The sequence below is a fragment of the Brassica napus genome, unplaced genomic scaffold, assembly GCF_020379485.1.
Source record: "Brassica napus cultivar Da-Ae unplaced genomic scaffold, Da-Ae ScsIHWf_1307;HRSCAF=1866, whole genome shotgun sequence".
Taxonomy (NCBI): Eukaryota; Viridiplantae; Streptophyta; class Magnoliopsida; order Brassicales; family Brassicaceae; genus Brassica; species Brassica napus.
In genome coordinates, this window is record NW_026014722.1 from 1 (window position 1) to 66,538 (window position 66,538).

At 37.5% G+C, this 66,538-nt stretch overlaps 2 protein-coding genes, 1 long non-coding RNA gene and 1 pseudogene across 3 annotated transcripts; 1 reads left to right on the forward strand and 3 right to left on the reverse strand.

The window, feature by feature from the left end:
- Positions 1-4,641: 4,641 nt before the first annotated feature.
- LOC125596837 lies at positions 4,642-5,528 on the reverse strand. The gene is made up of 4 exons (XR_007331276.1): positions 5,353-5,528; positions 5,107-5,201; positions 4,967-5,036; positions 4,642-4,898 (listed from the first exon to the last, which is right to left on the reverse strand). It is a non-coding gene; the product is annotated as an uncharacterized LOC125596837 (long non-coding RNA).
- Positions 5,529-24,823: 19,295 nt separating this feature from the next.
- On the reverse strand, positions 24,824-26,535 carry LOC125596839. The gene is made up of 4 exons (XM_048771858.1): positions 26,149-26,535; positions 25,949-26,026; positions 25,314-25,410; positions 24,824-25,216 (listed from the first exon to the last, which is right to left on the reverse strand). Exons 1-4 carry the CDS (start codon positions 26,503-26,505, stop codon positions 24,921-24,923), a joined length of 828 nt encoding a protein of 275 aa, XP_048627815.1. The 5' UTR covers positions 26,506-26,535; the 3' UTR covers positions 24,824-24,920.
- A 7,996-nt stretch (positions 26,536-34,531) lies between these two features.
- Positions 34,532-36,096, reverse strand: LOC125596838 (AP-2 complex subunit sigma-like). The gene is made up of 6 exons (XM_048771857.1): positions 35,947-36,096; positions 35,786-35,884; positions 35,670-35,720; positions 35,354-35,527; positions 34,837-34,896; positions 34,532-34,729 (listed from the first exon to the last, which is right to left on the reverse strand). Exons 1-6 carry the CDS (start codon positions 35,947-35,949, stop codon positions 34,688-34,690), a joined length of 429 nt encoding a protein of 142 aa, XP_048627814.1. The 5' UTR covers positions 35,950-36,096; the 3' UTR covers positions 34,532-34,687.
- An 18,139-nt stretch (positions 36,097-54,235) lies between these two features.
- Positions 54,236-55,703, forward strand: LOC125596836 (annotated as a pseudogene).
- Positions 55,704-66,538: the final 10,835 nt, after the last annotated feature.

Sequence of the window (66,538 nt, forward strand, 5' to 3'; positions counted from 1 at the left end):
TAAATACTATAAAAATATATTAAAAATATATAAAATATATATAATAATAATTATTATAGTGCCTAAAATATGATAAACAAGAAAAGTTATCAAGACTATATTAAAAAAATATAAAAGTAAAAGGACCAAAAAAATATTTGAAAACCTCCATATAAGGTTTTGTTAGTGAAACCTTATATTTGAGGTTTCACTGTACAAAGCTTTATAATTTGAAGTTTTGAAATTGTTCTTAGAGTACATAAAACCTTATATTTGAAGTTTTAAGGTTATTTGAAGTTTTAAGGTTGTTCTTGGAGATGTTCTAACTAGATATCTCTTCATCGCTTTACAACAAAGAGAAACATATTCATATGCATATGCATAAAAGGAGAGAGAAAACCCCCATATGACAAAGAAGCATATGCATAAAATATATGAGATACCATTAATAAACTTTAGTTAAAACATTCACATATATCCACTTTAGTTAAAACATTCACATAGAAAGCAGTCCGAAATATCATTTTGCCACTTTGCATTTCTTTTTCGTGCTTATTCCCCTCTCAAATATTTGTTAGTAAGTCTAATCTACTTACAAAAAAAAATTCGACCAATTAAACTACTTTCACTAAGTTTACCGACTTACATCAAAAATAGGCCAAAAATTAGGTTTTATTCATAAAAGTGTACTTTTATGAAATTATAAAATGTTTATTTGTGAGGAGTTTGAAAACAAGGCAAAATAAAAAGGAGAAGAGGAAAAGGAACGGTTGTTTGGCATAAGGGCATGTGCCGATGTCTCTGTTAGACTCAATAAAGCAACCATTAATTATTGTGGAGACTCATCTTTATGAATTCTTTCTATATTTTTTCTTTCGTTTATCCATTATAACTTTATAACAATGTCATCGTATGGGCACTAACTTATCGAATTCACTTCTCTTTAATGGGGACATCACTATTGACACCACAAAGAATTAGTTGTTGCAAATGAGACGTACTAATCCAAATCCCTTTATTGCATATGATAAGTTATCCCTTATTTTCTTTTTGGTTCACTTTATATTGTAAGAAGAATTTGATAGTGTTGAATTTTAGTTTTATACCTCGACCACCTATTGTTAATGAGCCTCCCACATTTGTTAATGGCTCATAGGCTCTATATATTCCGTGCAATAGCTTGTGCATTAAATTTTGGAGGTTTGAAAGAGTTATTTACTGATCTTGTAATCATCATACGATCATTTTCCATGTTTTTGCTTCACTACGTGATGTCGCGAATCACTTTTCGGTAGGTCACCTATCTTTCAGATACTCTATCTCTAGCACTGTTAATTTTTGAGCTTTCTATTGAAACGTACCTGAAAAGAAAAGTCCACTTCTATGACATAAATCAATTATTTTTAAGTCTTTCAACTTACATTATATCATATATTACAAACCCGGATGTTATAATCACCAACTCACGCAGAGCACAATTTTTCGTTGCACCCATAGTGTGAACCAACACAAGATTCCACACTCGTATGGGTTTGGCTAGTAGGTTTCTAGAAACACCTTGACCCAAAAACTATTTAAAACCTTTGAAAATTTTTAAGTGAAGATCGAGCCAATTTTTATGGATGAATACTTAGTAAAAATGTAATTTTATTAATGAAATTTGAGACAAAGTACTGAAATCCCTCAAGTTACAATAAGAAGTTTTTGATCAAAAGTTCTATTGCCCCAGTTCAAAACACTCGTTCTGATGGTCTTTATATTCTCGTGACTGGACACAATCAATCATCATCTACATCACAAAAAGAGTCATGAACGTACAAAAAATACTCACTGAGGCGGTCAAAACTCAAAACCGCTTACATGCAACATGTTCTAATAATCAGCATCAAGTTATAAAATCCATACTAGCAACCTATTATTCAGTTCTTATGCATACACCTAACCATTCAATACTAGCACAATCGGGAACGGATGTAATTTATATTACCCCAAGTTTAAAACATAATTAACCTTTCTACTCTTATTGACCTTGAAGGTCACTTACAGCCTGGAGCCAATGTACACGACCCAAAGCCAATTCTCGACATGTAGCCATCATCATCCACAGCTATGCCCATTCTCGGTATGTATCCATCCCTCTGACCCCTTCGTCCCTCATACGGCACGAAGCCAACGGTCTGAAGCCACACAACCCAAAGGTCCCTCACGATGCGAATCCATCCGGCTGACGCCAATCATACGGTCCGAAAACTAAAATATAATCATATTATCTTTTACAGCCTGAAGCCAAAAATATACTTTCTTTAATTAATTTTTGTCCCTTAATCTCATAGTTTGTTTAATCAGTTTTATTGACGTTTCCACTTTTCATATCGGTTCATCTGTAGATTCATTTATATGTTTTCACATACACATTGACTTAACCAGGCCACCATCAGACATAATCTAACATGTCAAATTTTAAAAAACGCGAAGAAGTTCTTCAAACCTTGAAGAATTACTTCAAAAAGGACGAACCATGAAATGGAATTCATTTGCATACTCCAAAATGCAGTACTCGTTAAACTTACATTAGGTAACATATACAAAATTATTTTCTCAAAAATAAATTATTTTTACTTTCTGTATTAAAATATTATTTTTATACAACCAGACTACGAATAAATTTGATATTTTTTGTGGATAGCACGACACTGTATTTGAATAAGGGAAGCCTTGGAGATTTGACCGTGAAACTAACAAGCATTTAAAAGCCAAAATTAGTTCTTTCAAGCACATTAAAGACTCGTGTGCAGAGGATTCAGGGATCCATGTAAGAGATTTTCGTCCAACAAGCATATACCAATGGTATTACGGAATTGCTTAGAGTGGAAACTCCTTTGGATATTTTGAAATAAATATTTCCAGTTTTCCACAGACTACAGCCAAAGAAGAACATACGGTATGGGACTGGGACTTACTGATATTTGGGTTGATTTCGGGTAGGATTCGTTTTGTTTCAGGTATATAAGAAAACTGTATCCAAATAATATTTCGTAGAATTTCAGTACCGACTAGCTCAGTTTTGGGGCAGTTCGGATATACAATTTTAAATCCAAAATATTATATTATATTTATTAATTTATTTTTGTTTTTCTAAAAAGGAAAATAAATAAAAATCTTATGGTATATTATGTGGGTAATTATAACAAAGTTGACATAGACTAGTGCTCTTGCCCATGTAACTTTGCCTTTTCAACTTGGCTTTGACTCGCAAGAAATACAATTCTCTATGTTTTTCGATTTAATGGGTATCCGATTGATTCCGGATAAAAACGAATGTGGATATATATATATTAATATCCATTGGTTAAAATCATAAATACCAAAACTAAGTCGAACCGGTCCATTTCGGATCGGATCGTATTCTGTTCCGGTCAAAAGTCGTAGGCGGCATTCTTTTTGAAACCAACGATTATGAGATAGTTCGAAGGAAAGGAACAATATCTTGTTTACCTAAAACATCCCTTAGAGAATGAAATTACTAATCCTTAACTTTCTCTTTAGTTCAATTCCCAGACTACAAAAAGTAGGTTCGAGGTTAAATACAGAGGAAATTGTTGCAAAGTATATCAACAAACACAAAAAAAAACAAAGGAAACCAAAATACCTAAAAGAAAGACGTCTAAGAAACAGAGTCATGTTCCGTTTTCAATTATCTCAAAACGTGTCAAATATGATCCATCTTAGGTCTTACCCTCATTTACATCTTCTACTCTATCCTCCACCTAAGGACTGCCAAAAAAAACCTTTTCTTAAAAGACCTTTTCTTAGAATCCATCAGAAATGGTGATCATGGCAAAAGTAAAAATCCATCTTACCTATAAAAAATTGTGATACAGAAGAGAACCAATTCAAAGCCTGAACAAAATGAAACAACAACTTGAGAAGGCTAAAAGGCAACTCGAGAGACGTTTAGGTTAGGTTCAAAGAAAAGAAGAAAGAGAGATGATTATAACCTGTCACATATTTTTAGGAAGATGGAGGAGGATAATCCTCATATATCCAGGTTGAATTATCTGAATTTAGCAATAACATTCCTTTTATCCATTCTATTCGAACAATTTGCTCCTCCAAGTCATCACAGCAGCTTCTATAGACTCTGATTCCATGATATTCAACGCAAGATCTTGGTCTCCTACTAACTTCTTTGTGGGTCTCAGCTTTTCTTCTTCTTCACTGCTAACTTCTTTGTGGGTCTCTGCTTTTCTTCTTCTCTAGTTTCTTCAGCTCCTATATCCAAAAACCATCTAGGAATGAATTAACACCTCAAACATTTGGAAAAGATCTCGTTGAATCGAACCTTCATTAGGAAGTTTCATTAGCTTAGCACACTGCCTCTTTTCACCATCCTATAAAGAAAGATTGATTTCAGAAACAACACGAGGAACAACATAGTCAACACTCCGTAAGGGATACTTTAGTAACCTTAGAGAAAGGCACAATCCATCCATCTTCAAGTGACCATTCCAATGAAGGAACCAAATCCTTAAACATAGCATCGTAGCTTTTTCCTTCGCCATACGGTTCAGGCACCAATTCAATCTACAAAAAGATGCAAAAATCTAGATCTCAAACAGCCTCTAAAAGCACATTTTGCAACAAAGTTCAAAACTTTCACATACTTAGCCGTTTCATCTTCTTCATTCACTTCTAGAACCGTTCCAGACCAATAGCAATCGTCTTTCCACCAGTCCACCAAGTCACCCACCTTCCAAAGACCACGAACAACAACAACTTCTTCTTCTTCTTCTTCTTCTTCTTCTTCTCCACCACAACCTTCCTCATTTTCATGAGACTGACGGGGGCGTATGGGTCGAACCATTAGGATATTCTCGCTCTCGCCTTGGCGTTTTTGATATACTTTGTTGTGTGTATTCCTGAGGCATTTTCAAAATGTTTTAAGCATCTAAAAAAACATGAAAACCCAGAGGTTTGCAAAACCAACCTTCTTCTGTGAAATCAAGATACTCCAAATCGTAGAATAATGCTCTCCCTTTGTTGAATATCTTTGTAATCTGATAAAAGAAAAGAACATAATGATGAGTCTTCTTTCGACACGGATACGGATAAGAAAATGAGGAGTACCTTGCATCGGAACCATGCTCCACGAAACCCCAATTCGAAAGATCTTGCTTCGATGGTGTCACCGACTTCAAACGGTAGATCGATTTGAGACATTTCTGCTCAAATTGTTAACGAAGGTCCAATATTAACATACACGAAATACAAAGGAGGAGCCTCGAAACTCGAAACTTGCAGCCACTAAGATTCGAGTGACGAAATCAGATCCGCACTGTATAAATGAAGTATAGCGATTAGAAAAGAAGTCACCGTTGCATCCCTCTGGGACTTGCACGAACCTCCGATTTATCGTTTGGAATAAACCCTAATTGACTGCTACTCTCTCTTTCTCTCTCTCTTTTTCTCCCAAACTTTGAGAGACCTCACCGTCGGAGTCAAAGGGGGGGAGTATCCGGGTGACGGGTGATAAAACGCTGTAATACCCCCTCAACAAAAAATAATATTTGTTATAAATAACTTATAATTTATATAATCGAAAAATTTAAATAAGAGTAGAATTTAATACGTGTAGGAAGCAAATAACGCTAATATAAGGTAGAGAATTTGTTATAAGGAAGAAGAGAAGAAGATGTAACGGTATCTTACAAATGATCGAAAAACTTCATATTTATAAAAGAAAAATCACTGTGCAAATAGTGGCAGTAGGACCCACATCTTTTATTATTTCAACATATGTGTGCGCCTCTTTGTTTGAAATTAAGTTTCGTAACACTCCCCCTTGGGACCGGTTTCACTCTCCGCTCTCGCTTAACGTCTTTGTTGCCTCGTTAAAAACCTTTCTAAGAAAACCCAATGGGAAAAACCATAATTAAGTAAAAAGATTACAACTACGTAAGCTCCCCCTCGATTGAGCAGTCATAGATCCTTCTGATGACGCATTCCAATGTTATGGACATGTTTTTTGAATACCGAAGTAGGAAGTGCTTTTGTGAAGAGGTCGGCTGCATTGTCGCATGATCGGACATATCTTACTTCAATCTCTTTCTTCTTCTCGAGCTCTTGAGTGTATGAGAAGAACTTTGGATGAATATGCTTTGTTTTATCGGTTTGATATATCCTTCCTTCGTTTGAGCAACACATGCTGCATTGTCTCCATATAGAATAGTTGGCCCCGTACTTTTGTCAATCCCATTACTTGAACAAATGTGTTGGCTTATTGATCTTAGCCATACACATTATTTACTTGCTTCATGGAGTGCGATGATCTCAGCATGATTTGAAGAGGTAGCCACAAGCGTTTGTTTCTGAGAACGCCAAGATATAGCAGTGCCTCCGATCATAAAAACATATCCTGTTTGCAATCGGGCTTTGTGTGGATCTGAAAGATATCCTGCATCTGCAAAACCAACCATTTGACCATTTGAATCTTTAGGGTAAAATAAGCCTAAATCAATAGTCCCTTGTAGGTAACGAAAGACATGTTTAATTCCATTCCAATGTCTTCGTGTTGGAGATGAGCTAAATCTTGCTAGAAGATTAACAGCGAATGATATATCAGGCCGTGTACAATTTGCAAGGTACATCAACGCTCCAATTGCACTTAGATATGATACTTCCGGACCAAGTATCTCTTCTTTTTCCTCAGGTGGTCGAAATGGATCACTTTCAATGTTAAGTGATCTGACGACCATCGGAGTACTAAGGGGATTAGATTTATCCATATTAAAGTGTTTCAACACTCTTTGGTGTATGTAGATTGATGTACAAATATACCATTTTGAAAATGTTCTATTTGAAGGCCAAGACAATACTGTGTCTTTCCGAGATCTTTCATCTTAAATTCTCCTTTTAGATATTCTGATGCCTTTTGTATTTCCTTCTGAGTTCCAATAATATTTAGATCATCAACATATACCGCGATTATCACAAATTCGGATGTTGTTTCTTGATGAAAAACACATGGGCATATAGGATCATTCACATATCTTTCTTTGTTAAATGTTTGATATCTTGCATATTTCTAATGTTTTATCCATTCACCCATGTGCATTTTGATCATATAGATTAGGATTTAGCCATGTTAGGTTGCATTTTGCATACATGAGTCCTTATCAGGTATTGGAGTACCACATGGAGTTCTTGGAGACATTTGGGTGCAATTGGAGTCCAAAAGAAGTGTTCAAAGTGATCATTGGGCGAGCACCTTACCGGAGCGACCAGTCCGGAGCGACACCGTCAAGTCGCTCTGATCTCCCCATCAGAGCGACCTTACCAGAGCGACAAGGAAGAGTCGCTCGCGTTTTGGTCACCCGGAGATGCGAGAACGAGTCCGGAGCGACCTCTCGCAGCGACACAGCGAGGTCGCTCCCGAAGCATGGAGCGACTACTCGGAGCGACGAGCGGAGGTCGCTCGCGTTTTCATGTCCGGAGCGACCTCTCGCAGCGACACAGCGAGGTCGCTCCCGAAGCATGGAGCGACTACTCGGAGCGACGAGCGGAGGTCGCTCGCTTTTCATCACTCGGGAACGCGAGAACGAGTCCGGAGCGACCTCTCGCAGCGACACAGCGAGGTCGCTCCCGAAGTATGGAGCGACTACTCGAGCGACGAGCGGAGGTCGCTCCGCGTCTTATTTCCGCTCGAACTTATGATTTCTCAAGGGCCTTTTGGTCATTTCATGATGCACGTTTTTATTTTCTAAACCTATGTTTTAATACTCTGTAAGCCACCAGGAGGCAGATCATCTTTGTTCTTAAGAAAAACACCAAAAAACTCTTGGAAAGTCATCTCCTGAATCAATTGATCAGTTTTGTTATTGAAATTCTGTGTTCTTATATTTATTTCTTTGTGTTTCTCTACATGATTAATCTGAAATCCAGCATGAGTTTAAGAGGAATCATGGAGATTAGTGAGTAATCCCCCTTTGAATTCATGGGTAGGGACTGTGGGTGTCAAAAAACCCAATGGTGGGTCCGAAGACGCCTTAAAGCTCAAGCTATTCCCTTTTCTTTGGGGGATAAAGCACGTCAGTGGGAGAAGTCTCTACCAGCGAGACTCTATCACCACTTGGGATGATTGCCAAGAGAGCATTCTTGGAGAAGTTCTTCTCTACTTCAAGAACTTGCTAAGCTGAGAAATGAGATTTCCAGCTTTCAACAGAAGGGCTTGGAGATTCAGTGAAGGCCTCGGAGAGAGATTTCAAGGGCTATCAAGCTCAATGCCACACCAACCATGGTTTCTCTAAGGACGAGTTTTGCTGAGCACATTCTACGTGGTGCTCTTCCTAATACAAGCCCAGACTTGATACAGCTAGCGTCAATGGGTTCTTCTTGGGGAGAAACTGAGGAGGATGCCAGAGGAGCTGTTACAACATGGTTAAAAGTGATGCAGTCTACAGTGGAGACCACGACAGAGGTAGTAGAAACATATGATAAGCAGACGAGGAAGGAGTTGAATGCTCTACAAGATTAAGATAGACATCCTCATTGCTGACAAAAGCTACCCAAGAGCAGCTGCACTGTTGGGCAACCCAAGCCAAGAGGACCACCAGTTGTTGTCCATGAAGTTGAGGGTTTGGAAGGTCAGGAAGAGCCGCTGTGTTTTCATCAACACAACAATGGTAGCTGGTACAAGAAAGAGCCCAACTTTCAGTACAACAAACTCAACCAGACAAAAATCCTATTTTCCAACAACCCAACAGAGTGGTTATCAGCCTCGGAATAATCAGCAAGGCAGCTATCAACCTCAGCAAAACCCTCTCCTGGTTTCAACAACAAGGGCAACAATTCTTCCCAACAGCAATCTAATCCCTCTACCTCAACTCCTCAGGTCAACACCACTGAAGCTCTACTGAAACAAATCCTGAGTTCTCAAACAAGAAGGGAGAAGTATGTTGGCTATGAGTTGAAGGAACCTTCACTCAAAGATTGATGGGAGCCACAATGAGCTCAACAACAAGTTCGAGCTTTGGAGCAAACAGTTTGCTGCCATGAACACTCAAAAAAATCGCCAACAAGGTTCTCTACCTGAAAAATCTGAGGCAAAACCCAAGAAAACCATGAAATCTATCACTCTCAGGAGTGGTAAGGAGTTACCTCAGAGAACTCTCACCAAGGATGCTGAAAAACAAAGTGAGGGGGTTGCCATCAACATAGATGATTGAAGTGTTGATTGTTGATGAGAAGATCAATGACGAGATCTTATAGAAGATAGTGGAAGCCAAAGGAAAAGGAAAGGTTGGAGAAGAGAAGAAAACAGTTAAGGATGGTGAAGTTGTCACTCCTGCCAGTGAAAGTTCTTTTGTTCCTCCTGCCTATGAGCCCAAGCTCCATTCCCAGGTCGATTCAAGAGGCCGCTGCTAGAGAAGTACCAAGCTCTATTTGAAAAGCAAATGAGTGAAGTCCAGATCACAAATGCCCTTATGATGCTTTCATGCTGATCCTCAATACAGCAAGTTCCTGAAAAGATGATTGTAGCTGCAAAGAAAGAAGGAGATGGAGGGCATGGTGATTCTCACTCATGAGTGCCAGTGCTTATTCATTCAGGAGGCTTGTCATTCCAAAGAAGCTAGAAGATCAGGATGCTTCACATTACCTTGTGCTCCTTGGGACCTATGGTATTTGATAGATGTCTCTGCGATTTGGGAGTCAGCGTGTCAGCTTGATGCCTCTATCTGTTTGCTAAGAGCTCGGCTTCACTCAGTACAAGAAGTGTAGACTTTCTCTGGTATGGCTATCGTTCAGTGAAGTTACCCCTGTGGGTATCTTAGAGGACCTCCCAGTGATGGTTGGAAATTATGAGATCCCTACAGACTTTGTGGTGCTTGAAATGGGTGGAAGAAGAAGCTCAAGACCCTTAATCCTTGGAAGGCCTTTCTAGCAACAACATGAGCTATTGTTAATGTGAAAGAAGGCATGCTTGATCTCCATCTGGGTAAAGGGCACATTCTCCCATTTTGACATCAAAGAGTAATGAGGAGGCCAACAGTTTCAAGGTCAAGTGTTCTACATTGAAGAGATGGACGCCCTTGCTGCTGAACTCCTTGAAGAATGTCAATAGAGGACCCCTCTACAGCATGCTTTGACTGTAGGAGAGAGAGGCTGTGGTGATTGAGAACCTGGAGAGTACTGCCTACGGGATGATGTTGGATTCACACCAGGGTTTGTCAGTAAGGATCCGTACGAGGAGTTTTCCACAGATGGTTCACCAAGAAAGTCTCAGCCACTCAGCAAGATGACACCCAGCAGAATGACTGGAGTGAGCTTAAGGCACCTAAAAGTGGAGCTTAAACCTCTACCCCATGGTGTAAGGTATGCATTCCTTGGTCCTAATGAAACTTACCCTGTCATTGTGAGTAGTGAAACTTACTGAAACTGAGCTGTTCTGAACTTTTGAAAACGCTTAAAAGATTTTAGAAAGGCAATAGGTTACTCACTGGATGACATCAAGGAATATCACCCTCTTTTGTGCATGCATAGGATACATCTTGAGGATGAATCAATGACTTCTATCGGCATCAAGAACGGTTAAACCCTAACCTGAAGGATGTTGTAAAGAAAGAGATTCTTAAACTCTTAGATGCGGTTGTTATTTACCCTATCTCCAGATTCTAAATGGGTATCACCTGTGCATGTTGTACCAAAGAAAGGTGGTATCACTGTGATTTAAAAATGACAAGGATGAATTGATACCAACAAGAACCATCACAGGTCATAGAATGTGCATTGATTACCGAAAACATAAAACTCCGCATCTAGAAAAGATCATTTCCCATTACCATTTATTGATCAGATGCTTGAGAGACTTGCAAATCACCCATTCTACTGCTTCTTGATGGGTACTCAGGATTTTCCAAATCCCCCATAAACACCCATAATGATCAAAAAAAAAACGACATTCCACATGTTCCCTATGGTACCTTGCATATCGAAGGATGCCATTTGGTCTATGTAATGCTCCAGCCACCTTTCAAAGGTGTATGATGTCAATTTTCTCTGATCTGATTGAGGATGTTGTGGAGGTATTTATGGATGATTTCTCTGTCTACGGATCTTTATTTTCTGCTTGTTTGTCAAACTTGTGCAGGGTCCTACAGAGATGTGAAGACACCAACCTTGTGCTGAATTGGGAGAAGTGTCACTTCATGGTCAAAGAAGGGATTGTGCTGGGACACAAGATTTCAGAGAAGGGGATTGAAGTGGATAAAGCGAAGATCGATGTTATGGTTGGTTTGCCCCCACCAAAGACAGTGAAAGACATCCGGAGTTTTCTAGGTCATGCTGGGTTCTACAGGAGGTTCATCAAGGACTTCTCCATGATCACTAGACCTTTGACCAGGCTGCTGTGCAAGGAAGCCACTTTCAGTTTTGATGTGGAATGTCTACAAGCTTTCAAGAAGCTGAAAGGTGAACTCATTAGTGCTCCAATTGTCCAGCCACCTGATTGGGATCTCCCTTTTGAGATCATGTGTGACGCTAGTGACTATGCTGTGGGAGCTGTTTTGGGGCAGAAGAAAGATGGCAAAACCCATGTGATCTACTATGCCAGCCAAACCCTCAATGATGCTCAGATACGGTATGCCACAACAGAGAAGGAGATGCTGGCAATTGTTTTTGCCTTTGAGAAATTCAGGAGCTTCTTGGTTGGGTCTAAAGTCATTGTCTACACAGATCATGCTGCTTTGAGACACCTTTTGGCCAAGAAGGATGCAAAACCCAGGCTTTTGAGGTGGATCCTTTTGCTTCAAGAGTTTGATATGGAGATTAAAGACAAGCCCGGAGTTGAGAATGGTGTAGCTGATCATTTGTCCAGGTTGAGGGTAGAGTCTGGTATTCCTATTGACGAAGGACTTCCTGAGGAGCAGATCATGGCTATTGAAGCAGTGATAGCAGTTTGTGAGACTGGTAGGAAGCTGGAAGAAGTCAAAGCAACAGAAGAGAAGGAACCTTGGTATGCTGATTTGGTGAACTACCTAGCCACAGGAAGAGAACCTTTGAATCTTGTGGGCTATGCCAAGAAGAAGTTCTACAAGGATGTGAAGAGATACTACTGGGATGAACCCTATCTCTACATTCTCTGCAAGGATCAGCTTTATAGAAGAGTGGTTGCAAATGAGGAGATTGATGGGATCCTTACACAGTGTCATGGATCATCTTATGGAGGCCACTTTGCCACCTTCAAGACAGTTGCGAAAGTACTACAAGCTGGATTCTGGTGGCCACATATGTTCAAGGATACACAAGACTTTGTCTCAAAGTGTGATTCTTTCCAAAGAAGAGGAAACATCACAAAGAGGAATGAGATGCCTCAGAATCCAATCCTTGAAGTTGAAGTGTTTGATGTGTGGGGTATTGACTTCATGGGACCGTTTCCATCATCTTTTGGAAACAAATACATCCTTGTGGCTGTCGATTATGTCTCCAAATGGGTGGAAGCTATTGCAAGCCCCACCAATGATGCTAGAGTTGTAACCAAGATGTTCAAGAGCAACATTTTTCCAAGGTTTGGAGTCCCAAGAGTTGTGATCAGTGACGGAGGTTCCCACTTCATTAACAAACTGCTTGAGGGACTTCTCAAGAAGAATGGTGTGAAGCACAAGGTGGCAACCTTTTATCACCCCCAAACAAGTGGCCAAGTTGAGATTTCTAACAGGGAGATCAAGTCTATCTTGGAGAAGATTGTGGGGATCACAAGGAAGGATTGGTCCAATAAGCTAGATGATGCACTTTGGGCTTATAGGACAGCGTACAAGACACCACTGGGCACCACACCTTTCAACCTAGTGTATGGGAAAGCTTGCCATCTGCCAGTGGAACTTGAGTACAAGGCACTATGGGCAATAAAGTTGCTGAACTTTGACATCAAGAGTGCCAAGGAGAAAAGGATTTTTCAGCTACATGAGCTTGATGAGATAAGAATGGATGCTTTTGAGAACTCAAGGATCTACAAGGAGAAGACTAAAGCTTTCCATGACAAGAATATCCTGAAGAGAGAATTTAAAGAAGGAGATCAAGTTCTTCTCTACAACTCTAGGCTGAAGCTATTTCCAGGAAAGCTTAAGTCAAGGTGGTCAGGTCCTTTCAAAGTCAAAGAGGTTAGGCCATATGGAGCAATAGTTTTGTGGAGTACTGATGGAAGAAACTTCACAGTCAATGGGCAAAGGGTTAAGCTCTACATGGCTACTGCACCAGAGGAAGATGGGGTTTCAACTCCACTGTCTGACCCTACCCCGGCCTAATCCAAAAAGAGGCAAAGTCAAGCTAGAGACTTAAAACAAGCTCACTTGGGAGGAAGTCCCATGCGTATCCTTGTATATATTGCATTGGTATTTTCATTTTCATCTTATAAAAAAAAAAAAAAAGGGGGAGGGGGAGAGAGAAGTCGTGTGCAGGTGCTTGATCGATGCAGGTTCGAGCAATTGTCGTGCGTGGGAGCGACCTCACACAGCGACACTTCGAAGTCGCTCCAGTTGGGAGCGACGTTACGGGAGCGACACCTCGAGGTCGCTCGGCTTAAAGACGTTTTGTGCTCCAAACACGCTCTCGGAGCGACCTCTCAGAGCGAGCACATGAAGTCGCTCCAACTGGGAGCGACGTTACGGGAGCGACACCTCGAAGTCGCTCGGGTTTTCGTCGTCACGGAGCTCAAAAACTGCCTCGGAGCGACGTCCTAGAGCGACACCTCGAAGTCGCTCCATCTCCAGAGCGAGGTTTCGAGAGCGACACTCCAGAGTCGCTCGCGTTTTCGTCGAATCACGACGCGAGAGAAGGACTCGGGAGCGACCTCTCGCAGCGACACCCTCACGTCGCTCCCGAACCGGTCCAGGTAAGTTTTCTGACTCTAAACCCCGATTTACTTCAAGTAACCCGACCCTAACCACCCTAGACCAAACCGGACGACCCTAAACCTACCCCCAGCCCCCGCGAATCCATCTCTATCACTCTCCCCTCCTCGCAAAAACTCTCAAACTCTCTCAAACTCACCCACACCAAAAATCCCAAACCTTTCTCAATTCTCACCCAAATCGACTAGTTCTTGTTTCTAAATCCAAGCTTTCGCCCCTGTAGCCTATTCCTCACCACCCATTCACCATTTCTTTTCATCCAAAGCAAGGTATTGAGTTTTAAAATTCAAATTCGTAGGTCCATGAACCCTAGGATTTAAAAATCGAAATTTGGTCATTTTCTTGCTAGATTGTGGTGAAATAGACTAGGGAAAGCTTATCTATCAAGTTGGGTTGTCGAATAAACGGTGAAATTGAGTTTAATTTGCACTTTGGCAAAGTTAGGGTTCATGGATTTGGGGGTTTTCGAATTTCACCTTAATTGGGTGTGTCTGTGAGTGAACTAGATGCGTTAAGGTGTTACAAGAGTGAGAATCATTGCATTGTGTTGAACTTGAGTTTAAATTGATAATTCATTTGTTAAGTTCACTTTTGCAAATTTTCACTTGCAAAGTCTTGCCCTTCTTTACTTCCATCTACTTATCCCTTTTCAAGTTTTTAATATTTCAGGTGAAAATGGTTAAGAAGACAAAGGGAAAGTTGGAAGCTGAGAGGCAAGAAGCTGAAAGACAAGAGTTTGCACTAAGAGGAAAAGCTTTGCCCTCCGAGCCAACTGGCTCAGGGACGCAGAAGACTGTTCGACAGCAGACCTTGGCTGCAAGGAAATCGAAAGAACAGGAGAAGAGGGCAGGGAAAAGTGTAGCAGTTCCCATCCATGAGGAAAGTGAAACTGAGAGTGCTGATGAGCAGGCACCTACGAAGAAAGCCAAGATGTCCAAAGGCAAAGGGGTTGCGGTTGATCGAGATAGGGTGAAAACTCCATCTGTGGAGGAGCTGTATGATCACTTGAAGAATGAGGTCACTTGGACTCCAACCAGGTTCGCCGACCTTGATCTGCTGAAGGAGTTGGGTCTTGACTCTGACATTGAAGAGATGTTAGGACATTTGAAGATGCCAAAACTCCTCACCATGGCATATCCTTTCTACAAGGATGTCACTTGTCAGTTCTTATCTTCTCTTGCGGTCACTTACCACGACACCGCGCATGTGAGGCAAGGGTGGGGAAAAATCAGTTTTAAGGTCAATGGACGAGACTACAACATGAACTTCAAGGACATTGGAAGAGTCATGGGGTTCCAAGACCTAGAAGACCACTCCCTACCCAAGTGTGAGAACCTTCCCACGGAGCTTTGGAAGTTGATCACTGGAAACAAACACACTACCGGGGCTGACAAGAATTCACACATCCGACACCCGTCCGTATGTTACCTCCACAGGATGCTAGTCCATGCATTCTACCCACGGAAGCAAGCTGGTACGGTTACTGAGGAAGACATGCGACTGCTCTGTCCGGCTATCCGTCCCTACGCCCAACCTGGAGTTTTACCCCTTCCCAACACCGACATCTATGCTACCTTCGGGATGGTCAGTTTCTTTGTGGGTCGTCTCCAGCACTACAGAGACTGGGCGTGGTCCACCACTGACTCGCGCCCAAAGATGGGGATAGGTGGAATGATCACACCACTGCTCCAATTTCTGAATGTTCCCTTGGGAAAGGACGCAGTGGGACCGAAGTTCATTGATGGCACCTACTTGAGGATTGCTACCTATTTTAGTGGGATGTATGGGAAGGACTACGTCTACCACTACTATTTGCAGGGCAAACCAGTCGAAGTGGTTCTTCCAAACCGGAACCTGACGAGTTTAGAGATACCTGGAGCTATTAGCTTCAACATACCCCAGGAGTACTTTCTTGGAAAACACGGGCCTCTCGATCCAGTTAATGCTGCTCCATCAAGGAGAAGAAGTGTTCCTACGCGACATGACTCGCCTGTTGCAGACCCTTCTGAGCATATCTATGGACCTCCGCGCTACTACTTCAAGCCACATGACGGAGTTCTTCCCCCTGGAGCTCTTCGTGATGCTCATGACCACATTAGTCGCCTTCAGAGGTGGAACAAGGCTCAGGACAGAACGATAGAAAAGCTGAAGGATAAGTGCAAGGCGCTAAGCAAGATGGTAAAGAAGCAGGCAAAGACCTCAGCCAAATTCATGAAGAAAGTAGCTGATGTCTTAACCAGGGGGGGGGGATAGCTGGATGTAGCTCAGCAGACTTTGCTTTCGCGAACACCTCGAACCCCCAGCCTCCACCTCCGCCTGATGCTCTTGGCTTCCCCCTCACTGCTGCGCAGCTTCAGCTTAAGCGGAGGAACCCACCCACTCAACCTTCCATTTCCGGTAACAAGTCCCCATCCCTCGCTTCTTCTGATAGTGAGGACGAGATTGACGAGGTTGAGAGCCACCCTTGGTATGGAGGCTCCGGTTCAGCATCCGGTGGTTACTATACCACCATCCCACCTGACGACGACGATGCTGGGGCATCAGCCCCCACCTACTATCCATAGGAGGTACTTCTTTCTCTCCCTTGTATATACCATTCCCTTTTTGCATATTAGTTTTCATTTCGGTATCTCTCTCTTTACTTGACAACACAGAGACTGTGTAACTCAAGTTTGGGGGAGGTACCAAGCATTTGATCATGTTTGCTTTGATGTTGTTTCATGAGTCATGCATTGCATACCTATTTGCATAAAAAAAAAAACAAATTCATTCAGTTTGCATCATTTTGCATTTCTAGGAGAGTCTAGGGCATATAGGTTGCATTCACTTGCACTGGGAGCAATGATTTTAAATGCCTTATAAAGAACACTACGTTTCACCTGAAAAGCTATGCACCTCTCGAAAAGACTTGTATGTTTCGTGCCTTGAAAACTCTTCTTGAAATTTGTTGATTGCTGAAACCTACTCTTTGAAGCCAACTACAACCCTATTTGAACTAAACGAAATTAATGCTTCTTGCTTAGGGTCCCTTGTGTACCGAGTCATGGCTATACACACTTGAGTTGTCACATCTTTTATGCCAATCTTTTTTGACAAACTCTAGTGGTAGACCACTCCCAAAAACCTTTCCCTCCTTTTAAGCTTTCATTGTTTGATGAGTGAGGCCTTCTTAGGAAAGTCTTACATGTGCATAATGTTGAGAGTATCGGGAACGACAATGCTTGATCTTCATTCTTGCTAGATTAGGCACATCATTGTCTAGCCATAGATGGGGGTGAGTGTTGTAAAGTTTGATTTGGGAGTTTGAGAAAATGGAAGGAAAAGAGTGAACTCTTGTGCTTAATTGGCTAGTCTTTATGGGATAAGTAGAGAAACTTCTAGCTCAGTTTATGAAAAGTCTTGGCCCCCGAAAAAAAAAAAAAAAAAATAAAAAAAAAGAGAAAGAGAAAGAAAAAGAAAAAGAAAAAGAAAAAAAAAAAAAAAAAAAGAAAGAGGGCTAGCAAAACTGCTTAGAGCTAAGTTTTGTTTTGAAGTTAGAAAAATCCTTATGAGATTTCAAAGAAAAGAGTTTTGTCGTGCAAGGTGTTCTTGAGATCTTTTGGTGAGAGATGTGAGTTGGGCTTGACATTTGGGAAAAATTGTGTAATTGTATGTTTGGGAAAATGGTAGAACAATGGAGATTGAGCATTGTATGCATGAGTTGGTCTCTTTCTTAGATATATTATGTGCAATGTCAAGGCTACTTGTTTCGAGAGTAAACCACCGTAAAGATTTTATATTTCGAACCTTTTGATTCACCTCCTTTTGATTCACCTGAATAAAAGCCTTTCCTTACCCAAATGACTTGGACCGACTGACCATTTGCAAGAATTCACTAGATGTTTTGTGCTTAATGAATGTGAGAGTTGGTTGATTTGAATGTGTGGATGCTTGATGACGAGTGTAGGGACAAAAGGAGTTGAGATAGGCCTAGAGAAGCTAGAGTGTAATAAGAGAGTGTGCTAATCGTGTTTGCTAGTTGTGTTTCTTTTGGCTATGAGCTCCCACCTTCAAACCTCTCTCCCTATGAGTTCTAGAAAGTTCACTTGTGGACAAGTAAAGAACAAGTTTGGGGGAGTTGATATCTTGCATATTTCTAATGTTTTATCCATTCACCCATGTGCATTTTGATCATATAGATTAGGATTTAGCCATGTTTAGGTTGCATTTTGCATACATTAGTCCTTATCAGGTATTGGAGTACCACATGGAGTTCTTGGAGACATTTGGGTGCAATTGGAGTCCAAAAGAAGTGTTCAAAGTGATCATTGGGCGAGCACCTTACCGGAGCGACCAGTCCGGAGCGACACCGTCAAGTCGCTCTGATCTCCCCATCAGAGCGACCTTACCAGAGCGACAAGGAAGAGTCGCTCGCGTTTTGGTCACCCGGAGATGCGAGAACGAGTCCGGAGCGACCTCTCGCAGCGACACAGCGAGGTCGCTCCCGAAGCATGGAGCGACTACTCGGAGCGACGAGCGGAGGTCGCTCGCGTTTTCATGTCCGGAGCGACCTCTCGCAGCGACACAGCGAGGTCGCTCCCGAAGCATGGAGAGACTACTCGGAGCGACGAGCGGAGGTCGCTCGCGTTTTCATCACTCGGGAACGCGAGAACGAGTCCGGAGCGACCTCTCGCAGCGACACAGCGAGGTCGCTCCCGAAGTATGGAGCGACTACTCGGAGCGACGAGCGGAGGTCGCTCCGCGTCTTATTTCTGCTCGAACTTATGATTTCTCAAGGGCCTTTTGGTCATTTCATGATGCACGTTTTTATTTTCTAAACCTATGTTTTAATACTCTGTAAGCCACCAGGAGGCAGATCATCTTTGTTCTTAAGAAAAACCACCAAAAACTCTTGGAAAGTCATCTCTTGAATCAATTGATCAGTTTTGTTATTGAAATTCTGTGTTCTTATATTTATTTTCTTTGTGTTTCTCTACATGATTAATCTGAAATCCAGCATGGGTTTAAGAGGAATCATGGAGATTAGTGAGTAATCCCCCTTTGAATTCATGGGTTAGGGAGATTAAGGGTGATTAGGTTAGAGCTAGGATGTTTTAGTGTAGATCATTCATATTTCCTTGCTAGCAGAGTGAACCTAATGCATCTTCTGAGTTGGCCACTCAGTTGTTGATTCTTAGGCATTTCTCACCCGAAAGGTGTTCGAGGAAATGCCCGAGACAACTCTTCCTAGCTTTTAGCATACTTTGCCAAAGACATTTGTTGTTAGAGGTGCTAAGATAGCCATTGGACTTGCTAGTTATGATTACTTTCATATCGTTCAACCAAAGACATTTGATGCTTGGATTGTGTTAGTAAATGAACATTCATCTAGACATAGAGTTTGTTTAGGATTGTGTCTAAGCTTAAGGTTGATAGTTTGATTGATCGTTTGCCATCCTTAGTTCGAAACTTGATCACCCGATGTCTAATCCCTATATCCATGAGTTCTCTTTTCCCATAGTTAAGAGAGTATCATTTAGTTATCCCTTTTAGTTAGTTATAGTTTAAAAACCCTTTTAAAAACCATTGGTTGCACTTAGATTAAGTGATTACTTGCATTCTCGGTGCTTTCACATCTCTCAGAACTGGTTCGACAATCATTTATACTACAACATTTGTCTTAGGAGCCTTGAAAACTCCTAAGATCAATGTTCACTGAGACGATTGTACCACATACGTCCAGATTGTTTTAACCCATATAATGATCTTTGCAATTTTATTGCACATAACTCTTTAGGTTTGGAACTTAATGCTTTAGGCATTTTAAATCCATTAGGGATTTTCATGTAGATATCAGTATCTAATGATCCGTATAGATAAGCTGTAATAACATCCATGAGACGCATCTCAAGATTTTTATCAGCGGCTAGACTCATCAGGAATCTAAATGTGATCGCATCCATTACAGGAGAATATGTTTCCTCATAATCAATACCAGGTCTTTGAGAAAATCCTTGGGCTACAAGGCGAGCTTTATACCTTGTAATCTCATTTTTCTCATTTCGTTTTCGAACGAAAATCCATCTGTACCCAACTGGTCTCACATCTTCAGGTGTGAGTACAATAGATCCCAACACTTTTTGTTTGTTAAGCGAATCAAGTTCGATTTGTATTGCTTCTTTCCATTTATTCCAATCATGTCTCTTTTGACATTCATATATGGATTTCGGTTCTGGATCATCGGTATCTTCATTTACCTCATTTGACATAAGATATGAGAAAACAACACCAATGTCATCATTTTCATTCCTTTTCCATATCTTTTTATTATGGATGTAATTAATAGAAATCTCATGATTATTTTTCGATTCATGATGCTCTGATTCATCAGAATCCTTATCATTTATTTCTTCCAAAATATTTTCTGCTATTTTGGGTGCATCATATATTTCAGCTTTCTTCTGTTTCCTAGGATTTTTATCCTTAGAACCAACAGGTCTACCACGCTTCAAGTGTGTTTTTGGCTCTCGTGTGTCATCCTCCTTTTCTTGTTCATTTGGCATTTTGATACGAGCAAGAGCATTTGCAGCTGGTATATGAGATTTAGTTACCGTCTTGGTATCTGCAAATGCATCAGGTAGCTGGTTAGCTATACTCTGTAAATGCATAATTCGTCGAACTTCTAGTTCTGACTCTTTAGTAGGAGGATCAAGATATAACAATGATGGTACACTCCATTTTATATCACTTCCAACATTTTTGTTTTCTCCCCCTAGAACTGGGAATACATTTTCGTCAAAATGACAATCAGCAAAACGTGCTGTAAAGACGTCACCAGTCTGTGGTTCTAGGTATCTTATAATTGATGGAGAGTCACAACCAACATATATTCCCAACCTTCTTTGTGGTCCCATCTTTGTTCGTTGTGGTGGTGCTACAGGCACATATACTGCACAACCAAAGATTCTTAAATGGGAAATATTTGGTTCTCGACCAAACGCTAATTGTAGTGGGGAATACTTGTGGTATGCACTCGGTCTGATTCGAATGAGTGTTTCTGCGTGCAAAATAGCATGTCCCCATACAGAGGTTGGAAGTTTTGATCTCATGATCAATGGTCTTGCAATCAGTTGCAGACGCTTAATTAAAGATTCGGCCAAACCATTTTGCGTATGAACATGAACCACAGAATGTTCAACTTCAATTCCCGTTACCATACAATAATCATTGAATGCTTGGGATGTGAATTCACCAGCGTTGTCTAATCTAACTTTTTTAATATTATAATCAGGGAACTCTGTCCGCAGTTTGATTATCTGAGTTAGAAATCTCGCAAATGCCATGCTTCGAGATGATAATAGACAAACGTGTGACCATCTACTGGATGCGTCAATTAATACCATAAAATAGTGGAATGGTCCACATGGTGGATGTATCGGTCCACATATATCACCTTGAATTCTTTCAAGGAATTTTGGTGATTCTTTATCAATTTTGGTTGGCGATGGCCTTACGATCAATTTTCCTAGAGAACATGCAACACATGTCATTTTATTCCCTTGAGAAATCTCCTGGATTTTCAGTGAATGACCATGTGAGCTCTCTATGATTCTACGCATCATTGTGGTGCCCGGGTGACCGAGGCGATCATGCCATAAATTAAAATCTTTTGGATTTTGTTTTACCATAAAATTTGATTCGATTGCATTGATATAAGTATGGTGTAATCCCGAAGGAAGTTCTGGAAACTTTTCCAATATGTGTCTTTTGCCAAATTTATCAGAAGTTATATATATACACTTCTTTCCATTTTCAGTTACAGACTGAGTATCATATCCTTGACGATATATGTCTTTAAAACTCAACAAATTTCTTCTGGAATTTGGAGCATATAGTGCATTATTTATGGAAATTTTTGTTCCATTTGGCAATGTAAAGTTTGCTTTACCATTTCCTTCAATCACGTCTACAGGACCTGATATTGTATTGACAATAATTCTTTTTGGTTTTATATTTGAGAAATATATATTTTTTCTCAAGATAGTGTGCGTTGTTCCACTATCTAGTATACATATCTCTTGAATCTCTTTCTTAGATTTTGTTCCATTTGCGTTTTGATCCATTTCTGAAATTATCATAAACATTAAACAAAAGTGAAACGTGAAATTTATTCATTGATTATATAAAGAAAACACACAATAATTATACATATATTGTTGTTAAAACAACATTATTCTTTGAAAACATAATTATTATAGATTACAAATGAGGACTATTCAGTAGTGTTATTAGAAACATTTCCGTACTCTTCAAGAGTATTCTAGTCCAGCTTATTTGCGAAATCAGAGGATTCAAGGTATGAGGTCCCTTCAACGTTTTCCGTGAGGTTCACCTCTTTAGCCTTTCCTTTTATGGACTCTTGATATAACTTGCACAAATGTGGGGGAGTACGACAGGTACGGGACCAATGTCCTTTACATCCACATCTGTAACATACAGTCTCACTTTTCTTTGTGGTATCCTCTTCGGTTTCTTTGCCTTTAGGAGGTTGTTCAGATCTAACCCATTTGTTAGATCTAATACTTTTAGGATAGTAAGGCTTTCCACGTTTGTTGTTGAAACGCCGACCACGACCTCGGTTGGTCTAGTTTCTCCTTTCCGAATATTCTACCGCCGTAGCATTCACTTCGGGAAATGCCTTGGCTCCCGTAGGTCGGGAATTATGGTTTTTGATTAGTAACTCATCGTTCTTTTCAGCCAACATGAGTGTTACCATCAATTCAGAAAATTTGGTGTACCCACATTTTCTGTAAATTCGGGATAAGACGTTGTGTTCTTTGTGGAAAATATTGTATGTCTTGTCAAGCATTTCTGCTTCGGTGACAGGGTTACCACAATATTTTAATTGTGCAACTATCCTCAAGATAGAGGAATTGTAATCTCTAACCCTTTGGAAATCCTGAAACCTCAGGGTTTTCCACTCTTCAAGAGCGTGAGGGAGATTGATTTCCTTTTGATTATCGAATCTGTCTTTCAAGGCTTGCCATAGTACGGCTGGGTCCTCAACGTCTCCATAGTGGTGAGTTAGATTCTCATCTAAATGCTTCTTCAAGAAGATTATTGCTTCGGCTATATGCTCGGGTGGCGATTTGTTACCGACTTTTATCGTTTCGGTTATCTTTTTTATTACAAGATAAGGTTTCACATTTGTGACACATCTGACATAATTTTCGCCGGTTATTTTCAGAGCCGAGAACTGGAGTTTCTCGATGTTTGCCATTTGTATTTCTAAAACACAAAATAATAATTTTATTAGAACTTCATAATTTAAAAACCGTTTACATTAATCATACAAACAATAACAAGTAAATATAATGTAAACAAACATAAGGCGATGTTAATGCCAAAATATTCATCAGTGGTTCCTCCAACAAAAATAAAATACATAGCCGAAAAAATATAAATCGCACATAAAATTAAAGCTAAGCGACTCATCTTCATTGCGATTGAAAAACCGAAATATGGCGATTTGAAAATTTTGAGAGTAGATGAAATGTTTTGGATGAGTGAATGAAGTGAAGAATGAGTTGTATTTATAGATGAAAATCACTGTTCATGACCGTTGAAAAAGGGTAAAAATTTGAAAAATTTTCTTTGTGACCTTTGGGGTTAAATCGAGTGCATCGAAAATTAGTCTGAAAATATCGTATTAAACGATCAATCAAATCTATTAAATTTCATAAAATTTTGATAAAAATAAAAATTATGGTGAATAAATATTTTTTGTTATGATAATAAATTATGCGACGGCTCAGCCGGTCAATGCAGAATAATAAATAAATTATACGGCGGCTCGGCCGACCAATTACCAATAAACAAAATATAAGGCGTCTCAGCCGACCAGTTAACAACAAACAGAAAATAAAGGCGGCTCGGTCATCCAGTTAACAATAAATAGAATATAAGGCGGCTCGGCCGACCAATAAATTAATTAAAATATTAATAAATAATATATGCGGTATTCCGGACATTATAACATAATATAAATAATAGTACATGCGGTATACCGAACATTATAGCAGGGTATATATGATACAATAAATTTTACCGAATTGCAGAACGATCGTGCTGATAACGTGTTATGAAATAACTTATAATTTATAGTATCGAGAAATTTAAATAAGAGTAGAATTTAATACCCGTAGGAAGCAAATAACACTAATATAAGGGAGATAGTTTATTATAAGGAAGAAGAAAAAAATGTAATGGTATCTTACAAATTGCAAATAGTGATAGTGAGACCCATATCTTTTATTATTTCAACATATGTGTGCGTTTTTTTGTTTGAAATTAATTTTCGTAACAATATTTTAATTTTTTAACAAAGAATTATTTATTATTGATTTTTGGGCTAATTAGTTTTTTGAGATTAAAAGATCATATTACGTTAACCGAATTTATTAGTTTAACATGGTTTGATAGTCGTTTTCTGGAGTGGACTTCACAGTCAGATTTTCTCAATTCTGCTTCAATTATCCTCCTATCGGACTTGTCTTTGCGACGCTCTGTGACATCTCAAACTGTTCTCTGGTTGTTTTTCTAATAATCTCTGCTCTGATTGCAGTTTTCGAGAACAAGCCAAGTTGCGATCTACTGTGAGTCTGTAATGAAAATTTTACATTAGCTAAGCTTTAATCTTGATAAAAACAAAAAAAAAGAAGCTAAGCTTTAATCATGTCTGTCTTTAGGATTGTGATTAAACCTTATTTGTTTTAGGTTTTTCAATAGCTTTCAGGGGGCTTTCTGAGACATCTATGCTCTTTGATTAGCTATTCAAATGCATTAGGATTTTATTTCTTCAAAACTGATTGTATCTCTTTATGTCAAAATTCACATTCATATCAAAATAAAAAATTTAGAAGAATATTTTTTTTCTGAACCATCTGAAAATTTTATACATATGAAAATGAAACTAATGGAAAATATTTATGTACTAAACTATAGTTTTATACCACAAGCTGTTTTTCTTTAGTAACTGACGACAATCCTATCTATCAATTAAATTCTTTCGCCGGTTTTAGTAGTTCGTGAAGAAGACAATTTAGACAAAAGGAACATAGAAGCCGATAAAATGAAGAGTGATGCAGCAAAACAAGCGAGGTCCATACATGTCACCAATGGTGTCGTCTTGAACTTCTCCATCATCCCAACGTGAAGTATCATTACCACCGCATACCCTATTCTGGCCTTTACTTCACCAATCGATTGGTTGCTTTGGTTTGTTTTGCAACTCACAAACATGTTGTAAAAAGCGTTTCCTAGAACTAGCATGGATGTGCCGAACAAGAACATATCTGCAGTTTTAGAGATTATAAACAAAGATGGTCAAGGTGCTTTCACTCTAGAAAGTCATGCACACCACTCAATGAGTCATCAGGATTAGAGCAATACCAATGGCTTCGATTAAAATATGAACTGTGTTACTCTTTACTCCATGCGACAATCCCTTAAGATAATGTGAATAACATTCTAGGACACGAGAGCAACCCTGTAAATCGCACGTAACATTAGATTTCAACTGATTCGTGTCATCGAATAATAAGATAGGTTATGTAAACTTCTATCCTATTTTTTATTAAAACGAAATTTTGAAAACCTATTCATTTTGAACGGAAAATAAAAATTGCCCCTTCTAATAAATTGGACGGAAATTAATCCCTTTTTGTCAAACCGACAAAAGTTATTCTATTCATTTTGTGATGTTTTTAAATTCCACATATTTAGAAGGGGATTTAGTTGGGACCAATATATCTGTACACCTTTGTGTGGATTTGAATAGTTAGAGATATTTGAGAAATATAAGAAACTGAAAAGAATTTTTTTTTCATTTTACATGTTTTTTACTATAGTAGTCATTTTTAGCTGAACAGAAATGTGATATATTGGATCATATGCATAGCTACAATGTAGTTCAACAAAATAGTTTCCACTGAAGAAATATTTTGATTGGATTCATGAATGTTTTATTACACGACATTATGTTAAAATTATATTTTGATATAATTGAAGCTGGAGAAGAAAACTACCTCAAAGAAGCAGAGTACAGAACCTAATAAAGTTCCAGCAACGGCAAATAGGGTGTAGAATCTGCAGTCAAGTATCACCTGCATCCAATTAGACAATTAAAATGGTTTCACAAAATGTTTCTCTATAAAATGATGAAATATCCAAATAAATGATCCATGCAAAAAAAAAACTTTCTATATTAGGAGATAAGTAGATATACCCTTTCTATATTCCTCTGCAACTGCAGTTTCCATGCCCGTCTTTTGATGGCTTGCCTTAACTCCGTGATAAAAATATCAGTTACATGTGATACAAGAAACACAGAATCCATCAGTCCTCGTCTTACTTCAGTCTTATTTTTGATCACGATCTCTGAAGTAGGCACATAAGCTTTCACCTCCACCGAAGATTTTCTATCTTTATCTTTAATGGGCGGTTTCTGATTCTGACCCCCCAACGAGCATTTCAGGATTCTTGTGCGTGACAGGGAACACGACGGCGAAGAAGAAGAAGATGATGGACGAAAGAGATCCGACGGTTTTGAATTACGACGCAATAGTAATCTAGTGGTGGTCATTGCTCTATATTTGCTTTATTTTTCGAAGCTTTCGTAGGTCTATACCACATATATATATACAACGACACATATTTGTGCAATAAAGTGCAAAACGATGCCTTGGTGTGGCAGCGTGGCTGCAAAGGAAAAGAGAAGATTCGTGGGATATTTCTAGTTTTCTTGTTCTGTTGCGTATTTTCTGAGAAAGGTTCAACTCTCTCTTCTTTTCTGGACCGTCGCTATGGTATGCGTGTCTAAAATGCACAATTCTAAGCCGGACGTTAACACGGACTTTTTGTCCAGCTAGATAGTATAAAACACGTGTCAAAACTAGTGAACGCTTCAACTTTTTCTTCCTCTGTATTTTGTTTGTATATTAAAACTTTTCTGTTTTTTCGCCATCGTAGAAAAGTTTTTTTTTAAAACAAGCAAATAACTATAACTACTTTATAAAAATAAGTTATAGGAATCGTTTGTGCAAAAATTCCGCAGACCCCAGTTCACACGTGATTTTGAGAGTTATCCGAGCTCGGCCGCTGAAGAATAGATGGGACGCAGACGCATGCACGCTAGCCTTTGATAACACGCCAGCATAATATGCGCATGAGTCGGTGGTAAATTGGTAATAGAATAGTTTGTTATAAATCCATGATATGGATATGTGGATTGCCATTAACATTAAGAAGGTTTACATTCGATCCGACTATCCGGTCCGTCTACACCCGTCTCCGGTCCGTCTACATCCGTCCAAGACTAGTCAAGATGAAGATTCATTCAACCGGAACATTTATGAGCTTTGACCAAGTCTATATCTTTGTAGTCAATATGTATTAAATGTGTAGATTCTCTCCTTGCTGTAAACCCTTGTGAACCTTCACTATATATTGATAGTGAGAGCTAATGAGAAAGACACACCTTTCACAGCAACACTTCTCTCATATTTCTAACACGTTATCAGCACGATTGTGCTCTCCACCTGAGAAAGCTCTCTCCGCCGGCATTCCCCTTTCCGGCCAGCTCCTCTGGTGCTCAGCCTTTGCTCCACCGGCGCTCAGCCTTCTCTCCACCAGGCCACCTCTCTCTCTCTGCCGGAAAACTCCTCTCTCTCTCAAATTCCGGCCAACTCTCAGCCTCTCTCTCACGGTGGTCCTCTCAGATTCTTGTGGTGAAAAAGGTAAACAAATCAAAACCTTGAAATCTAAAGAACACCATTATATCTGAAAGAAATCTAGGATCTATATGAATCCATAACTTATAAACAATCTATGGATTTAAAATATTAATCTTGTTTCTATGATCCATATGATCCATATGAAACTTGATTCTAAAATTATTTTGAATCCATAAAACTTAAAATTCTCTAAAGGTACTATGTTTCTCTAAAAACTTATAAACTTATTAAAATACCTAAAGATCTACATGAATCTTGTTTATAAAAACTTATGAATCATAAAATTAGTAGAGAAAGCTTAAACCTTTGATTCAATCCTTTTGTTTGGCCATTTTACCAGATGTGATAAACATAAGTGTATAATCTGGCCAAAACAAAATTCCATCAAATCCTTGATGTGCCATTTTCGGCCAGATTCCCTAAAAATCAGTCAACCCATCAATAAAATCGAAATTAAAATCATTCATTGCATATCCTTGACTATTAATATTTTTTTGTAACTATCAAAGTTTTAAAAACCTTTTATGATTTTTATAAATGCATAATCGATTTTATAAATGCTTGTTTGATTTTATTAAGTGTATATCTTTGACTGAAAATTATTTCTAAAAGTTTTATAAGCCATAGTCTTGATATGTCATAAGGTAGAATGAAATCTGTTTGAAAATCATTTGATTATATTGTTGTTAATTAAACCAACCATGAACCGATTTTATATCATACTGAATTTTGATCACATAGTTTGCTAGTTAAAATAAAACTTGATCTAGTTTCATCCTTGAACCTGATTCTATGATTAAATTATGTACTGATCATTTGCATACCTGATAGCATCATTTAGTAAATCATTAGATCAAACTTGAATCATCCATGAACTGACCTTTGCATGCATCCAACTATCATATTGTTAAAACTGGACATAGGTATCACATAATTGAAACCAAACATACATGTTCGCATAGCTTTAGCAATGATGATACTAGTTCGTCTGAAGTGGTTCATGTTGTTTGCATCTAAATGATTCACACTGTTTGCATATAGTTAGACAAAATCGGTTTCCATTTAAAATTTAGTACATTTGCTTTATTCGAAATTATAAACGAAGTTTTAACCGATTTTGAAAATCTACTTTGGTTTACAAATATCTTGAACATTTTATCTTAATACATATAAAATATTTTCTGAAAATAAAATGCATAATAAACCATCATTATTATAAATCATCAATCTCCTTGGCATATAAATTCAAATCCTGAATTATATTATGAATCATTACTCCTTTATGGATATTTGATTCAGATGTCAAAAATCAACAACCTTGAATATGCTTCCCTCAATCTCTCCGGAGATAATTACCTCCAATGGAAGCTTGATACCAAGATCCTCTTAAGGTCCAGAAACCTTGGTGATACTATCACTGAAGGCACTGAGCCATCAGACAAGGATAATTACAAGGCAATTGTTGTCATTCGCCATCACCTTGCTGAAGGTCTCAAGGACCAGTATCTCACAATTGAGAATCCTCTGGAACTTTGGACAGAGTTGAAAACCAGATTTAATCATCAGAAAACTGTGATATTGCCAAAAGTCCTTTATGATTGGAGAAACCTGAGAATCCAAGACTATAAGCCTGTGGAAGAGTATAACTCGGCTTTGTTCAAAATAGTCTCAAAGTTGAAACTTTGTGGTGAGACTATTACTGATGCTGATATGTTGGAGAAAACATTCTCCACATTCCACACCAGCAATGTTGTGCTTCAGCAATAGTACCGAGAGAAGGGTTTCTCCACTTATGCTGCCTTAATCTCTTGTTTGTTGCTAGCTGAGCAAAACAATGAGTCACTCATGATGAACAGTGAGCTAAGGCCTCCTGGTGCTAAAGCATTGCCTGAGGCACATGCGGCCGTAGAGCCAAAGGATGAGACTCCAAGAGAGTCATACCATGGTCGCATGAGAGGCCGTGGTAGATGGCAAGGTCGTAACCGTGGGTTTCAACCACGTGGCCGTGGATTTCAACCACGAGACCATCTTGGTCGCAGCCGAGGCCGAGGCTATAGCCGAGGTCATCAAGCTAACCGTGGGTATAAGTCCGACTTCAAAACCCATGGCTCGAGCTCGACCAAATCTGCTTGCTATCGTTGTGGGATGACCAATCATTGGGCTAATAAATGCAAAACTCCCCAACACCTTGTTAAGCTCTACCAGGAGAGCATAAAGGGCAAGAACTCTGAGGCAAATTTGGTCCATTATGATGATGAGAATGATCTAGACGATGAGGATGATCAAGCCCATGACAAAGATGATCATGAGGACTTTGAGACTTCAGACCTCCTTACAAGTGGCTGAATATGAAGATTTCGATATCATATTGCTTTTGTCTTTGCACTTTGAATTCTTGATTTGGCTTTATGTCTTTTGTTTCTCATGTTCTATGACTTTGGCAATTCTATATATGAAATAAAGTTTTTACTTTATATATGCCTTATACAAAGTTGAAATTATTAAGAACATAAAACAAAGCCATTAAAACATACTTTAAACCTTAAGTAATATCTAAGGTGTTGACTCTTGTCTATTTTCAGAAATGAAAGAAGACAAGAACCAGCTAGTAGTGGATAGTGGATCAAGTCACACTATATTAAAAGACAAAAAATATTTTGTTAACCTCATTTTAAAGAGTGCCAATATCAATACTATAGCAGACACGGCCAGCCTTATTGAAGGCCATGGCCCGGCTCACTTAGTGATGCCTAAAGGCACGCATTTAAAATTTTCTAATGCATTATATTCTCCTAAATCAAAGAGAAATCTGTTAAGTTTCAAAGACATTCGCATGAATGATCTACATGTTGAAACTAGGGGCGAGGGAAAGAAAGAATTCCTCTTGATTTATGAAAATGCCCAAGGCCATAAGAAAGTCCTAGAGACTATCCCTACTATATCAATAGGCCTCTATTGTGCCAATATAAAATCGAGTGAGGCTAACACTTCAATTCCTAATGAGTTCAGAGAAGCCTTTAAACAATGGCATGAAAGGCTTGGCCATCCTGGCAGATCCATGATGCGCAAAATAATCTCGAGCTTAACTGGCCATTCCTTGAAAGATAGGATAACTATCCCTATGAGCATTACATGTATTCCATGCTCACAAGGAAAATTAATAATAAGGCCATCACCTGGAAAGGTGGGTAAGGAAACATTAAACTTTCTGGAAAGAATACATGGTGACATATGTGGACCAATACACCCACCTTGTGGGACATTTCAATATTTTATGGTCCTCATTGACGCATCGACCAGATGGTTGCATGTTTGTCTATTATCATCTAGAAACTTAGCATTGGCAAGACTATTGGCACAGATCATAAGACTGCGAGCCCATTTTCCAGATTTTCCACTAAAGACTATACGTCTTGACAATGCAAGTGAATTCAGTTCCCAATCTTGTAATGATTACTGTATGTCCATGGGGGTAAGTGTGGAACACTCCGTGGCACATGTACATACATAGAACGGATTGGCCGAATCCTTCATTAAAAGAATCCAGTTGATTGCTCGACCATTACTCATGAGGTCGAAGCTACCAGTATCAGCTTGGGGACATGCGGTATTACATGCTGCTGAATTAATACGCATAAGGCCGTCCAGTGAACATAAATATCCTCCATCCCAATTACTCTCGGGTCATGAGCCAGACGTATCCCATATCAAAACATTTGGATGTTCTGTGTACGTCCCTATTGCACCACCACAGAGAACAAAAATGGGACCTCAAAGGAGGATGGGAATATATGTTGGTTTTGATTCTCCAACCATTATTAAATATCTTGAGCCTACTACTGGAGATTTATTTAAGGCCAGATATGCTGATTGTCATTTTGATGAATCAGAGTACCCAACATTAGGGGGAGAAAATAACAAGCTGGAAAAAGAAATTGTATGGAATCAAACATCCTTATCATGGCAAGATCCTCGGACTCAATCATGTGATTTAGAAGTCCAGAAAATCATTCATATGCAAAAGCTAGCTAATCAATTGCCTGATTCCTTTGCTGACCCGAAAAGAGTGACTAAGTCCTATATACCAGCTTGTAATGCACCAATAAGTATTGATGTCCAAGATGGACACAATCAAGTGGCTACAGAGTCTAAAAGCACGTCTTAAGCGTGGTACACCAATTGGTTCCAAAGATAAAAGACCTCGGAAACTAAAGAAAGGTGCAAAAGAAACCGAGGTCATAGATTGTCCAGACAAGGCCGAAATGGCCATGCCTAAGGTACCAACCAATGAGACTCGGGACGCCGAGCCTCATGGTACTGAAGGTGCTAATGATGAGATCTCGATTAATTATTTAATGTCTGGGACAAGATGGAACCAGAAAGATGTCGACATCAATGATATATTTGCATACCAAGTAGCCCTTGATGTGATGGACTTAGATGAGGATAATGAACCCACGTCTATACTAGAGTGCACTCAAAGATCAGATTGGCTCAAATGGAAAGAAGCCATAAACGTGGAGTTAGAATCATTTAAGAAAAGGAATGTCTTTGGATCGATTATCCGGACACCTTATAATGTTAAACCAGTGGAATATAAGTGGGTATTTGTGAGGAAGAGAAATGAACATGGTGAAATTGTAAGATACAAAGCACGGCTTGTAGCACAAGGATTCTCACAAATACCAGGCATCGATTATGAGGAGACATACTCCCCTGTGGTGGATGCAACTACATTTCGATTTTTAATAAGTCTGGCCATCAAAGAAAATTTGGATATGCGGTTAATGGATGTTGTAACCGCATACCTTTATGGTCCACTGGATAATGAAATATATATGAGATTACCAGAGGGTGTTGAGCTTAAAGCTAATAAAGGTTCTCGAGAAGAACACTGCATAAGGCTGAACAAATCCTTATATGGACTTAAGCAAAGTGGTCGAATGTGGTATAATCGCTTAAGCGAATACCTTGCCAAAGTTGGCTATAAGAACGACCCTATCAGTCCATGTATCTTTATAAAGAAGTTTGCAAACAATGGATTTGTTATCATAGCAGTGTATGTTGATGATTTGAACATCATTGGAACCCCTGGGGAAATCGCCCAAACAGTTGAATATCTCAAGAAAGAGTTTGAAATGAAAGACCTAGGTAAAACTAAAGTCTGTTTGGGGTTACAACTTGAGTACATAAAAGGAGGAATCCTTTTGCATCAAATGGCATATACAGAAAAGGTACTCAAGAGATTTAACATGGACCAGGCTCACCCATTGACCAGCCCAATGGTCGTGAGGTCCCTTGGAGTGGACACTGACCCATTCCGTCCTAAGGAGGATGATGAGAATGTCCTGGGTCCTGAAGTGCCTTACCTCAGTGCCATAGGAGTGTTACTGTATTTGGCTAGCCACACTATACCAGATATATGTTTTGCCGTTAGCCTCCTAGCCCGTTTTAGTTCATGTCCGACCCAAAGGCACTAGAATGGAATTAAACATATCCTACGTTACCTTCAAGGAACTAAGGATTTGGGTCTATTTTATACCAATGAAACCAAAGATGGTTTAGTAGGCTTTACTGATGCAGGCTACTTATCTGATCCACAACATGGTCGGTCCCAAACCGGTTATGTGTTCACTCATGGTGGTACTGCAATATCATGGCGTTCCATGAAACAAACTATAGCAGCCACATCATCTAATCACTCAGAAATCTTAGCCATGCATGAGGCAAGTCGTGAGTGTGTATGGTTGAGGTCTATGACTCAACACATCCGATCAGATAGTGGAATGGTCGAGGACAATGGTCCGACCATCATATATGAGGATAATGCAGCCTGCATTGCTCAACTCAAAGATGGGTATATCAAAGGTGACCGAACCAAACATGTACTACCCAAGTTCTTCTTCACACATGAGTTGCAGAAATCCAAGGAGGTCAGCGTCACTCAAATCCAGTCAAGTGAGAACTCAGCCGACCTCTTCACCAAGTCACTTCCCACCAGCACATTCAGGAAGCTCACGCAGCAGATTGGCATGCGAAGACTCAAGGACCTTCAGTGATGTCCAAATCAGGGGGAGTAATGTGTGTTGTACTCTTTTTCCTTTCCTTGGTTTCCCTTTTTACCACATTGGGTTTTGGGTTTTCCGGGAGAGGTTTTAATGAGGCAACGTTAGCACATTACAAGCCCGATATGGTTATGGCATCCAAGGGGGAGTGTTATAAATCCATGATATGGATATGTGGATTGCCATTAACCATCAAGGAGGTTTACATCCGACCCGACTATCCGGTCCGTCTACACCCGTCTCCGGTCCGTCTACATCCGTCCAAGACTAGTCAAGATGAAGACTCATTCAACCGGAGCATTTATGAGCTTTGACCAAGTCTATATCTTTGTAGTCAATATGTATTAAATGTGTAGATTCTCTCCTTGCTGTAAACCCTTGCGAACCTCCACTATATATTGATAGTGAGAGCTAATGAGAAAGACACAACTTTCACAGCAACACTTATCTCATATTTCTAACATAGTTTAAATTGTGGGAGTTTTGGATGATCTTATTCAATAGCTTTGTGAAATCGGAATTCTGGCGTATTTAATGTCACAAATTCAAAGGTGGATCAAGGTGATTATTGTATTGGAGTTAGAATTCGGCGTACTACTCAAAATCAGACAACATAGGCCATGTTCCTTAATGCGAGACTGAAAATGAACAGGGACCTTGGTAAAGGCAATGCTTTTAGTGAAATTCATAAGAACCTAAACCATCATGAATTGCAGTAACAATACATGATTTGGTTTTCTTTTTCATCAGTGCGAAAGAAGACAATTGCATCTGAACACAATGTCTCAGACCATCATATTCTTTCTTTGAGTTGTCCAAATAAATGTTTTGTTTATCATTAGAGTTTTAAAAAATCAAAACGAAAAGGTGTGTGTTTAAGGTAGACAGAACATAACAGAGAGGAGCAAAAAGGAAGACTCATACTGCTCATTTTCATTCTTGACTATCATATAATATCCCAACCTCATCACTCGAGCTTCTCCAGTTCTGACATCCTCTCAATGATCGCCTGCAACAAAGAGAGTTGATGGATAACTTTTCAGTTTACTGCCAACAATAAACGAGAAAAACTGCTCTGAGAAAAGAAGGAAAAAAAAAAAGGTTTTATGGGCGCACCCGCTTGCTTGTTTCTTGAAGCTCTCCAGCAAGAATGAATTCATCCAGTATTAAGTACACCTTACATGAAACAACAATTGTGAATTAGTAAAAATTTAAAAAACAAATAAAGAACTAATACAGAAACTTCGAAGCAACATAATTTATCCATCACTCATCAGTCTTTTGCCTTACCTTGATATGATAATGCCAAACAAGAATCATCACTAAATTAGTAAGTAAATTAATATCAACTAAAAACTCATGTGTAAATTTCAGAGCAACACCTTTATCCATTAAAAAAAAAAAAGAAACAAGCTTTGATATGATAAAGCTAAAAAATCATCACTAAGTTTTTCGAGAAAGCCACTCGTAAGATACTAAGATGTCCAAGGAAGAATTTGCTAATCATAAAACAATGACAATTAACTCTAATCATAGGTCGTCCACAGGGAAGTAGGAGACTGAAACAGTTTGAGAAGTAACATAAAAGGATAAACGAAAGAAAGAAAGAAAGAAAGATGTTTTGGGGGGTTACCTTGTGGAAGTTGAAAACCAAATCAAGCTCACAGACATTGCTGAAGAAATGGTCCAAAATCTCAACGAACAAGTGGATGCATTCAAGGTAAGCCAACTCATTGTCTGTTATGTCAACGCACAATGAGAAAAACAACCCTGCATATCTCCTGTATATAACCTTATGCGTTCTAAACTGCAACAAAACAAAGATTATACAAAAAGTAACATATATAAGCAAGCATGATTTAGAACCCTAATCTAGTTGACTTTTGTAACAAGAATCTTGAAACTAAACCAAAAACTCTAATCTCGTTGATAAGCAAGAACTAACAAACCTCGACGAAATTGGTGAACTTTGAGTCGCGATTGACCACCAATCTATGAACCTGAGAGCAAATTAAGAATCAGAGCACAAAGAAGGGAGAAAGAATAGAGAATTGAATTATTGTACCTCGTATTCAACCTTGTGTTTCTCGGACTCCTCGAGAGGAACATAGTACTTTGCAAGACGAGTCTTGCCTTGTCTGTTCTGCAACAATATGAATCGGATCTGCAAAGACAAAATTGAGATATCAGATTATCGAATTCGAAGAATCTTAAAACCATTTATACCATTATTCCCGGAATCACACAACACAAGCAAACGCATCCAAGGTTTCGTAAGATCTTCGGCAGCCTTGCGGGTTGCTTCTCCCAGTTAACACTTATTGGAATGGTCTCAATTTAATTATTCTTTTTTTCAGGTCATTTTTCGAAAGTGAAAAAAAGCCCATTAAAGACATTACATTTACAAAGATGGTGTTCAACTCTCTCACTCATTAACCATTATTATACGTTGGACAATTTGAGCCCATTTGAACAATATGGTTTAAACAAAGCAACAACATATGTCGGGATTCTTAACTCATGATTTGATATTTTTTTTGTTTTTTTACACTTTTCAACTTAGAGACGGCTCTTATATCTCTTATTTAAGAGACAGTTCTAAGTTTTTCTTAGTTAAAATCTAAGAAAAACTAAGAATCGTCTCTTACCAGAATCTAAGAATCTCAGTTAAGAGACATGTTAATCATGGTAAGTATGTCAAAACAAGTATCTAATCAACTAGTATTACTATTTAATATAATTTATTTATATAATTAAATTTAAATTTCTAAGAAGACTTAAATGATCAATAAGTGAACAATAAATGGACACATGACATTAGAGGTGTTAATGAAGTTTTCATAAGTTCCCATTAGAAAATTTTACTATACACTCTATTTCCTATTTTTTTAAAAAATAATTTATCTATTTTAAAAATGACATATTCACCTATATATTTTTATTGGAGATGTGTTCTAAAGCACCGCCGATCTAAAACAAGGGAGCACAACATGTTCTTTTTCAGCTTTGTCGATGATTCTTCATCGCAGACATCAGAAGGTTCAGAAATAACTCGTATCAAGTTCAACATCTTGTTATGATCTCCATTCTCTACAAAAGCAAGTTCCTTTAAAACCCCTATCTCAAAGGCCCATGCAACAAACAGTGAATAATTTTTGTCATGGTGAAATAATAGATGTGCATTTATCTTTTATCAAATCAGTTCTTCTAATTCAACCAAGTCTTCTTCTGCATTTGTGTATGCTTTTCTCTTCTTCTCTTTCTTGAACCTTGTTAACTCTAAACCGGTTAACAGTGAAGTGATGTTTTGCCAAAGCCAACGAAACTGTACAAAAAAAGAAGATAGCTTCACTAGGAAATATCAAAAATGCTTTGTTGAGATCTGTTTTTTACAAATCAATTTCAGCACTGGCTCGAGACATTCTATACAACCCAAATTTGAATTAAGATTTTGAAATTGAAGAATGATCATAGATCTTTCATATTATCTTTTAGATCAATGAAGAGTTCCTCCAATATTTGTTTATCCAATCTGAAATATATAAAAATATGGGAAAGCAAAAGATAGTGGGCAAAGAAAAAGGCCGTGGGTCGTGGATTGTTTTGAATAATTGTTTTACATTTCAACTTTATAAGCATTATCTTTTTAACTGGTTTTTTTTTGAATTTTTTAAAACATTTATTATGTGGCATCGTCTGATTCGTCACGTGACTTACGCTTTATTATATAAAGGATTCACGTTCTTGTATAGTAATAATAACTCAAGATAGGCTAATATTTATGACTTACTATCCTAAATCATTCAAGTAATCAATGCTCAATGACAAACTAATAGATTAAATACATTTTGATTATATGATACGTTCACTTTAGTTCTTAACTCAATTCTTATTGCCCTTAAGAAGTCAAACTCATATAAACTAGCTTAAATTGATCAGCCGAGGGATGTTCAAGCAAAAATAAACACAATTTCTTGTTAGCTACTATAGATCAAGAAGTAGCAGAAATTTAGATGGAGAAAGAAAACACAAGTATCTCTATTCTACCATTGCTGTTTAACAAGCCATGAATCCGTCTTGGAACTAACCAATAATCTATATTATAATAGTTAAGTTTTTTCTCACTCCTCAGCACGCCACGTCAGCGTTATGTGTGTCCCACTTTTAAAAAGTGTGAAAAAGTGTCAGGCCTATGGTTCGAACCCGGGTTATTAGGATATAAGCAACAACATTTTACTAAATGATACTTTGTTCATTGATGGCCGAACCTAATATATATTTATGAAGGTCGGAAGCCATTGCTTCTTTGGCTTCCTCTGAGGGTCAGACCTACAAGTGTATTATGGGTTTCATTTTTAAATGAGATTCATTACGTTATATGAAAAAAACTCAAGTTTGCAAAAATTATAGTTTTCCCATATTGTAAACTGATGTCGTTTAACATGAGTTTGAGTTCTTTTCATCATTGTCTCAAAAAAGCCTGAGTTACAGAGTTGCGTTGTGTGTTTGTTCGTAATCTATTTTTTCACCGGTGAACTCTTCATGTCCCCATCTTAAATCGCTTGATCATAAATGTTCCTGATTTGTAGCCCCTCTGTAAACCCTATATATATAATTCTCATCTTTGATGAACCCAATTTTCATCTCAACCAAACTCATTGATTCCTCTTAGCTTTAACCATCTTCTAGAAAATGTTTATCTCTGCCTCTCCAGTTCCTCAAACCGGCGTCCCGGCGTCAGTCACTCAACCTTCGAGTCTCTCCGTCTTGGTCGTAGTAGTCAGAACATAGCCTCTGGCTTCCTCCGCTTCTGGGATTCCATGAACTTCAAGAAAGACAGGGAGTTTGTGGGAATTATGGTTCTCTTCCTTGATGAAAAGGTAAGTTAAATCTTTGATCTATCACACTTATTTAACATAATTGTTTTAATTGATTTCCTGATTCTTTGTTGAATAATATTATTTGCAGATTTCGTGATTCATGGGTTTACTCCCGTCGGACGTGCTAATCATTATATGCCATCTTTGAAAGTAGATTCTATTGTGAGAGTCGATCGTTAGGTGCTCAAGCATGTACAAGATAACTGATCATTCATTCCTCATTTGTTTCATCTCACTAACCATTATTCATGAAGTCATCATGGGTGCTCCTGAGATCAATCGCTAGTCAAGATTAGACTGTTTGACACTCTCCAAGTGATTGCGAACACAAACCTAGAACTCCCAGGTATATTATCATATTGTATTTGGGTTTATATAATGCTTCGATATCATAACTGATATTTAAACTCGCAGATGTGGTTGGGCAAATATGTTCTGTCCAGGGCTCTGACCTCACCAAAGAAACAACGCGAGTCGTTATCTATCTCCTCATTGATCCGTAAGAAACAATCAACACATAATTCCCTTTATATTACTGTCTATATTGTTCTAACATCAATAATCAAAAATATTTCATACCCAAGATTTGTGGTCGTCTATTTATCTCTCTTACTTATCAATTTAATTTTACACAAATCTTTATTTTACAGCTTTAAAAGAAACCACAATAACTCAAACAATCAAAACACCAAAAACTAGAATCCCAAAAAAGACGAATCATTAATGATCACCTCTCTTTTTGTCTAATCTTACAAATAAACTTCAAAACAAATATACCAAACCAATCAACTCAACTAAAACTCAACGACACATTCATTGAGAAAGTTAAACAAATACAAACTACACTACCAGCTATTTAATAATTTACAAATTTACTTTCGCAAATGCTTACGAAGAAGAAGATGACGACAACCAATATCAGTGAAATTACCTTTAAAAAAGCAGAGTAAGTTACAAACGCTGATAAATACAACTAGCAATGATTTTTGTTTACATATTACCCATCAAATAAAAGTGAAACAAACACAACCACACTAGGAGATACAAAAGACAATCCCAACAAACACAAAGGCGGCAACAACATCTTCACCTGCTCACTTCTCTTGTCTTTTGAAAATAGCTTACATGATCAATGTCAATAGGTCAATGCTATTGTCTTCTTATGAGAAAAATACATATATTCGTTTAAAACCCATTAAGGCCCAAATACTAATTGTCACTCATTTTATAGTTATTTCTACAAGTCTTCATGTATTTGTTTTAAAGGCTCAGTAAAAACAACAAGTTTAAAAATAAAAAAAACATATAACCAACATAATAAGAATAAAAAAATTATTATTTAATACACACAACTTACACAACTAAACTGGAGAAAAAAATATCCAGAAACAAAAAGTACTCTCAACAACCTTAATATAATTTATGTAATCTCAACAATACAAGTAACAAATTAAAAAATCAAACAAAAAATAAGTCTCAGTGACACAGCAAGCAACACCACAAATTATATCAATCACATTACTAACACAATTTAGTCATTCATGAGTGGAGAACAGTGCATACACAGTTCATCATCACAACTCTAACCCTATAACAATAAAAACTTGAAAAACAATGATCAACCCAAAACGAAAAATTCACAGATACAATAACGCTAAAAAATATTGAGAAGAAACAAGAATTCTGTTCCACCACCCCGCGCTTGCGCGGGGGCAATGCTCCTAGTTTAACAAATGATTCCTTACACATAACAGATGAAAACAATCAAGAGTAATAAGAATAAAAATCAATATCATAAATGAATGAATATTAAAGGGTGAAGGACCCTAGGAACGGATCACTCTACTGGTTTTGTCTGGATATGAACTCTGGATGGAGAACTGGTGGATTGAAGGGTCGCACGAAGGTTGCGGAAGGCCTCCGATATTTTCGGCTTCAGTTGGTGCTTGATATGACTCACAAGTCCACCAAAAGAAGGGTCTCTAGTCGTTGCTTGATATGACTCACAGGTCCAACGATTTTGAGGAATGTTTACTTGGATATGACTCAACAAGAAACAAAGAAAAGTTCTACAAAGAACAAAGAGTTTCAACTCAAAACAAAGGGGAAAACTATCTGCTTTATTTCGTGGATCTTAGGCCCTATTTATAGGATTACAAGTTGTAAAGATCCAAAGAAGAATGTGCTAAAAATAAAACATAAAAGACCGAAAACAAAGACTTGACTAAATAAAGTATTTGACTGAAACTTGGACTGCCTCTTGATATAGCCACGACCATGACTTTGAAAAGTGAAGAATATGCTCCTGATATGGGCCAAGACATGTCCATTTGAGGTCTGGTCGAAATCCATCTTTTCTCTTAGCCAATATTTGATCGGTTTCTCCATTTGGCTCAAACAAGTCTGTTTTTTAATCTTTTTGAAAACCATCAAGCTCAAGGCTTTCTTGGACATTTAGAACATGGATAATCACCTTTGGCATGATTGAATTGGTCGTTGGTTCATCAGAAAAAAGGTTTGCCATTTCCAACTTCTCGGATGGTCTGATTAGCACTCGTCAATGTCGTCATCATATTTGGCTACCCTTTTTTCTAAAATAGAAAAAATCGCTATAGCTACGAATTTGCTACGTTATTTTCGTAGCAAAATAAAAACAATGAATTTGTTATGAACTTGCCACGAAGCGTAAAACGTAGCAAACCATATCAATTTCGTAGCAAAATTTGCTACGATATTGCTACGAATGTAAACGTAGCAACAAACTGCTACGATTTTGCTACGAATGTTATGTGGCTAATATGCAAAATATCTTTTAGGTACAATTTGCCACGAATATTTTGTGGGTATTACGAAATAGCCACAATTTTGCCACGAAAATTTCGTAGCTATTTGAAACCTTATATCCTAAACATGTTTCTAACCCTTAAACTTTAAAAATAAATTTTAAACTCTAATCTTTTCAGACTATAACCTCAAAATTTTAAAGTTAAACTCAAATTTAATCACTTTTAAAATAACTTCTGAAATTTTAAATTTAAACTCAAACTCTATATTACAAACCCTAAAATCTATATATAAACTCTATACCCAAATCATAAATCTAAACAGTAACTCTAATATTTTCCAAGTTTAACAACAAATATCAACTTATACTCAAAATTTAATATTTTTAAAAAAATTAATTCCAAAATTTAAATCTATACTACTTCAAACACTATATTCCAAACCCTATAGTATAACTCTAAATATTATACCCCAAATCATAAAGTCCAAACACCAAAACTTAAACATAAATACTAATCAAATTTTTTCAAATTGTATTCTCAAATTTTACTCTAAACCCCAAACCTAAGACTCCAAATAAACAATCATAAACATTAATCTTATATTTAAAACTTTTAAATTAGACTAAACTTTTAACTTTAATCATAGTCATTAATCAAATCCTATATTATAAATCTATTATTTAAATTTAAATTCATTTGTTTAAACCCCATATAAACCCATTTATATATAAGTGAACTAGAAGCATATTTGATGACCAAAGAAAAAGAATTAACAGCTTAATTCTGATTGGGCCAAAAAAGTGAGGCGTGGATCACCATTCTTTGAATTTTACGCAGGTGGGCAAAAAACCCAAACCAAACCAACTGAAGTTAAAACGATCCAAATCAAACCGTGATCTTTACATAATCCAATTGATTCATGTTTTACTCAACCCGAATGGTTTGGTTTGGTTTGGGTTCAAACCTAACCAAACCGAACCAAACCAATAATCCAATATATATATATATATGTTAACATATTGTAAATTTTAGTTAAAGTTTCGTTTTCCATTTTTTCTTAACTACCATATATTTTAAAAAAAAAATCAAATATGATTCAAATAATCCTAATACCTAAATATTGTACTGAAAACAAAACCTAAAAACTATAAGTATCTAAATCGTAGCCATCTCGTTTCGTTCATCTTCTCCAATTTTCATTCTCTAAATTATGTAACAAAGTTATTATAGGATCAATAAAAACAAAAAGATAGATGCAAATAGTCTTTTAGTTAATAGGATTTGGAATGCTTACAAATCTTTGTTACGCTAATTAGATTACAAATATTCTGCTCTTTACTTATTATGTATTTCTTCTTTTGACGTGGTTAAGAGTTTTGTCATCGAGCTTTAAATTGTTTTTTGTTTCATAGATTTTTAAAGAACCAAACTAAATCTAAACCAAACTGAACTAAACCGAACCAAACTAAACCCAAACCGAGTCCAAACCAAAGCTACTTTGGTTTTAATTGGGTTGAGTTTTATAAAACCCAAATTAACCAAACCAAACCAAACCCAAACCGAACCCGAAACTAAACCGATATGCCCACCCCTACTTTTTACAGTTGGTAATACTAATCTTAGGGGTCAGATTAATTCACTATTAATATTTTATGTTTGTATTATCTCTTTCTTCCTTTCTTCTTCCTCCACATGATTCTATACTTCTTCTGTACCTCTTCGATCTTCTCATCTCATCTAATCTCATCTCTTATCCTCTTCCCATCTCTCTTTCTCCTCTGCTCATCTTTCATTTATTCTTCTTCTATCAACCAAATGGATCTGAACGAAGAGGATCACCACCGTCAAGCTTCTCACCACCATGCTCCTTTCCATTCAGTTGCGTTCTTCACCACCACCACTGTCACGCTCGTCACCACCCCCACCGGTCACGTCTCTCTCTCTCTCTGTTTTGAATCTGATTTTTTTTGTTCTTGATAAAGGAAAGCGGAGGATGCACAGTAGATTGATGAAGGATGCAGAGGAGATTGATGGAGGAGGTAGCAGTGGTGGGTCGTGGGCAGAGCCGGCTTGAATGTTGAAGACGAAGAAGCTCGGTGAGGAGGCGGCAGGCAGCGGAGAATATACAGTAGGTTTAGATTAGGGTTAGGTATTTTTTAAATTTGGTTTAGTATGCTAAACCGATTTTTTTTCCTCAAATTGAAATTTATATATAAACGAAACCAACATACATCTTCAGAAGTTCAAAGATGACATACCATCTGGATCACAAAAACCACTCAGTCTCTAACCTACCAAGAGCGCTAAACCTCCCAAAAACTTTCAACCTCCAGAATAACCAAACAAAATATACTCCCTCTACTCTAATTGGCAAGAGATACTTCTTTCGTTTACAAAGAAATTGTCCAGCCACCGAATATGACCTGAGGCAACATAGGACTGTGTTAAACCAAGGTTAACCACACTCTGTGCGATGAAAGAAGCACATCTAACCGAAGCCAAAGCTTCCACTTTCAGTTCCCACCGTACAAAAACCTGCAACTCCTTCCTTAGATCCGAAGCTTCGTATTGCAAAGCCGGCCACAACTAAGGCTTAACCACCGCTTCAGACAGATCATCAAAAGTAGATGAGAAGCTCACCTTTTGATATCTAAGACTTCTCATACTTTCCACCACCCACAGAGAGACTTGAAGCTTAGCCTCCAATAATGTCGGAACAGCAGGGAGAGCTCTTCTACTGTGCTGTAGGACTCTGCCAACATCATTTCTAACTATCCAAGCCGCACCTGTATAAGAGCTCCCTTTTGACCACTCCATTCCTATCTCACATTTCACTCATCCTTTTGGAGGCGCAATGAATGGAGGACAGGCTTCAGGCGGACATACCGCTACCTCCCTCTCCATACTTCCCTCTATCTGTTGAGCCATGAACCAATCATCAGCTTCTTTATACGCTTTGCTCGCAATAACATCAGGCGTTAAGCTTTTTCCTTCAAAAAAAAAACCATTTCTATGCTTCCAAAGATACCATAGGATCCAAGGCCAAGCCCTTGAGATCTTAGGATCAACTTTCACATTCTTACTCATCGACAACATATAAGAGATATTCTCATAAATGGATCTCTCCAGCCATCCTCTCGGCGGCGTAGGGATGTACGAAAGCGCCCAGGTCTGTCTCGCTATATCACACTGGAACAAAACATGATTGGTAGATTCGCCTTCTCTCCCACAGACCTGACACCTTTCATCACATTTCATACCTCTCGCAAGAATAAGCTCTGATACCGGGAGAGCATCCGACAAGGCATTCCACAAGAACAATTTTATCTTAGGCGAGGTATGCACCTTCCAACCTTGCACCTTGAGATCATTAAGAGAAGGCTTCGCTTCAGCCAGCACCCGCAGCTCCTTGTTCTTCTCGTTTGACGCCAACCAGTAACCCGATTTTACAGTATAAGCACCCGACCTGTTTAATTTCCACACCCAAAAGTCATCTCTCGTAACTACTGGTTGGTTCCTCAGCAACACTTCAATATCCGAAGGAACAAATATTTCTTCCAGCGCTTGGTGATTCCATCTTCTCGCCTGAAAGTCAATCAGAGTCCTCGCTTTAAGATTAAGATCAAACGTGCAGTTTTTGATCCAAGGAGCTCTAAGCCCATACCCATCTCGCTCATCTTCAAACCACTTATCACACCACACATTGATTGAATTCCCATCCCCTACTCTCTTCTGAATCCCCTTCCGTAGCAACTCTCTCCCAAACAGCAAGCTCCTCCACCCATAAGATGGACGGTTTCCAAGTTTCGCCTCTAAAAAATCAACCTCAGGGAAGTATCTACTTTTCAGGAACCGAGCAAGAAGGCATTGAGGTGCAGATAGCACTTTCCACGCCTGTTTAGCAAGAAGCGCTTGGTTAAAAGCCTCAAAATCTCTGAAGCCCATACCTCCGATATCTTTTGGCAAACACAGTTTGTCTCATGCTATCCAGTGCACCTTTCTCTTATGTAAGTCAGACCCCCACCAGAAATCAGCCATAACTGATACAATTTTACCACAAACTGTCTTTGGGATTTTATAAACTGACATGGCAAAGACCGGCAAGGCAGAAGCTGCGACTTTGAGTATAATCTCCTTGCCACCTTGAGAGAGCTTCCGTAGGTACCAAGCATTGAGCCGAGCAGTGACTCGTTCTCGTAAATAGCCGAAAAGGTCAACCTTAGAGCCACTGAAACACTCCGGGAGCCCGAGGTATTTGGAGGAGCCTCCTTCGTTAAATATTCCCAGCACCTGAGATATAGAATCTATTTCCTCCTGCCTCACCAATCTACCAAAAGATATCGCCGACTTCTGTACATTAATGGCTTGACCCGTGGCTTTTCCATAGGTCCGCAAGACAACATGAAGGACCCTCGCTTGCGACTCCGACGCCTTGCACATGAAGAGGCTGTCGTCGGCAAATAGGAGATGATGGATAGATGGACCATGCTCTGAAAACTTTACACCACAAAGCTGCTGGTCCTTTTCTGCCTTGTTTAACATATGAGTTAACCCTTCCGTGCACAACACAAAAAGGAACGGAGATAGAGGGTCACCCTGGCGAATCCCTCGTTGCGGTTTTATGAGGCCAAAAGGTTGATCATTAATCAACACCGCAAAAGACACCGAGGACACACATGCCAAAACAAGACCAACCCACTTCTGATCAAATCCTAGAGCTTCTAGCAGTCTCCTCAAATAACTCCATTCAATCCTATCGTAGGCCTTTGACATATCCGTTTTTACCACCATAAACTCCTTTTCCACCTCACGATGAGAGCGTAAAGCATGAACCGCCTCATGAGCAATTCCAATGTTTGATGAGTATCTCGGCTACAAAAGCCGACTGGTTGACCGAAATAATATCAGGCAGCAAAGGTTGCAGTCTGCGCACCATTATCTTCGAGATAGTCTTATAGAGGACCGAGCACAGGCTGATTGGTCGTAAGTCACTCATCAGCTCAGGATCCTGAACTTTAGGCAGCAAACAAATGTGGGTAAAGTTCCAATCATCCGGCATTACCCCAGTGTTGAAGAACTTCTGAACTTCTGCTGTTACTTGCAGACCCACAATGTCCCAGTATTGGTGAAAGAACAGCCCAGTCATACCATCAGGTCCAGGCGCACTAGAAGCTTTGATACTAAACACGGCATCTCTGATTTCTTCACGAGTAACATCAGCCACCAATCTTTCATTCATAGCAGCCGTGACACGAGGGACCATGTCTTGAAATATCAGCTGGAAACTTGATGGGTTCGAAGATTTGAACAAAACAGAGAAGTAGTCCACAACAACTTGAGCTTTTGCTGCCTCCGACCATTGCTCAATCCCATTGATATCCTTAATCTTGCTTAAGAGTTTCCTTGAGCGATCAGATTTCACTGAGTCGTGGAAGAATTTAGAATTCCTATCACCATGACGTAGCCACCGTTCTCGACTTCTCTGCTGCCAGAAAATTTCCTCCTCTCTATAGGCCTTGTACAATTCTTTCTTGATCACCCTGATAGCATGGAAGCAAGGGTAGTTCCTAGACTCAAACCATTCCAGACGGTGTTCAAGTAAGTGGATCCTGTCTCTTGCATTAAATACCCTCGATTTCTTCCAACGACTCAGAACACCTCTGCAGTCTCTTAATCTTTTAGACACATTCCGGTTCTCAGCACCAGCACTTCTTGTACTCCAAGTCTCAAGGATTTTCTTTTTAACCATGGGTTGAAAGAGAAACTTTTTATCGAACCTGAACTGACCCTTGAAGGCTACTTGAGAGGACTGGAGATTCAACAGGACCGGCCTATGATCAGAACCCCGCTTGTCTAGGAATTTCTGATTGGATCCAGGAAACAGTCGCAGCCATTCCTTGTTCCCAAACGCTCTATCCAAACAGCATTGGATCCATTTTTTCCATCTCTGCCCCGACCAAGTGAACCTGTCTCCAGAAGACTCCAATTCCTCCACGCCACACGCTGAGAGCATATCCCCGAAAGGCTGAAAAGACTCTTCAGCTCTAACATGCCCACCCAATTTCTCATTATTATTCAGAATTTCATTGAAATCACCAACCAAACACCATTGCTCTTTCCTACCAACTTCAATCCTGCTCAGCCTCTCCCAAACAATACTTTTCCCTTCATGAGAAGGCTCACCATATATACACGAGAGAAAAAAAAACTAAATTCCCCAAACTGAACATGCATATCGATCAGATTCTTATCCGCATACTTAATATCCAATTTGATGGTGCTTTTCCAAAATAGAGCCAAGCCACCACTCAAACCTCTAGGATTCACCGTGAAAACTCTGTCATAACCCAACCACTCCTGCAAATCAACCAAAACATCTCTACAATTTTTTGTCTCCATTAAGAACATTATCTCCGGAAAGTAAAGTCGCCTGAACTCCCGAAGACGTTGAACGGTCAGATCTTGAGTACGCCCCAAGCCCCGACAGTTCCAACTCAGTATGCTCATTAAAGATTGGACAGTCCCTCACTTGGGACTACCTTTAGGGATTTGGACCTCACCGAGATTAGAAGTTCCCCTTCTTCAATCTCTACCTTTCTCTTCACTCCTCCTACGATTAGTTTACCAGCCGCCTTGCTTGTAGAAGCCGCTCCTTCAATGAAAGGCTCCCCAATAGTTCTCAATTTCCTTTTAGAGTTTGGAGGGCGTCTTCTTTGGTAAACCTTCTTCTTGGTCCCGGAAGGAGCACAAGGTTCCGAGAAACCCGTGCTAAACACCGTTGAACCAGACGAAAGTGCCCTAGCATTAAAGCCAAAATTAGCATCTTCACTCTCGGTAAGGGCCATTGGCTTCGGTCCTAACCTCATCGCCATTCCCGCACCAATGGCCGAAGCCATCAGTTTTTCAGATGCAGGGACTCCAGCGCTACTTCTGAGCCGCTTAACGTTCTCTTCATAGTTGAAAACGATCCCCTTCCCTTTGTTCACGTCATACGAGATGATAGGAGGTGGTTCCTGTCTAAGGACCATCCTCTGCAACATAGGATCTTGTTCCACTTCAGCTACAGACTTTCTAACTCTGTCTTCCCTTATGAATTTGTCTTCTTCTGAAGCCAAAAGCAAGTACTGCCTCATTTCATCCATCACTTCCTTCGCAAATTTAGGCCTACCAGTAAGAGAAATAATCCCCACCTGATCCTCCCTGAGCACACCATAGAGGGGATCATTTTCATTAAGAACCGACTTCTTCTTCTCCAGCTCTTTAGCAACCACTTGACGTCGTGCCATAGCCTCATCTTGTCTCTTCCTTACCATGAGAGGACAAATTTTTTGCTCATGATTTAATCTCTGACAAGTAAAACAGCGTTTCTGAATTCTTTCATAATCAAAGTGAATTGACCACGACTTGCCTCCTTTAGTAGTCACCATCTTTGCCATTCTAAGAGGCTTAGCTACATTGAACCTGACCTGTAGCCTGATAAACGGTTGAGTCTGAGGTTTCGAGGGAACAAAAACTATCTCTTTAACTTCACCCACAAGTTCACCCAGAGCCATAATGGCTTCCTCCGTGTAGTAGCTCGTTGGTAACTTGCTTATTCGCACCCAAAGCGGAATGAACTGCAGATAGTCATCTGGGGGTTCTTCAACCCACCTTTCGATCACAATGACCCATTCATTGAAGGTATGGACCCCTTTCTCCAGAACCTCCACCAAATCATGCTCAAAGTCGAAGAAAAATTGAAAACGCTCTTGTGAGAGAGCCACACCACGACATTTACCTTCCTTTTGCCATTTTCCAGGCATCCTCCAGATAAGAGAAGACATTTTTTGACATTCAGGGTTAAGAACTCTCCCCACAATGCTTAGCAGATTCTTTTCGTTCGAACAGAAGCCCGGAAGATCCGGCATCTCAAAAGGCTCATCTTCTTCATCCAAAGAAAGAGCCATTAAAGCTCTATCCATAGCAACAGACATCTTATAGTCACTTGCAACCAACCAACCAGATGACTTAAAGGCGAAACAAACACCAGAACTCTGAAATTGAAAGCTTTTTCCAAAACGGATCTGAAGAACCCTATATCTTATCTTGACTTTTCGCAACAAAAGAACAATAAAGTACACCAAAGTGGTTACAAAGAGTAAAGCAAACGTGTTTTTCTTGCCAAATACCGGGACCCACACTCCACTAGCACTATTATTTCTAGAGAGAAAAATCGCCCATAAAAGGATGCCTCTGAAAAATGTTGATGCTAAACCGATTTTATTTCTTAATAGTTTGATAAATCGTTTTAAATTTTGTAAATCAATTTGATACATAAAATATATTTTTATAATAATTCTTTTATTTCGTAAATTATTATTGAATATTTTGTAATTTATTTATTTTTAATAATTTTTTTAAACAGATACGTTTTAGCCATGTTTATCTTCGTAGCAAAAATAGCTACGAAATCGTGGTTGCAAAAACATAACACCTTACTTCGATTTTGATACTATTTTTTTTTTGGCCGATGCTATAGTTACAATCCAATTTTTGTAGCAAATCGGCCATATAACTACCAAAATCAGTCTATATCTACGAAATGCGTAGCTATAACGATTTTTTTAACTAGTTAATTATCAACCCAAAATTCTGACCATCTATGATATATTTTTAAAAATATTTGCTTGACATCAAAATTTAGATTTCTGAAAACATTTAAAACATAAAATTAAAACAATTATTTATATATAAAAAATAGCAGATAATATAATTAAGAAAATAAAACATAAACCAAGCGTAACATGGACAAAACTTTAATTAACAGTAACATAATAATTGAATCGTTCACAAATTACTAACCTCATGTGAAAAGATAAAATTCATGTATTATTTAATTCTAAGATATGTAATCCTATTTAAAGATTTTCAATAATTCTCTTTTAATCAAAATGTAAACTAGAAATATAGGAGCTCCAGATGGAGTGCCCGCCCCTGGATTCGAGCCTTGGTCACTGCGCAAATTTACATGTGGACTACAGCACCCGAGACCGAAGACCGTTACACGTTGAGCCACATGGTGACGCTCTGGTAGCGTCTATGCTCACTTTGGTCTATAGTCTGGACCACCACGGTGGGGTCAGGATACTAGGTTAGCAAAAAACACTAGAAATATATTATTATAATTTTATTTAATATATATTTTCAATCCATTAAAATCAATTTCTTGTATTATTTTTATTTTATCATGTATTAATTAATGAAATGATTTTTTTTGTCAAAGAACTTGACAAAAAATACGTCTTTGTCTTTTTAATCCACGTAGCCACGTTTAAAAAAAATATTTTGAAAGCCACGTTTTTAAATTGGTAGTTGAAACCATATAAGAACAATTCTTTTTGTTATATTAATGAAATGATTTTTGGGTAATTGCAAAAACTTATTTTATTAGGTACTAGGGGCTGTCCGCGCTTCGCGCAGAATATTGTTTTATTGTTCTTAAATATGATTTTCTGATGATGTGATCAGTATTTATTTATGAAGAACATTATTTGATGTTTTATTATGTTATGTAATACTAAGTAATAAGTTAATATATTATTTGTTTGTTTTTTTAATAATGTGTTGTTGTATGTATAATATTACTTGTTAGCGGTGAATTGAGTTTTTGAGGTAAAACATATTGAATTTCAATAACTTTGTCTTTAGACATTTGTTGATCTTAAGATTAAAGGCGTCAAAATTGTATTTTAATTTTTCACATTTTTGAACAATACTGCACTCTCCCCCCCATCTTTTGACCTTTAACCATCACCATCTATGTATATCGTTTACTTCTCTGGTGTGCAGTGCTTTTCACCGTCACTGGAAAAAGACTCACCTCTGTGCTCTTGTTTTTATTCACTTTCTTTTTATGTGAGATTATCTGATATTTTTTATAGATTAGACATATTAGTTCCATATTGTGCGGTTCTTTCTACGGCGTTGTATGTTATTTCGGTCAATATTGGTCTTTTTTTTCCTTAGGTTTTGACTAAGGTTAGAAACTACATCTCGTTGGATTGGGTCAGAGTTTAGTTGTCATTGATGTTATTTTCTTCGTCGTTGGTTTGCCGTCAATAGTCTCTACTCGTCTTGGTTTTCAAGATCAAGATTTTGATGATCTGACTTCTATGCTTTTTTCATAACTCGAGGATGGCTCCATGGTTTTCTAGGTGATGGTTGTGTTTCCGGTGCTTTAGACATGCGTCTTTTTGTTTCGTGGTGACTTTGTTCTTCCGATGATTATTATTTCTCTGGTCCGCTTTTTTGGTTTTTTGTGCTTGATCGCGATACTTTGTGTTTTGGGAATTGTTTTATCTCATATTTTATCTTTTTATATTTTTCTGAAATCTGCTTGTTCTAACCATGACATTCTATGGTAAGATGAGATACGTTAATCTTTTTGTTGATTTTTTTTTCAGCTTCAAACCTTTATTGAGTTAGTGTTACTATGATATTTTATTTTTTTCTCTGACTGTGAAAGTTTTATGTTTAGATTATGTATTGCACTCTAATTTTTTCTTATTAGTTTGGTCATTTTATATTTTTAATAGTTAAATAAATATATAATTTATAAAATAAATAATAGAAAATGTTAAAATAATAAAATAACAAAAATTTATGTTATATTTAGCTGTGAATAAATTAAATATGTAAAATATATTTATTATTTTATTTATTTCTTTATTCATCTTAACTTTTAGTGAACAATAAAATAGATTATCAAGCTTCATACGATAATACTTAGTGCGAAAAAGATTGATAATTCACAATTAAAAAGTGTTTGGTCAAATTGCAATAATCTAAAAAAATGACCTAAAATATAAAAAAAATACATGGATGATACGTGTCGTAAAAGTTAACCACCACTTCTGAGAAAATGAGAAAAAATCATATATATATGGAAAGAAGGTGAAAAATCGATGTGCATTTTCTTAAAACCCGAACTTAGCCTTATAGATAAATATAGGTGTCTCTTTTTGTCTTTTGTTTAGCCATTTGTCTCTTTTCACCTTATTTCCATATACTTAATAAAATAAGCTTTTTACGTTAGTGCGTTATCTAGTTACCTTTTTTTAATCCGCATAGCCACGCTTTTAAATTGGTAGCTGAAGCCATATAAGAACAAAATTTTTGTTTAATTAATTAATGAAATATTTTTTTGTCAAAGAACTTGACAAAAACACGTCCTTGTCTTTTTCATCCACGTGGCCACTTTTATAAATTGGTAGTTGAAGGCTTGAAGCCGTATAAGAACAAAATTTTTGTTACATTAATTACTATATGATAATCAGCGCCTTACGCGGAATGAAATGATTAAATTTGTAATTTGTGAGATAAAAAAACATTGAATCTGATTAATTTGGATATTAGTTAGTTTTGAATTAATTGTTTTGGATGTTAGTGAGGAAGATATAGATTGGCGACGTTAATATGGTTGAAGTTTTTGATTTTATGATCATAACCGGAAGACTATATCTATTTATTTGGATTCATGTTATATGAAGTTTAGATAATACTGATGTTAAGCTTTCGTATCATATTCAAATTTCTAAACAGATGCAAAATTAAATCAATTCGAGATAATTGTTACCGAAAAAAGGAATTTAAAAAAAAATCATTTCATTACAATTTAGTTAATAGTAAAATGAACCATTAAAATACTATTTTTTTCGAAATTCCTATAGATTTAAAAAACTCACTTACGGTGAACATTTAACTGTATAGGTATTCACTTAAATTACACTTACATATATATAAACACATATATGTATATGTAAAAATAAAAAAGTGATTGATAAATATATAAACATACCATTAATTAATTTAGAAACAACTTTTTGGTCAATATAACAATCGAAAGTTAATAAGCTAACATAAAATTAATTAAAAATAAAATGGATTCGTCCTTTAATTTTTTTTTTCATATACAGAAAATCTAATTGTATACATAAACAATAAAATTAATACGTAATCTAATTGTATACATAAACAATAAAATTAATACGTATACAAATTGAGCCTGATGAATTTATTCTTATATTATGTTATAAATTGGCCGAATCATTTTTGGAAAGATGTTGTGATGGTACAACATCTTTATATATAAAAGATAGTTTGCTCTCTCCTGGTAAAGCCACCTCAGCATTCAGGTCACAAATTTGTACTCTGTGGTGCTGACACGTGTCACTTTAAAAAAAAAAAATCAAAACTGCTTAAAAGACTTTGGACTTCGGCTATTTTTCTTTATTTCACGATTCTATTCAAAGGTCATATTGGCCCCTTGATATATTCAAGTTAATTCAGCCCAAAACCTTAATTGAAACCTAAAAGCAAGATGTGTTCACGCGTCGTCTTCCTCGAACATCTTCGCTCTGATTCCTCTGAGACTGTGATTAAGTTAGTCGCTCATAGAGGTTGTTCAAGTTTCATAAACTCTTCCGTCTTCAGTCATGGAGATAATTACTTTCGTTATGTTTCTATGTCTATGTCGGCGTCTTTTTGTTTTCGATTCATCTCCTCTTAGGCTTTAAAACATGCATTGATTCATCGTCATTAATGAAGTCTTAACTATTTTGATTTACTGGATCCACGATTACACATTCAATGGTTCTTATCCCTCTTCCTAGCGGTGGATCTCCCATTATAAAAAGGTAAGGCCTCATCTCAGGAGAATCATCCTCACAATTCCAATTGCATTCTAAAATTTCTTTCTCTATATAATGACTAAACTCCGTTTTACTTGCTGAATTGAAATTCGGCTGTTGATCTTCCGTCGTCAAGGTGCGGCTGCTCAGAAACTGAAAAGCGCAACGCTGTGACGAGTTGATGGGAGATGACATAATCCTCTTCGATGATAAGGTATTTCATTCTTAAAACTCTTTAACAGGTTCTTTTTTAACTAGATGGGCGTTTTAACTCATATTTATCCAAACTTTTGTATTCAGATATTGATTTAAACTCTTTTGAATGAGAAATCTTGAAACTGTTTGTTGATTAGGCTTTTTTCACATGTGATTCTACTCATGCCAGCCACCGTAATGTCAACCGTCTCGACACCTTCCGGCACCACCGTCTCAAGGCGGGTACTCTGTTCACTGTTAGCGGATTCGAGGACGTCTCAACCGTCTCACCACCTTTCACTCTAACCTTGCTCTCCTCCCTCCTCTCGAGATCTTGCTCATCATGGTCAAACTCTCTTCTTCATCTTATGATTTGAATCAGCTTTGAAACTGAACTTTGATATTGGATTACAGATTGTGGAGTTTTAGTTCGTCTACGGAATTAAATTGTCTCCTTGATGTTATGTATGTTGTTTGATTGTCAGTAAAGTCTAAATGGTGTGTCTTTTTAACATAGAAAAATTAGATCTTGGATTTTTTGGGTTTAACCACAAGCGCAACATTTTCTATAGCTGTGTTTGAGAGAGATTTAGTGTGTATCCATATGTTTTCGATGCAAAAAACATATTTTTTTTTGCTATTTATCTGTGTTTAGAAAGTGGAGCATTACGTGGCTCTAAGGTTTGAGTAATGTTGGGTACTTTCACACTAACAAGAGGTTTGATGATGTGGAGCTTTGTGGTGATCATTTCTCTCGCTATTTTCCTTCCTCACCAATTCTCATGGTAAAATTTTGTATCCTTTGCACTCAGGTACATCAGTTGATTGAAGCACTAACTAGGTAACCATCTTATGCTCTTTTATTTTTGAACAACAAAAAGCTTGAAGCCTTATCAAATGGTAAAAATCGAAGGCATGTGATGCAGGTTGGTATTTTAAGGAAACAGCTTAGGCCTTTTTTTTTGTTCTCATACAGTTTTTTTGTGTACATACAACTTAGTATAGCTTGGAAATGAAATTTATAATTAGCCAATTATGTAAGGAATATTTATATATAAAGGTCACTCTACACAAGTATATTGTTATTGCTATATAAGAAATATACTGTTAATAATATAGGAAGTCTTAGAAGCTCGAATTCTTTTAGTATTTGCATTCATTATTTTTATTGCATCCTGCACAAATGCTGTCAATGTAAAGTTATAAAACATGACTAAACTGTCTACTTCAATTGTGTGCGCAACCAAACACTAAACTGATGCAATTTAATTTTGCTGCAGTTAATGTCAATTTTTTCAATTTTTTGTTTTTTTTTCTATATTACATGATAGCTTTCTGTGAAAGATGATTCTAATAACTGGAAAATGGTTGGAGCAGATGTAGGAAACAAATTATTCTCGAAAGAACCATCAGCCAATGTAATTTTGTTACATTACATTTCATCTGAGTCCTGAGAAATGCAAAGTTGTGACATATATTGTCAGATTACTTTTGATTATGTCTCCAAGTAAGCTATAATATATACACGACCTTAAGATGAAAATACATGGAAGACATGAAGTGCTTTCTCTATATTTCTCTAACGTGCAAGAATATTTTTCCCTAAAAATAATAGGAATCCTAAATAATAATTTTGGGAACAAGATCATTATTTTTTCCCTAAAAATATCATAGGAATCCTAAATAATAATTTTGGGATCACACAAGCAAGAATGAACTTCATGCAAGAAATATGTAATATTGGTATTTCAATGTAACTTCAAAAAAAGACACCAAATTGGAAACATTCGCAAATATATAGTAACAATCAAAACATCCGAATACAAATCCAAAAAGCAAATAAAAATTGCATACAAAAGAAAAGAATTCAAACAAAAAAATATTACATCCATACGCGCGAGACCGATTCTAGGCATCATGCATTTACGTTAGTACATTTTGAAAAAAAAACATACAATAGCCTTGCACTAATCACTATTTTTTTTATCAAATCACTATGTTATTTTGATAGAAAAAGGTATCAAATAATTAGCTATGTTTTGACCAAAAGATAAATAATTAGATATGTAAGAACACTTATACAAACACAGTTAAAAAATCTGGTTTAAATGTTAACTAATTCATTAACTAAACCAATTGGTTAAGCAAACCAGGTCATTACAGTTTTATAAAAAACATAAAATGCTTCTACTCATTTTTTCTCATTGAGAAAGCTTCAGTTCAAAATTTAACTAATTCATTAACTAAATCAATTAGTTAAGCAAATCGGGTTAAGTAAATTTTGTTGGTGTTATATATATAATCATAAATTTTTGAAAAATTTAAATATTTAAAAAAAAAATAAACTATTGGTTGTAAATTTAAGGGGATAGTCCATTAAATTACTTAGAGACTAATTGGAAACAAATGTTATAAATAGTTTTAAGTGAATTGAAACATTAAAACAATTAACCAATTAAACACCATAACTAAAATTTAATTAATTTTTTATCATTCTGCTCTTCACCTTATATATAATTTTCAATAACAAAAAATTGGATACAAATTTTTTTGAATAGCGTAAGACAAAAAGATTGAATAATTTAAAATTAGTTTATATTTGTCAATAGCTACTTATATGGTTATGATAGATTATAAAGTTTATATATATTAAAATAAACATACTAAATATATAATCAAAATTTAAATTTAAACAAAAACCCGGGCTAAATTTAAATTTAAACAAAAACCGGGCGTAGCCCGGGTCGACCCTAGTATATTGTATAATAGGGTCTGCTTCAAAAAAAATAAAGCCTAACATGTTTTAGTTTTTTTGGGCTCAGATTCTTAAAAAAGTTTTCTAAATTATGGCTCATAACATGGAAGTGATGTACCGAAGAGAAAAAAAAAACTATTGGTGTTAAAAAACAAAAAATAATGTCGATTGAAACCGTCGAGGGTTTCGTCCACACGCGATAAACGAACGTACTTTGCAGTGTTCAACCTGTTCAGTTGCTCCTTCCGAATCACTCAATCCATCATTTTTTTGGTAAAGACGGTTCAAAAATTCAATCTCATCAGTCGTTCTAATCGGATCCATCGGCAATTGTTCTTCCCGTGATCGGCACATGTACTTCAGTCGAGATATGATTTGTGTTACTAACCATTGAAATCACAGACAACAGTGTAGTAATGTAAGTGTTCTAGATTCGTTTAACTTTTTGCTTACGATTCAGTAGTATCCAATTATAAAAGTCTTCAATGCGATCGGAAATAGTGATTGTGTGTAGAAATTATATAAGAACTATAAAGAAGTCAGTAAGAAATTATATAAGAACTACAAAGAACTCAGTAATTATATAAGATCGGACGTTAGACAGAGTAATCATTACTAACACAGAGGCAGAAAAGAAGAAGAAGAAACGTTCAAGAACAACGTTCAAGAACAACGTTAGAGAGAGTAATCAAGCTCGATACTGTAAAACCAAAGCTTGAGACAGAGCTCGATACCTCTAAGTATCACTATGACCAAGCAACATGACCTTATCATGAAATTCATATAACATGAACACGTTTTTGCCAAAATCAGCTATGTGAAAGTTTAGGAGCCATCTATTGCTCGAATGCTTATTTGCAAAGGTCCATGCAGATCAAACACTCATAACAAAATACTACTCAAACCATCATTTGAAATAAAACATATAAAACTTGGATTGAAATAATTAACATGTGTATTATATTTGAAAGGGCTTACATGTGTTTCAAAAAAATGGCTTACATATGTGCGTAATCAAGTAACCTCTCTATAATGGCTGTGAACTTCTGTAGACTCAGGTATGGATCTCGTGCAATCTCAGCCAAGTACGCATCCATGATCCTTCCCACTTTCAGCAACGAACCATGGTGATGACCATGGTGATATAGTTAAATACTCTAGCAATGAGAACTCGAGACAATATCTCCCCTTCTCTGACGCATTACTCTCGAGAATCACGATATCGGATGACAGTGTGTCGATATGTCAATTGTAATTCTGGTCTTTAACATTCCAAAGAGGAAACTGAGAGGGATGATTGATCCTCTCTCGTCATTCAGCAGAAGAGTTACAATGGCTTCAACGACCTCCCTCTGCTCCTGACAGTTCAATCAACAAAACCTTCTAGTGATTCTCGAGAGTAATGAGTCAGGGAAGCAATGATACTCTCAGACCGGACACCTTTTCTCACCATTACGTACATAACTCTTGCGTAGTTATCAATACCATGAGCAGAGAGTAGTTTGATCCACCACTCGAGACAGTATCTCCCCTTCAGTTCCTCTGATAAACATTATATTAACTGCTCCCTACATGCATTCATAGCAATAGCCTCCACGCAACCCTCCGAATATCGACACACCGTCATCCGATATCGTTCTCCACCCGTAATGTCGTGGGGAGCTTCGAACCTTAGCGTTCCCGTGGATTATACTGTTGGTCACGTACTGGGCCTTCGTTTCCTGAGTCGTACACCACGTTGTTCTCCGAAGGTTTCTTTTATAACAGTGGGTTTGAAGTTAAAGGTGTGTAAGAAGGAAGAAGAGAGAACTCGGTCTCATTACCTTTACGTGAGAAGTTATAGCAAAATTTCCTGAAAAAGCATTAAATAGAAACGGAAAATAAGGTAATTTATTTGTGAGAGTGTCTCTGTATTGATACGTGTCCAAGTTGGTGTGAAAGCATTAACTCCAATGCTCATCTTTTAATATATAAGGGATATGTTGTGGAATATGTGGTTTCTAATTTAATATTGTTTTTTAATCAAATCAATACAAATTGATAAAAAAAAAAAGAACAAACGATATGACAGGTCAATGTGTATAGCTATTATATATATATATGAAAAATGGAAAAATTGTATCTCAATGACATGCACAATTTGTAATAGTATCATCTCCTTTTATGTTGAATTATTATTTTTTTAGATAACTCACGATAGATTTCAATGACATGCACATCATATATTAATTCTTGTGAAAGGGTTAATTAGAGATGTCAATAAATACATATTTTAGATTTGCGAAGAGTGTTCTTTAATAATTTCTAATACAAATTTCTAAACATATTATATATTTTTCTATTAAGTAACTCATATTATAATGCAATATCATAATTTACAAAATAATATTTCACTTATAATAAATTAATCACTGGAAGTTTAATATGTATTGCGTTGAATTATAATAGTTTTGTTTTACAAAATAACACATGTTTATATAACGTTTCATTTGTTTTTATTATTATATATTCAAATATTGTGTATATTAACAACTGCGTATGCTTAGATAGTTCTGGTCCCATTAAGTATACAATATTGCCATCGTTTATTTTAATGTTGAAGACCAAAGACATAATCACTTCTATTGAAACAAATGAATCGAGAAGCTAGCGTGCACATAATCAAAAAAGAGATCATGCCAGAAGAATCAAAAATGCAAACAAAATCTGGATTGTTTGAATTCTCTCATCTCATAATTTTTTCCAAAACAAAATTGGTAAGTACCTGTTATCAGCAGGAAAGGTCGTAATGTAAGGATCAGAATATGGATTATTCTGCAGCTTGATCTGTCTCTTTTGAGAGCACACATACTCTTGACCAGTCACCACTGTACCTGAAGAGTTTATTAGCAACACTATGATAAGTATTCTGAGAAACAAAATAAGCAGGTTTTGTTATGTATTCTTGAGCAGCACCAAACATACAGTTAAGCAATGCAATTTTACCTTGTAGGCTCTATTTTTACTTTAGTTCAGATTGCATTTACACAGCAACTCCCAATCAATTAGGAGGCATGATATACCCTGTCAACATAGCATTTGCACTTATAATTAGGCAAGCAAGGAATTCGGCCAAAGAGGAACAGGAAATGACTCTTGTCTCATAAAAATGCACTCAAGACCCTTATGTTTTGCGGCAACATTGATGACTCCATGAAAGAGTAATTCTGTCTCAAAATCATCATATGCTTCTGTAATATGGAATGCATAAACTGTATTCCCCAGTTGCATTTTACAAACTCTTATCTAATTGAAATTAAACCCAATCTCAAGCCTAGCAATGGCTATAAGAACCCAAAAACCCTAAACAAATTACAATAATAGGAACTAACATGACATCATAGACCCTCGAGTAGTTGTTAAAAATGACTACAGACCCAAATGAGACCCATTTTGTGAATTACAGGACTTCAAAGTCGAGTTTATAATTATGTGGTGGAAGGGTGAGACACTTACAACAGTGCTTATCATGGCTGCCCTGCCCTGACAACGTCCAAGTGACGTTTCAGAGGGTGGTGTACTCCTAGATAAATTAGATGGTGTTATATTAACCGTGGTAAAAAATTTGAGTCCACATTAACAAAAACTAATCAAGAGTTTCTCTGAATTCTTATAACATGAAGGCACTATACAACTTACAGTCATTCTTAGGAAGAAGAAAAAATGAATTCCACGTTTTTAATAAATCGTTCTGCACATAAGCAAGTATAGGTTAAAGCCATAATGACATAACCAAAAAAAAAGAAAAAACCATCAATCATACATACCAACGATACTACTGCTCCACTGAGAAGCATTGAGAAGGCGCCAAGATTAACTCAGAGCAAGAGACTGGTAGAACCTAAGTATCCAAACTATTTTCTTCCACCAAGCTCGGCATATACAAAGGGTCCATCTGCATAACTTACACAAAGAGCGAGAAGGAAACTTCATTATGGAGATAAAAAAACTGAGCCACCATACCCAAAACAATATCCGACCCGTACGTAAGAATCTATCGTAAGAAAACATACCAGAGAAGAATTCACATAGTCGAAACCGTCTATAGAGATGTAGAAGGAAAGAAGAGACGAAACATTATCAGATAAGTTTTTACAGGGACACTGGACCCTTGAGTTGAGCCACCGTTGAACTGATATGTCCATCTTTTAGAAGCAGCTATGGTTATTCTTATCAGCATCACTTGCATCGATTCCCGCTTTTCAATCTAAATCAACATAGTCGAAACCGTCGATAGAGATGTAGAAGGAAAGAAGAGACGAAACATTGTCAGATAAGTTTTTACAGGGACACTGGACCCTTGAGTTGAGCCACCGTTGAACTGATATGTCCATCTTTTAGAAGCAGCTATGGTTATTCTTATCAGCATCACTTGCATCGATTCCCGCTTTTCAATCTAAATCAAGATAGTCGAAACCGTCGATAGAGATGTAGAAGGAAAGAAGAGACGAAACATTGTCAGATAAGTTTTTACAGGGAAACTGGACCCTTGAGTTGAGCCACCGTTGAACTGATATGTCCATCTTTTAGAAGCAGATATGGTTATTCTTATCAGCATCACTTGCATCGATTCCCGCTTTTCAATCTAAATCAACATAGTCGAAACCGTCGATAGAGATGTAGAAGGAATGAAGAGACGAAACATTGTCAGATAAGCTTTTACAGGGACACTGGACCTTTGAGTTGAGCCACCGTTGAACTGATATGTCCATCTTTTAGAAGCAGCTATGGTTATTCTTATCAGCATCACTTGCATCGATTCCCACTTTTCAATCTAAATCAACATAGTCGAAACAGTCGATAGAGATGTAGAAGGAAAGAAGAGACGAAACATTGTCAGATAAGTTTTTACAGGGACACTGGACCCTTGAGTTGAGCCACCATTGAACTGATATGTCCATCTTTTAGAAGCAGCTATGGTTATTCTTATCAGCATCACTTGCATCGATTCCCGCTTTTAAATCTAAATCATCATAGTCGAAACCGTCGATAGAGATGCAGAAGGAAAGAAGAGACGAAACATTGTCAGATAAGTTTTTACAGGGACACTGGACCCTTGAGTTGAGCCACCGTTGAACTGATATGTCCATCTTTTAGAGCAGCTATGGTTATTCTTATCAGCATCACTTGCCTTGATTCCCGCTTTTCAATCTAAATCAACATAGTCGAAACCGTCGATAGAGATGTAGAAGGAAAGAAGAGACGAAACATTGTCAGATAAGTTTTTACAGGGACACTGGACCCTTGAGTTAGCCACCGTTGAACTGATATGTCCATCTTTTAGAGCAGCTATGGTTATTCTTATCAGCATCACTTGCCTTGATTCCTACTTTTCAATCTAAATCAACATAGTCGAAACCATCGATAGAGATGTAGAAGGAAAGAGAGACGAAACATTGTCAGATAAGTTTTTACAGGGACACTGGACCCTTGAGTTGAGCCACCGTTGAACTGATATGTCCATCTTTTAGAGCAGCTATGGTTATTCTTATCAGCATCACTTGCATCGATTCCCGCTTTTCAATCTAAATCAACATAGTCGAAACCGTCGATAGAGATGTAGAAGGAAAGAAGAGACGAAACATTGTCAGATAAGTTTTTACAGGGACACTGGACCCTTGAGTTGAGCCACCGTTGAACTGATATGTCCATCTTTTAGAGCAGCTATGGTTATTCTTATCAGCATCACTTGCATCGATTCCCGCTTTTCAATCTAAATCAACATAGTCAAAACCGTCGATAGAGATGTAGAAGGAAAGAAGAGACGAAACATTGTCAGATAAGTTTTTACAGGGACACTGGACCTTGAGTTGAGCCACCGTTGAACTGATATGTCCATCTTTTAGAAGCAGATATGGTTATTCTTATCAGCATCACTTGCATCGATTCCCGCTTTTCAATCTAAATCAACATAGTCGAAACCGTCGATAGAGATGTAGAAGGAATGAAGAGACGAAACATTGTCAGATAAGCTTTTACAGGGACACTGGACCTTTGAGTTGAGCCACCGTTGAACTGATATGTCCATCTTTAGAAGCAGCTATGGTTATTCTTATCAGCATCACTTGCATCGATTCCCACTTTTCAATCTAAATCAACATAGTCGAAACAGTCGATAGAGATGTAGAAGGAAAGAAGAGACGAAACATTGTCAGATAAGTTTTTACAGGGACACTGGACCTTGAGTTGAGCCACCATTGAACTGATATGTCCATCTTTTAGAAGCAGCTATGGTTATTCTTATCAGCATCACTTGCATCGATTCCCGCTTTTAAATCTAAATCATCATAGTCGAAACCGTCGATAGAGATGTAGAAGGAAAGAAGAGACGAAACATTGTCAGATAAGTTTTTACAGGGACACTGGACCCTTGAGTTGAGCCACCGTTGAACTGATATGTCCATCTTTTAGAGCAGCTATGGTTATTCTTATCAGCATCACTTGCATCGATTCCCGCTTTTCAATCTAAATCAACATAGTCGAAACCGTCGATAGAGATGTAGAAGGAAAGAAGAGACGAAACATTGTCAGATAAGTTTTTACAGGGACACTGGACCCTTGAGTTGAGCCACCGTTGAACTGATATGTCCATCTTTTAGAGCAGCTATGGTTATTCTTATCAGCATCACTTGCATCGATTCCCGCTTTTCAATCTAAAAAACATAGTCAAAACCGTCGATAGAGATGTAGAAGGAAAGAAGAGACGAAACATTGTCAGATAAGTTTTTACAGGGACACTGGACCCTTGAGTTGAGCCACCGTTGAACTGATATGTCCATCTTTTAGAAGCAGATATGGTTATTCTTATCAGCATCACTTGCATCGATTCCCGCTTTTCAATCTAAATCAACATAGTCGAAACCGTCGATAGAGATGTAGAAGGAATGAAGAGACGAAACATTGTCAGATAAGCTTTTACAGGGACACTGGACCTTTGAGTTGAGCCACCGTTGAACTGATATGTCCATCTTTTAGAAGCAGCTATGGTTATTCTTATCAGCATCACTTGCATCGATTCCCACTTTTCAATCTAAATCAACATAGTCGAAACAGTCGATAGAGATGTAGAAGGAAAGAAGAGACGAAACATTGTCAGATAAGTTTTTACAGGGACACTGGACCCTTGAGTTGAGCCACCATTGAACTGATATGTCCATTTTTAGCAGCAGCTATGGTTATTCTTATCAGCATCACTTGCATCGATTCCGCTTTTAAATCTAAATCATCATAGTCGAAACCGTCGATAGAGATGTAGAAGGAAAGAAGAGACAAAACATTGTCAGATAAGTTTTTACAGGGACACTGGACCCTTGAGTGAGCCACCGTTGAACTGATATGTCCATCTTTTAGAGCAGCTATGGTTATTCTTATCAGCATCACTTGCCTTGATTCCCGCTTTTCAATCTAAATCAACATAGTCAAAACCGTCGATAGAGATGTAGAAGGAAAGAAGAGACGAAACATTGTCAGATAAGTTTTTAGGGACACTGGACCCTTGAGTTAGCCACCGTTGAACTGATATGTCCATCTTTTAGAGCAGCTATGGTTATTCTTATCAGCATCACTTGCCTTGATTCCCGCTTTTCAATCTAAATCAACATAGTCGAAACCGTCGATAGAGATGTAGAAGGAAAGAAGAGACGAAACATTGTCAGATAAGTTTTACAGGGACACTGGACCCTTGAGTTGAGCCACCGTTGAACTGATATGTCCATCTTTTAGAGCAGCTATGGTTTCTTATCAGCATCACTTGCCTTGATTTCCGCTTTTCAATCTAAATCAACATAGTCAAAACCGTCGATAGAGATGTAGAAGGAAAGAAGAGACGAAACATTGTCAGATAAGTTTTTACAGGGACACTGGACCCTTGAGTTGAGCCACCGTTGAACTGATATGTCCATCTTTTAGAGCAGCTATGGTTATTCTTTCAGCATCACTTGCATCGATTCCCGCTTTTCAATCTAAATCAACATAGTCAAAACCGTCGATAGAGATGTAGAAGGAAAGAAGAGACGAAACATTGTCAGATAAGTTTTTACAGGGACACTGGACCCTTGAGTTGAGCCACCGTTGAACTATATGTCCATTTTAGAAGCAGATATGGTTATTCTTATCAGCATCACTTGCATCGATTCCCGCTTTTCAATCTAAATCAACCCACACAAAAACATCATAACCAATCTAAGAATAGGCTAACAATGGACTCAACTTACAATAAAATCTCGTCAATATCAGTGAAGGTTATTATTTTTTATGCAATTCCAAACCACAAATCAATTCGAACAAAAATATAAATGCAATCAAACGATTCTAGGTACTAACGCTGCCAATCAAACAATTCTTAAGCTGTATGGGGATTGAAACAGAGGCCAACGACAAAATAATTAGGCAGAGCCTTCTTAGATCTGAAGAAAATCAAATGTTAATTGTATATCAAATCGATAAGAATACTAACATTTTTTATAGGTGTAGATACACCGCCATAAAAAGGAATAAACTCTCATTCAATGACAGATAGAGCTTGACGTTGGTCTATGGAATTAAATAGTCTGTTTAAAGCCATGAATCAAACTATCGTGACGGTTCGGATTTTTAGAACCGTAAACGAAACGACGCCATGGAAACCACAGACAGAGCTTCTACATGACGATTTGTCTAACTCTTCTCGAAACTCTTCCCAAAACTCCATTATTGCTGCAGAACGTCAGAGATCGATGGAGTATATGAACCCTAATTTATGTTTCGATTCGCAGCAAACAAATTTCTCATAGAGGACAACTCACAATACACGGTGTACGGTACACCGTCCAAATTCCCGACCCTAGCAAATCAGCAGAATTAGGGTTAGAGGCGAGCTCCATCTACTCGGGCCGCAAACTCGTCGTCCAAATTTAAACCAAAACATTAAATGATAAAAGCCCATGACACTCGAGATTAAACGAAACACTGAGTTCGTTCTTCTAAGACACGCGTCGCGCTGTGGATTAACGAATTGTGACGTGGCATCCTACGTAGACAGCCTGGGAGAGAATCAAACCCTTCTTTATATATATAGATATTGTAGAATATTTGATAATTTTAATGCTGAATATAATTAATATTTTAATATATATGAACTGTATCACTTATATAATAAAGCACAAGTCACTCTACCAATCAAAATTTAACATATGGCAAGTGTTTACAAATTAAAAAAATTACATAAAGTTTATTTGATCATAAAATTTAAACTTCCGACAAAAGCTTTTTTTCAAACTAGGATATGTAAACTTCCTTTATGTTAAACAGTTTCTACGCTATATAAATCTCAAGCGAGTCTCTCAAATTTCTGCATTTTTATTCTAAAAAGGAACCTTTCTGCATTTTCTGTCTCTTATCCAAGTTCATCTTCTTTGGCTTGATTTTGCCAACAAATCTTTCGTGACTTTTCATAAAAAAAATAAATATTGTATTCAATTCTTCTTAGCTTTTCATAAAAAGAATACAATACGATTC

Coding starts and splice junctions, on each gene's coding strand:
- LOC125596839 (XM_048771858.1), bottom strand. CDS start 26,505: ATGACCACCACTAGATTACTATTGCGTCGTAATTCAAAACCGTCGGAT. Junction 26,027..26,148: donor TGCAGAGGAATATAGAAAGG/GTATATCTACTT, acceptor AATTGGATGCAG/GTGATACTTGACTGCAGATT. Junction 25,411..25,948: donor CTGTACTCTGCTTCTTTGAG/GTAGTTTTCTTC, acceptor TGCGATTTACAG/GGTTGCTCTCGTGTCCTAGA.
- LOC125596838 (XM_048771857.1), bottom strand. Junction 35,528..35,669: donor AGTTCACCAATTTCGTCGAG/GTTTGTTAGTTC, acceptor GTTTTGTTGCAG/TTTAGAACGCATAAGGTTAT. Junction 34,730..34,836: donor TTCAAGAAACAAGCAAGCGG/GTGCGCCCATAA, acceptor TCTTTGTTGCAG/GCGATCATTGAGAGGATGTC.